Source organism: Anoplopoma fimbria, chromosome 14, assembly GCF_027596085.1.
Source record: "Anoplopoma fimbria isolate UVic2021 breed Golden Eagle Sablefish chromosome 14, Afim_UVic_2022, whole genome shotgun sequence".
In the NCBI taxonomy this organism is placed as follows: Eukaryota; Metazoa; Chordata; class Actinopteri; order Perciformes; family Anoplopomatidae; genus Anoplopoma; species Anoplopoma fimbria.
Window position 1 is genome coordinate 17,904,733 of NC_072462.1, and position 72,089 is coordinate 17,976,821.

A 72,089-nucleotide genomic window follows, 5' to 3' on the forward strand; every position below is an offset into this window, starting at 1 on the left:
CTGTCCATTTTGATATTCCTGAAATATTGTTTTTATAACTTCTTGCCATCTTTTTAACCCTCAAGCTCTAAAGCTGTATTTCCCCTTTGCTTTCTTCCCATCACTGTCATTCTTCTCCCTCATCTCCAGACTGCAAAACTCCTTTATGTTATTATGGACTTAGATAAAAAAAAATTAAAATTGTGTACCAAAAGTGCTGCACAGATTTTGATGCACAAATCAGTAGCCTATTTGCATAAATGTTTAGAAAAACTTCAGATTTTTTCCTTGATGTATGAAAGCCATGGCAGTTGTAATGGAGGTACTAGCAGAGTCATCACTTGTCCTTTTCCTCTCTTCAGTAGCTAGTTATTATTCAAACAAGACTAAGAGTCTGTAGCCATGCTAGCAGCTCTGTAAGGCTGGACTGATGAACAGCGATGCTGTGAGCTTAATGCTAACATCAGCAAGCGTATATCCTCACAATGACAATGCTAACATGCTGATGTTGAGCAACTGTAATATTTATGATGTTTATCATCCTAGATTAGCTTGTAAGCATGCTTACATTTACATCTACTGGATAATCAAGAATGTTGACATTTGATGAAAAGTCAAAAGGATCGCCAAAGTTCATCGTTTGAAGATCTTGAATATCTGTAACCAAATCTGACAGTTGTCGAGTTATCTCACTCAAACCCCAAACTGTTAAACGTATGAAAGCACTGGAGGAAAAGTCAGAGGATAAACAAAGTCGTTAGAGGTCATTTTCAGGAGACCACGAATGTCTGTGCAAACTTTTATGGCAATCCAGCCGATAAATCCTGAAATATTTAATTCTGGACCAGAGTGGTGGACTGACTACTACGTGGCTAAAGCAGTGCAAATGAATGATAAAGTAACACCCCACTAATCCAAACAGATAGACTAACCTACCTTGTTGGATAGGGAAAATGCTTTAAACCTAAGGCCTGGTATCTGTAATGAGGGTGATTATGATGTTTGTTACAGCAGTAAGAAAAACAGCATTAGTGCTGAAAGCTTAGCAATCTTTCTACCAGTAGGAAATTACTTTCCAGCACAAGAGACAGCTACGTCATTAAATCCTTAAAAATTGTTTTATGTGACATGATGTCGTCATATTGTGCATTGTAACAGACAATGTTAATTAAAAAAAGGTCTTGAAGCACTTGACAATGAAGCTTTGAGCAACTGTCCTCTCTAACAGTCATGGGACTTAATTAAGCGGTCAAATGTAGCAAATGAAATCATAATGCACATCACAGTTCATTAGCAATGGGAAGCATCATTCTTTAATGTGGGCTCGACCCTCTAAATCATCATCCTTAAATTAAACAGTGCATTTGAAGATACAAGAGTTCTGTGCTATTAACATCCCCTTGGGTCGGTATCAAAGTTTTTTTTATCGTCTCACTTAAGGCCTTTCCGAGCTTTAAGAGTCTTAATCCACTCTTAAGCTTTACTACCCCCCACTATACACAAACATTATCCTAAAATTTCCTCAAAGTCTCCAAAAGCAGGCCACGCTTCAAGGTTTTGTTTCATGATTGCCTTTACACGTGAAGATTAAATATCTGGCCTGCCCAAGAGGTACATTCGCAATACATCATGACAATCTTCCACTTCTTGTTTAGCCCCGTCAACAAAGTTCTTTCTTTGATGGTATTTTTAAATCAGCTGGTTTGCATGCAATTCCTCACTGTCAGATGGACCGATTAAGTCTCAGATAAAAAGGACTGATAGTATGCGAGAGCAAAATGTGTTCGGGACTGTTCAAGTTTGATAGTGCTGAAATAGAGTAGAGCTGGATTTGATCACTATGGAACGTTTCTGTGATCCACCAAAACAACAAGTTCAAGACAATTTCTAGCTGCTTTGCGAGACTGCACTTTGCTCAGGGGGGTTGGGAGCTAAATGCTAATGTTAGCATGCCAACATGCTCACTTTAAAAACAGGCATCCACCCAAATGTAGCACATATTTTTTATTTTTTTTAGAATGAATCCGTGTTTCCATCCGCTCATTGATCATCAGGATAAGCAGAAGGTGGCGCTAACTCTCGAATGAGGTGTAGTTATATAATTTCAGAAAAAGAGGGTGCAACAAGATGAATTCATAAAAAGAGCGTTATTAAAACCCAAATGGTGGGGTGAAAATATTTAAAACAAGACGTGAATTTTCATGTATTCATTTGACAAAGTTTACCAAAGTTTGTCTTTCATTAAAATGATCGCAAGGTAAACAGTAAAAATATGCCGTTCATGTACAAAGTGTAGTCGCTTTAATATATAAAGTAGTCGCGTTAATATATTCAAGTGCACATATATGTGATTGGCAAACGCAGCCCCTTGGCTAAAAATTGATATACAGGTATATGGAGAATAGTTTTTTTCTTCATCAGTGGGACAATTGCTTATTAGTAATATTAAATTACACCTTACGTATAAAATTACAATTTGTTTTTATTGTTCATTAATACGGAATGACTTTCCAAACTAAATCCGGATTTTAGAAAAAAGATTGAGTGTTCCCCCTGCTGTTGTAACCGTTGTAGACTCCAGTATTGATCTGCTTTGCGATCAATCAAATGGTGAGTGTTTGTCACGGTCAGAGGAGACACTAATATCTTGGGCAGATGTGGATTTATGGCTGCATACATCTTTCTTCTCCTCCCATTTTCACTGCCTTTCATCTACGTAATCGCTCCTTTCCTCATCCCTTTTCAGCATATAGCACTGTGGTATCCCAGCGTGTGATGGCAGACACCTCACTGCACTCCTTTCAAAGAAGGAAAAACATGAATCGCCGCTTTCATTCATCCTTATGTGTCTCTTTCTCGCTGTCATTCTGCTCCCTTTCCTGTTTTGGATTCCTGCTGTCCATTCATCCCTCCTCTTTCCATCATCCTTCTCCTCTTCTTTTTTTCTGTCTTGTGTGAGGAGCACCACCATCCCGCCCTCTCTCCATTCATTCATCCCTCCTTCTCTCGTACTCATCTACAGTCCATCCACACACATTCCCTCAGTCTTGTCAGAGCCGCCTGGAATTATTTACTGCTTAATGGCCTTCAGCAGCTCACACCAGCCCAGCGGTGCTTTGCTTTATTTATTGATTTTCAATCCTTTTGTCTTGTGTGTGTGTGTGTGTGTGTGTGTGTGTGTGTGTGTGTGTGTGTGTGTGTGTGTGTGTGTGTGTGTGTCTGTGTTTGTGTGTCTGTGTGCAGGAGAAGCAGATCTTAAAAGTTATAAAGCCCAAGGACGTCCTGCACATTCAGGGCTGCTGGTGAAATGACCTGTGGGTTGAAAGATTGACTGTTCTGATGTTTGAAGGCTAATCGACCGTTACTCTCCGCTACCCGTTCTTCTGTCTGTTTATATGTTGTGCGCATGTGCCCACATGTGCAATGGCATGTGTACGTGTTTGTGTCCATTCACCACAGTGACCACCACTCACTATCTTCTTTCACTGACTAATGATTCATTATCTCTGAGCAGTGTGAATTTTCTATACTGATGGGACTTTTGCCAACATTGATTTCTTTAAATAAAATGAAGAAATTAAGCCGTATGGCGCATGATTACATAATTAAAACTTCTGCATACAGTATTGGTTTCTACCATTAATTAAAATACTATACGTTTAATATAATCGGATTTATATACACAGTTTACCTAGCATTGTTTCTGGCTTGTAGTGTTATTGCTGAAGATGCAAGTCTTTAGGACTTCAGCTAGGGCTCAAATATCAGAACGTTATAAAACATCTCCTTTTAGGCCATTTTCCTCTAAACCATTCAGTGCTAAACAGACATTCTTTGTTAGTTAAATTTCACCCTTATAATCGTATTCATTTTACTCAATATAACATGTATTTGTTTAATTGTCTATATTTTTTTTCATTGCATTTGTGGGAAATCCTATTAAGGCCTGAAGACATTCCAAAATGCCAAGTTTATGGATGTATCACTTGACTTTATTGACAATAATGATGACCTGGTTAACAATATTATTTCAATCCTTTGTTCTTATTTGTAATATTGTATTTGTATATGCAGAAAAAACCCATCTATCCATAGTTGATTGAATGCAACTCTTAAAAAAGCTGGAATGGGTTTTGGATCCATGTGTTTGAATGTGCATCCCACGTCAGATGTGCTACCAGCCAACACAACCATTGTTGTACTTTTATGAGCCTTGGTGCCAAACATTTTCTTGTTTGTGATCTCTTAAAAGAAACCAGAGTTTCCTGTACTGTCTCATCGCAGGTTGCATGTATACGAGACGTGAGCAGTCAAACAAAATAAGGATTGTCAGACTTATTTCATTTCAGTATTTTAAGAGGCCTGAAGAGGTCACAAAGTAAGATAAGTCATAAAAACTAAAAGTATTTTATTATATGGACATGTTTTTTCTCCCTTCCTATCCCATTAATAATCTCACAACCAGTTATTACATCCCTGCTTATTGAGGTCCACGACACCAGATTACAAACCAGTGATACTCTTCTGAAATAGAGTAACTACAAAATGGGAGCATTGTGAATCCCTGAATGAAGAAAGAAACCTCTCAAAGGAGTGCTGCTCTTATAGCTGCAAGGAAATGCTGCTGTACAGATGCAAGGAGCTGCCCTTTATAATCTGTCAGTCTCCTGCACTCTTTTGAATACTAATCATTCGCTTGAGAACAGCAAAAAAAAAACAACCAAAAAACATTACAGTCCAAAGCTTTTGTTATCATGCTATTTGAAGTGATGCTCACAGATCACTGCAGTGCCTCAACCTCCCTGCTCCCTCTGTCCTTGGCTGTGGATGAGAACCATTTTCGACGTGAGAGAGAGGGGAGGTGGGTGGGGTGGGACCCTTTTGCCAAAATGACCGTCTACATAAAGATATACGCATTATGATCCAAAACTGGATGAGATGAAAGGCAGAGGTTTCTATGCCTGGATGGCACCATGTGTCTCTTGCAGAGTACCTGCACGCCCCCCCCCTCCCCTCTGTGATGATGATGATGATGATGGTGATGATGATGATATCACCACCACTCCAACCATCTTCCCATTGCATTTTCAGATCAATGAGAGAGCCAGAGAGGTCTGTGTATTTTCAGCCACACGCTGACAGCTGTGCAGCTACCCCACGTACGTGCTCATATCCGGAGAGACAGAGAGAGAGAGACAGAGAGAGAGACAGAGAGAGAGAGAGACAGAGAGAGAGAGAGAGAGAGAGAGAGACAGAGAGAGAGAGAGAGAGAGAGAGAGAGAGAGACAGAGAGAGAGAGAGAGAGAGTCGGTGCTCTTTTTTTGTGTGCATCCTTTGCTCTGCAGACCCTCGGGTGACATGCGATCCGCTCCCGGATTTCCCTTCAACTTTTTGTGCGGTTTTCCTCCTGTTTTCTCCGTCGCATCCCCTCCGTCCGCAGAGTCTTTGGAATGAACTGTTTCCCCGCCTGCGTCGCTTCCATGTCAGCATGGGAACCTCCGTGTCCAAAAGGAAGAATTTAAGAAACGATGCGATATCCTCTGTGGCAGCAAAAGTTAGGTGAGTATCACCCGGAGCCCTACCACCTACCACCTTTTCGACCCCATTACATGGCAGCCTGCAGGTGCGACCCGAGCGAAGATGCCATGTGTGACAGCTAGTCCTGGGTACAGCTAGTCCTGGGTACAGCTAGTCCTGGTTTGTGATGCGCAGAGAGGCTCTTCTCGTCTGCCGACTGTCCCGTCTAGCAAAGGTGTGCTTAGATCAGCCTTTATTCTCTCCAAACAGCACCTGTGGGGGAGCAGTAGCAGCCAATTATTGAGAAGGGTGTCCCTTAATTCAATGAGACTGTGTTTTATTTGGACCAAAATTTGATCAAATGTGCCCATGAGGCGTCGGAGCTGGTGCTGATGTTGTGAATGAAGCATCATTGTGTAATGAAAGTCATGCAGAGGCAAAGCGAGGGCTGCTCACAGTCGACTAACATGTGTATGACTTTGGTATAGGCTCATCACCTAAAATAGATCTGCATGATGATCAATCATTTGTTGTATAAGGTATATATATATATAAAAAAAAAAAAAACAAACAACCTGTCATCTTCTCTTTTTTTAATGATGATTTAAACGGTGATGTCTTTCTGTCTGGCCGCTGCTGGCTTCACACCCTGGCGGGCAAAATCATCCAGCCGTCAATTAATCAATCAATCAATCGATTAGGTCGGTTGCGGTGATCGCCTATCACGATCAGTTATTTGGACCGGTGGTAAGCGGCTGTTCATTTATTCACACAGTGGGACTCAGACTGTTTGGCACGAGTCCAAGCCATTAATAGCTGTTAACGACTCACTCGTTCACCGTATGGATTTTTTTTTCAAGCCAAATCCGCATCCAGCTGTTTTGGCACCATGCATGGAGAGCAATAGCTTAACTATCTCCATCCTGCTTGGCTGAGGTTGGGCATCTCAGGTGAGATCAGAGATGAGCTCTGCTGTGCTCCTCGCAGCAGGCCCTACGTTGTGATTTGAAATCGATCAATGATTGACCTTGACTTGTGCAACGTCGTCCGACGTCCACTGATGAGGGCTGACGTCCCATTACGTCATTCTCTAAAATGTGTACGTCCACCTTACATTGCACAGCCCGTATGGGAGACTGCTTTGCATGCATCGCAGTGTGCGGGAGTATGTGGCTTTTTTCCTCCTCTTTTTATGGGTGCCACCTTGAGATGAGGATGTGATGCTCATACACGATGGCAGGTGACTATGGAGGGTGTCCCGGGCACGTAGGCTACTGTAAGTGTCTGTGTGTGTGTGTGTGTGTGTGTGTGTGTGTGTGTGTGTGTGTGTGTGTGAGAGAGAGAGAGAGAGAGATCGAGGAAGAGAGACAAAGTGAGTCAATCTTAGAGCTGAGTCTTTTTTCTTCATGTCTTCAACGGAACTTGTGAAATACACTATTATTATTATAAGGGATGATTACCACCTACTCACACACACACATGCACTTTTGGGGTTATTTAGACTCCCCACACACACACACACACACACACACACACACACACACACACACACACACACACACACACACACACACACACACACACACACACACACACACACCTTTCTGAGTTAATGGCAGAACCTTGCCTCCCGTAGATGGGAAAATGCAGCTGAATCACATCCAATATTAATCAGCCTTTCACCTGCACACAACCTCACGGATGTGGAAGCAAGCATTCAAAAGTCGTTTCCCTGCATCTCTCCACCTCACACACAAACATATCTACGTGTATACAGTCAGGCATGTGTGCATACACGGCAATCTCCATATCACCTACATCTACTCACTTCTCTTCTTCATTCTGTCTGAAGGGCATCGTTGGACTCTGAATCTTTGAATCTCTGGAGATTTTAAGGGCTAGATCTCTGTCTGTAGTGTCAGATCTATAGACCTATTACCCATACAGCCATTTACATAGCAATGCGCATTTATATCAAAAGGAATTTACCTCAGAAACTCAATTTATTTTACAATTTCATTTTTAAGTTCATGGCGGAGTTTTGACTCATCAATTTCTTATCCGCAGCTGCAGCTAGTGTCCTGTTGGCGTCATGATACAGTCCCACCTAAGCTCTCAAATCATATTAGAGGACATACCAATATATAAATCACTGCTGTTCCAGTAGCTAGACTCCGGTGCACACACAGCCTCTCTGCAAGTTAATCCTCCATCTTTCCTTCTCTCTTTTGCATATACTATACACATAAAGACCAGCCAGTTTATTCAAGTGACTTAAAAACAACTCATTTCTCGTTTGTTTTCCTGACTGGACAACTTTTGTGGTTGTGCAAATAAAGACCTCTCCCAAAGCAAACAATAGACAACATTTGTTTGTTCACTCAATCACTTTTGTTCAATGTTCACAGAATCACAGGTATATAGTACCACGGATATCTTTACCAAAATGTAATGGCAATACCATTTCTATGAAGACATGCCACTAAAAAACAAAAAAGTTAACCTGCTGGTGGTGGCGAAGGTAAAGTCAGGGGATCACTATAGTCAGTAGGCTTCATCCTATGGGGACCACTAATGTCTATACCAAATTTCATGGTAATCCACCCAAACATTGCAAGCCCATCAGCCATGCTGCTGGCATTACTTGAGGAATTACACATTTCTAGGGAAAGGTGTGCCAGATCAGAAAATGCTCAAAAGAGACATTTTGTAGAGCTCTGACAGATGACCCATTTTGTCATTGAGGTACGAGGCCTTGTTAGGGGACATCACTCAAGAGTGGATGACCACATTCATAGACATACATACAAGCAATACACAGGAAACACTAACTTCTTGTCCCCGGTGTCTGGGCCCCTCTGTCATCATATGCATGTTTGTGGATTGCTGGTTATGAAACAGGTCACACTCTCCCCTCCAGCAGCTCAAGAGAAGTAGCGAGTGACTGAGAGCGAGGGGGGGGAAAGAGAGAGAGAGAGAGAGGATGAGATTACTTCCAATTTACACACCAGAATTCTGCGACATTGAGTGAAAAAGCAAATGCTTTGATCTTCATATCTGCCAGAGAGGAGAGCTGTGCTGTGGTTCGGGGGTAAAGGGCGTTGGACAACAGCGTTCACAGAGCTGTGGGGGTGTGAAAGATGGTATGGAAGATGAAAGGATTGGTTTTTTTCTGACTGAAATGAAATATCGTGTCTTAGTTTATTCAGGCCAATCGACAGGTGAAACTGTTGTTGTTGCAGACCTGCAGTCACCCTGTTCATGAGGGTTGAGGGCTGTTATGTAATTGTTTTTTTGATTAACAGTTATTCAGATTCACTCAAGCTCAACAAAGGGAGGCCTCTGAAGTTTTGAGAATTTGGTCATTGTTTGCTAAAATGTTGTTTCATTTTGCTTCTTTATTTCCATTTTGCTCATGTTTTGGACATTTGAGCATTTTTATTACATCCATCTCCCCCCCTTCTGTTCAATCAGACAGTGTAAGTCTTTGAGGCAGATTTTATTGATTACAATCTGAAGAATGATTAGGGCTCCAGCAGTGTTGTGTGATTGTCTGTCTGCTATGGTGCATGTTTATCCTCTTTCTTATTTATTTTTTGACAAAACAACCTCAGCTTACGTTGAAAGGTAGATGTTCAAACTTTCCACTATTCTAAGCACCTTTTCTACAGTTCAGTGACAACTGAGCAAGTTTAATTTGCCAATGAAGACCTTGAGATATGGTCAAAAGCTTCAGAACAAGCAAGTAAGTAGACCTTGAGTGAAGATTGTTTTGCCAACTTACAGGGTCAAACTGTACCATGCACAAAATGTATGTAATTTGAATTTTTTTTCACAAAATATGCTTATTGTTTTACTTTCCTAGATTATTAAACATATATATTTTAATGTAAATTGTGTTTAGGATACTGTGTGTGTGAATCAGTTGCAGCTCCCAGAGCGGTATGTGGTAGTACTGACATTTTAATCAGCTCCCAGATCAGGTGCTCCGTTTCCACATGTCCCACAATGCATCACACTTTCAAGACAAGCAATTAACGTTCCCAAGTCCCTTCGGCCCTCAGCACACGCAGTAAGCCTCTCAACAGGTTCTCATCACCCCAGCTGTGCATATATGTGTGTGTACACTCAACAGTGTGTGTTTGTGTGTGTGTGTGTGTGTGTGTGTGTGTGTGTGTGTGTGTGTGTGTGTGTGTGTGTGTCCTCTCAGACCATCTGAGAGGACAATTCGATTAAGGAGCATTAAGAGTGAGGAATCTCTTTGCTTGGCAGCCCATTGTTTACAGTGGGGAGACGCCCGGGGAGACATCAGCTCTGATGATATTCAGACCATTGGGAACGCTGCCAGGGGAGTGATGGCCTGTTCGCAGCCTCCAGCCGCTTGTCCGCTAAAGATATATGGTCACAGCAGTAAACAGCATGAGAATCGACAGGGAAAAGGCACGAGATTAGATGGATCGACAACAGAATGAAATACTATATGTAGCAGCAGCGTTAAAATACATGACTCTTAATAGGTACCTGTATGTCAGTTTGTCCGATCCCACATTAAAATATTAGTTCATTTTGTAGCCATGGAGAAAATTTATTGGTCAAATTACAGTTTGAATTTAATGATGGTGCCAATAAAGTATTCTGAATTCTAACCTATTTATTATATAAAATGGTTAAAATATTTTTCTTTGTTCCAAATGACTCATCAAATTATCTTATTGAAACTGGGTAATCATCTGCATTTAATTGAATTGACATTACCTTTAATCTACAACATAACATTTATATTATTTTGTACCCACCAGGAAGACAAAGTCCCCTGATTTTTTAGTAAACAATAGTTTGCTTTATGTGGGTGGGCATTTTACATCTGCCAGAATGAACTCAACCGGGATAAATGTCAGATTGATGAGCAATAAAATTGTAGTTGTAAAAGCAGCCATAAAAGAACAGGACGATTTAAGAAAAAAAGTAAAAGAAGAGAAGAACACTGAGATAGGTAATGAGTAATGTTTCACCATCTGTATCTGCATTAGTGAGCACAAACTAAGAGAGACAGGAGAGAAAGGGTAGGTTTACAGTTCCATAATGTTCCCATTTGACAAGTATATAGTTATGCATATTGTTCCGTCTAGATCCATTTAAAGAGATGGACTGCTGAGGCGTATCGTCCTGTTGTGCAGGATACCTTTATGCAACTGTGAAGTGGTTAGTGAAGTTTGAGGCAGAAAGTGTTTAAGGAGGAGTGGAGTGTGTGTAATTGTGTATGACTCATTCAGCCTGTAAATGCTAAGTATGTTCTGAACTGTAGACCCAGACAAGAGGCAAAATATGCTCATACTGTATTCTATCGCTCACTCGGCAGGAGCTTCACGATGCACCACAGTAGTTTGTATAACAGAATTAGAGTTACTCTTAGAGAGTAGCTCTGTCAAAGACATTGTACCATAATTGTCCTTGTTGCATGACATTGTAGTTGGAGACTGTCCTCCCAAGAAAAACAAGAGCATCCATCATTTCAGCAAACAACCAAAATAAGCATATGTTTATGTTAAAGTGTCAAAGCAATAAAAAACAATTAAAAGAAAAAAATCACATCAAAATTTAACACAAGAGGGATATTTGTTTCTCGTTCTCTCAACCTTAACTGTGTACTTATTTTTGTAACCATGACGACAAACGTCCCCTAACATTAGCGAAGTAGTAAATTGATCCCAAACAAAGATGTTTTTCCAAACTGAACTATGTACTTATTTTAACCCAAACCATATTCATCCCCTAACCCTGACTAAGTTGTGTTTGTGCCTAAACCTAACCAAATCTCAACCACTGTGTTGTCACATGGCAGATAGGGACTTCAGATGAGTAAATGATTACATGCGTTATTGTGGATAACAAACAAGGTATTTTGTCATTGAATTTGGGGAGCTGTTGGGTAGATGAGAAGCCCCGGTTGTTGTGTCAAGGACGCTGTGACAGCGGAGTTGGCAGCTGTAAAACATGGCATTCACCAATGATGTTTTAAGGTTACAAAAATAAGTACACAGTTAAGGTTGAGAGAACGAGAAACAAACATCCCTCTTGTGTTACATTTTGATGTGATTTTTTAAAAGAATTGCTTTTATTGCTTTGACACTTAAACATATGCTTCTTTTGGTTATTTGCTGAAATGATGGATGCTCTTGTTTTTCTTGGGAGGACAGTCTCCAACAACAATGTCATGCAACAAGGACGATTATGGTACAATGTCTTGGACAGAGCTACTCTCTAAGAGTAACACTATCTATCTATCCATCCATCCATCCATCCATCCATCCATCCATATATATATATATATATATATATATATATATATATATATATATATATATATATGGGGGGAACACGTCTCAGAAACAGATTTCTACGTTTACCTTTAATGCTAAAATGTATACTCTCTCACAGTCGCGTCCATCACTGTCAGAATATCTAATCTGATCTGATATGAATACAGGACACTGAACTTGAACCTGCGCCATCCTTGTCACTGCTGTTTGACACGTTTCATAGCATATCGCAACTAAAGGGGTTAAATGAGTTGATTTTCAAAGATGCAGATGTCCTGAGGAGGAAACCGACTCAGTAGACTCAGTAGCATCTCCTCCTTCCTCATTGTCCTGACTGTGCTATCTCTGTCTGCCTCTGTTTCCTCAAGTTTACTCCACCTTTCATTTTTAATATGCCCCCATTTTTCTGTACACTCCTCTTCCTCTCTGCTGTAATCCCGTCTCTCCTCCTCAGAAACTCCCCTCCCTCACTCGTTTTCTCTCCCCAAACCCCTGTCACATGTCTGAGAGCATGCAGGACGAATTTCATATCTGCCTGTCAGGCTCCCCCTCTTCTTCTCCGTCTCTAACTTCTCCGCCTTCATTTTTCACACGTGCCCAGGGTTTATCGCCCCTGCTGCCTCATGCACCTGTGTCCCTAACGTTTCGTTTTCACATAACATATATGGAGTCGGTGCAAAACAGTGATATGAGACATCACAGAGAGAGGGTATGTTAAATGGATGGATTGAGAGGTGGTTTGTTCTATCCGTTTCCGACTCAGTTTCCTCTCATGTATAATGGATGATGCGAGTCTCTTGCACCATTGTTTGCTGATTCTAATCAGAGTGCCCGGCCTGTTGAATAATAAAACAGAAGGGCAAAATGAAAATGTCTCAGAGCTTCAGAGGAACACCTGCTGATTTGAGCGTAGACTACATTTATCACAACTGTCCTTAACGGGACTGCATGCAGAGACACGCATACAGAAACAAACATTTCATCTCTTTTTGATGTCCTTTCTTCTCTTTTGCTCTGGAATATCTTGTACGAAGAGTGACTCTCTCACACACACACACACACACACACACACACACACACACACACACACACACACACACACACACACACACACACACACACACACACACACACACACACACACACACACACACACACACACACACACACACACACACACACACACACACAGCCAAGTGCTGTACACACAGAAATCTCAAGGCTTGTAACTCTACAAACCCTGTGTTGTAGAGTCAAATCAGGTTTTGAAATCTATAATTCAGTTTATATTGTGTTTACATGGTGCATTTTCTTAAATCAAGGTGTGTTTAATCAAATTACACCAGACTAACTGGCCCATAGAAAAGCGACTGTTGGGTAGTATTACAGAATAATATTAGCCTACCGGTTGGTTTCTGTGACTGCAGGGAAACAACAGTATGAAGCTGCAATGTGTCACAAACAGTATCTTACCCAATACTGTGATTAAGAATATCTGGTTCTTTTGTCCTCCAAATGGGGGTCCACACTAGCCTGGGGTCTCCACTACAAACTACATAGTGATAATGAAGGAGGTGATAGTGTCAAAACTTACATTATGCTCTGTAATTACTAATATGTATTCACAAAGGGTTCATATCGGTGGAGAACAAGAGTTTCCCAAAATAGGTGACAACGACAGTTTCTACCTCCTAGTCAGTAACAATTAAATAATGTGGCATATTATGATGGGGGATATTAACTAGAATAAGTCTTAGTTCCATGTATAGTAACTCCCCAGGTCAAACATGTAGCATTATAAGTGTGATAAAATGAATCTGTCTCGACATGGAAAAAAACAAGAAACTCAGTGTAGGAGAGAAGGAAAGAGAAATGTTTTGAAAAAGGTCTGACTTCACTGCATTGCTGCTCTGAGTGTGTTGGACAGGCTTGAATAATTGACAGAGCTGCCAGGAAGGAGGCGTTTACCCACAGATTCACCTGTATTCAGGGTATTCTTCTGCACAGTCACCTCCAACTTTAGCTGAAAGAAGCCATTTTCCTGAATGTGCTAGAGGATGTAAACAGAAATTGTAGCTGCAGCTGTGAACGCACCAGGTTATTTTTCTAGGATCACATCGATATAAACTTGAAGATGCATAATGTTTTTAACACCAGATTATGTGTTTCATTTACGTAGGTAGTCTTGGAAGCACTAAGTCTTTCATCTTCATATGCTGTTAGGTAATTTAAACTATAGTACGAGTTGAATAAAACGTTAAAAGCTGCAGGATTTCCTCTTACAGGAAGTGGAGTAAAAATCATTATGTCTCACATGATCATGATCGTTGCGACAGGAGTAACTTAATATTAATAGCATACAGTATTAGAGTTACTCCCATTTTCTCCTTTCCTCTCTTCCCTGCACTCATTCCTAATTATTGTCGTTATTCATAATAGTTATTGCTGCGGTTCATTCCCTCTCCGATTTCCGATTGACATTGGAAGCACATCTTCAGAGTGATTCGTCTTTCTTTGTCTGCCCAGTCTCTCTTTTTGCTCATTTTCCTCTTCTGTCTCACACAGGAACATTACGAGGTCACTGTCATTCAATTGCGAGACCTGGGGCTCTTCTATTAAAAGCTGAAGCCCTCTACGATATTGAGTTTTAGTTATGAGTGGCTGAATGGACGTCTGTAGCGTATTTATCTCTATTTCTGTGTGTCAGTAAAAGAAAGACCATGCGGAAAAAAAGCAGCTAAGCACCAGCTGTAGTAGCATCTATTGTCGGCAAATCTCCAAGACATTTTTCTTCAGTTGTTGTCAAGGTTAAGTATCTTCCTTGACACAAAGATACAGTTTACATCCTCACATAGATTCTGCCTGTGTATGAAAGAAGGACACAAACACAACTGCAATTACACCCACGGACAAAAACTGAGGTCATACCGAGAAAAGAAGTTAAACAATCCTTCCCTCTACAGTATCTCCTCCGACTGTCTCTTTACGCTGTTTCCCTTTCAGTATGAGGTTGCCTGAAGTGTGGCGATAAAACAGCTGCATCTTTAATCTGTGGGTAGCACAAGCCCACAAAAAAGGCAATCAGGTTTATCATTTACAATTCCCTTGCCGTTCTGTCTTCTCTACCCTTCTATCTTTCTCTCCTTTCAACTCACCCCTACGTTCCACCCATGAATAATGTCTTTATGTGTGTCATGTGTCCCCACAGAGCAGCGCGAGCATTTGGAGAGTACCTGTCCCACACACAACCTGAAAACCGAAACGGATCAGGTCAGCGTCTTAGACATCCCGCCATTTGTCCATCCCTCTATCCTGCTCTGCCTATTCCTTTGTGGTCTTTAATCCTTCCTCCACCTGCTTCACCTCATCCTGTGTGAAAATGCCAGGCTGCGATCATTAGTGTTTGGATCACTACAATAACCTGGTAACCGAAGAAAGATGATGATATTTTTACTCTGTGTCATACTCAGCTTGCCTTCCTTTTCCTCTCTCTCTCTCTCTCTCTCTCTCTCTCTCTTCTCTTTTCCTTTGTCTTTTTTCTCATTCTTAAGCACTCATATTTGTCTATTTTGCCATCATTCTAGCTCATCTTCTGTGTGAAACCTTGGTGGGTCCAGACCCGGAGTCCCCAAGTGACACAATTAGCCCCAACAACAACAACCACCTCCATCCCTGTTCCAACGCCACCAAGGGCTGTGAGGAAAAACAGGAGCCCAACCTGGTGAAACCCCCACTGGGCTTACTCCAGCCTCCTCCACCTTCCATCACCATCTCTACCAAAGCATCGCGACTGTCCCTCGAGCGCAGCTTCTCGGCGGAGGAAGACCAGCAGAAGAGCGTGGAGTGCACCCTGCAGCCTGCTCGCGTGTACACCATCACCAGCCAGCGCGGTATGCTGATGAGCAGCGGCCGGGGCAGCAAGGAGAGCCTAGAACTGGACGTCCTGAAGGAGAAGTCGGGGAGTGGCGGGGTGGGATCCAGAGGTGGCTTGATCCAGCCCTCCACTTCCCCTTCCTCCAACTCATCGTCTCCAACTCAGTACCACCATGCCAGCAGCGGCCGTGGCACCAGCCACCATCACAGAAACCATCATGAAGCTCACCACGGGAACCACCACCACCACGGCGTCCCGGGCACCAATGCACCCTCCAGTAGTGGAGGAAGTAGCGGGGCAAGTGGAAGCGGCAGTAGCAACCACCAGCAGCAGCAGTCTCTATCTGCCGCTGGATCCTACTCCCATCATGGAACACACCATCACGGCCACCACCATCACTTGTCTCAACCCCCGCTGCAGACCTCCGTCAGCGCCCACAACATCCGCGGCTGGGGCGAGGGTGGGAAAGGGGAGGCGGAGTGCAGCGGGCTGGCCTGCGAGTCGTGTAGTGGAGCGCCCTCGCGAAGCCAGGGCTCCCTGGACCTGGAGAGCGCAAACCGAGAGGCAGGCAAGCAGCACCGACGCCTAGAGCGGATGTGGAGTGTGGACCGGGTGACTGGGCTGGAGAGAGGTGAGAGGGCGGAGGACACAGAGCAAGGGAGAGGCGCTGAATTCCAAACCAGGGAGGGAGGGGGGTGAGGGTTAGTTCATGAGACCCTGTGAAGGGGATCAGCGGGTTTGGTATTAGACCAGAGATGAAATAGCATTTGACTAATTTAAATCACGTGTCTGAATGCATTTTATTGTTGAAAATGAAAAGAGCCATTTAAGCCTGCTTCCCCATTAGTCCAGTGTAGTCTAGTCTAGTCTTATTATTTATTTTAATATTTGTTTACAAGTAATAATTCTAGGCTTCAGGGAAGTCTAAGGACCACTTAGGTGAAAACAAGCACACTTAACATTGTATTGAGAATTTTTAAGGAATAACTTTGCAGTAAGTTGTTTTAGTGTTTAATATCAGTCTTGTGAAACAACACAGTTTAGACATAAGTCTGGATGAATTAAAGTGAAACATCCATTAAAAGTGGGTTAAATCTATTTCTTCTCACCTCTGGTTGGGACTGAGGGTTTTGTTGTTGGATGTGACGTGGTGGTCTGTATATCTGACTCTTCGTCTCCCCGTCTCTCTCCTCTGCTGTCTCCTTCTGTGTGTCTCCCTCTCTCCATTTGTGGAGTGGTGGACTGTGAAGTGCTGCTGTTGTCGCTGGTTTTGTGCTTCCATATTTCTAATATTTATTACGACGTTTGCCAATACGACACATAGATTTTTCTCTTTTTTCACTTAACCCTGGAATGCTCATTTTTCTCTCTAATTGCAGAGGACACCAACTGGTTCCCCAAGGAAAATATGTTCAGCTTTCAAACTGCCACAACAACCATGCAGGCGTGAGTGTCCAACCTTCAAGCACACATATACATCTTGAATGTACACAAACGCACATGCACACACAGTCATATTGATGGTGTATGAAAGGTCAGGCTGGTGTGCGAGTTAAAGGACCATACTGGTGTTTTTGCACGACTGAGTCCATAAACTACAAACTACATACTTTACATTACCGCAAAGCCTTTTTCCAAAGCTTGCTATAGGTTTTTAGATTGATTTCTAACCTTCCAGGCTGCCATTGATTTTCATTTCAGTAAGCTATAAAAACAGCTCGCAGACCCTTAAAGCTTGCTCGAGGAGGACAATCCATCATATTGAATACTTTGTCAATTCTTGTCTTTTTGTTGTTAAAGTTGAATAATTGATGCAAGGTAAAGCAGTTCTCTGCAGGGTTTCCTTTGAAAGCTCACCTTGAGGACAATTTCACATCTGAGATTTGATAGTTAGGTACTGATCAGAAAAACATGACCACAATCTCACCATTTCCACAACCTATTTGATTGTTGATCTTTTAGATTAAACTAACAATTCTCTGTCATTAAATTATTAAAATATAGGTGATACATTGTTGACTTGAGCAAGTTTAAAGTATCTGCAAAGTTTACTTTTCATAGCGTGCTGAAAGATACCAATCATTGCCTTGAATCTAATAAACTAACCTTAAAAGAGTGCTGAGTCTGCAGCCATACTAGTGGTTATGTGAGGCTGTACTTGAGCACAGTGGTGCTTTAAGCTGAATGTTCCCATAAAGATACTCACATGGTCTAAAATAACAATGCCAACACATGTGGCTGTTCAGCAGGCATGTTTACCAAGTTCATCTTGGTAATCTTCTAGTTACAGTAGACTTGTCATCAGTTTTGCAGGCATTTGCTTTTAAATTTAAAAATTGGATGAATTGGATGTACTGGACGACTTTTGAACTGATGGTGGCGCTGGAAAAGTCACAGGATCACCAAAGTTATTAGCATGTGTACATCTAAAAGTTGTTTTGGATATTTTAGTCTGGACCAAAGTTGTGAACCAATCAACATTACCACCCCGAAAGGCATGCTACTGGCATGGCTAAAAAAAGAATGAAGTAATGTAACATATATGCAGTTTGAAGTTCATGGGCTAAAACACACAAAACAACAGTGTGTGTTTCTTTAAAGTAAGTATGAGAGAGAATGACAAGTATGAATGTATCTGTAGGTGCTTGTGAGCGTCTGTGTGAGTATGATAGCGACCTGAGATTCTGTCCAAAGATCATCTGAAGCTGTAAGAGATATCTCAACTAACTTTACGTCAAAATGTAGAAACTCCAGCATCTTTGAGCAATCTGTTTCTCCCTGACTATGCCTGTCTTTTGTTTTTTTAAATCTCCTTTGTAATGGATCCTTGTGAAATGTTTGTGAGACCATGTTCAGAATACAAAGGCAGACTCAGTCAAATTTTAAAAAATGGTTATTCATGTGGTCCATTAAATAAGTTCCGACCAGTAGCAATTATGTGGCACTGCAAGTTTACGGTTTATTCATGGAGGTCAATTTTGACTTTTTGTCTCCGTCTCATTCTGCCTCTCACAGTTTTTTCATCTCTCCCTGTTGTTTGGACTCATTGCTCACTGGTGCCTTAACTATGTTGTTTTTTTCTCCCTCTCCTCTCTTCTTGCATGCTAATTATTCACGGGACACACACAGGATATCGTGAGTATACTTCCCTGCCTGCTTCCTATTTTTTCTTAGCTCGCTTACCTCTTGTTCTTAACTGCTCTTCATTGACTTTGATGACTACCATTTAACTTCCATCCTTGGGTTGGGTGATTGAGTTTCATCTGAACAAAAACTGGTTAGTTTAAGAACAAAGTAGGAATTGTACAGAGGAGAGGTATGTGTCTATGTGTGTGTGTGTTTGTGGTTGTGTGTTTGTTGTCTTGGTTTATCACAAAACATCAATCATAATCTGACAGTTATTGATTGTCAGTTAGAAACCAAGTCAGCAAAAATAATGTATTTTGATTAAAGTAAAAAAAAAAGAAAGAAAAGAAAAGCCAAAAGGGGGAAATTGAGTTACAGGATTTTCATACAACAGCAGGGATAAAGTCTAATCCACTGCAGCAGAGAAAGTCTACCAAGCTCCAGTCAGGAAATGTCCATCTGAGCATTGGCTGACCTAAACCCTGTCAGCTCACATCCATCCAGCAGTTCTGTCAGTGTGGTGCATACAACCGCCCTTACTAAGGTTGGAGCGATAGATGGTTTGGCCATTTAAGATTTTTGTGGCAGTCATGTTAAAGTGCTTTAATCCGGCTCGACAGCCGTCGCCAATTATCACTGAATCAGCGCTGGCTCACTTTCAGCGTGTTTGGAACTGACTGTGGCAATTGGCTGTGGAGAGATTTGTATTTATAGTGCTAACATGTGATCCCCAGTGCCTTCTGGTAAAACTATACTATCAGTTGTAGTTTAAATAAGAAGTCAGTTATCATTCAGTTTTCAGCTATGTATTATTCATGAAGTCATATAAAACCTTTCTATATGTCCAGTGTGAATTTTGATGGGTGCAAATCTCAAACATCTGTCACATATTTGTGAGTTTATAGGCAAGCTGAGAAGTAAGTTCAGATTAATGTTAACATTGATAACAGTAATAATGTAATACGCCTAAACCAAGTCTTGACATTTCATACTGCACAACCCCTGCTCCTACCACATCTCGCCTAACTAAACCCAACTAACCCAGGCTGCTCTGATGCGTTTTCAAGTTCTTTCTATGCTGACCCAGCTAAGCTAACCTCTGGCTGCTAGTTTACAGTACTTGTTGAGGGTTTATTCTAAATCTCTGCAATAATAAAATGATAAAGCTGGTGATATTCTATATTTATATTTGCTTATTGTAACACATCCCATGAAAAGACCAAAACCAGGTAATATCTGTGTAGCTAAGGCATTTATTCCTCTGTGCCATAGACCTTCATTGTTGTCCAACAAGACTAAAGGTCTACAGATATATTAGCGCTTATATTATAGATGTATTACAAGATCTGGATACTGGACTCCAAAATGGTGCCAAGTCACTTGAATGAGAATAGCTCACCAAGCACAAATGCCCAAAATATTTTCTTGCTTCCGGGTTTACTTCTGTGTTTTGCGGTCCACTTTACATGAGCAATAGAGTTTCTTCCACTGGATTTGCTCGATATTTTTTATAATGTGATCTTAAGACTTCATCTGCTATACTTTGGTACAGCATTGCTTTGAGTTAATAATAATAATAATTGATTGTACTTGTATAGCGCTTTTCTAGACTTCCAACCACTCAAAGCGAGTTGAATGTTAATTTCAGGATGGCAGCATAATGACATTAACTCTGCTGATCTTCAGTAGGATTGATGTTTAGCTTATTCATTAGTCCAGTTTCTCATTAGTTTTTAAAAGGTATTTGGTCGTACCTCAAAGTATTGGACAAATTAAAATTTTGACCTGGTCATGGCACTTGAGCAAAAAAGTCATTAGGCTTCATCATGTGGGGACTTTGAATGTCTGTGCCAAAGTCAAGGGCAATCCATCTAATAGTTTGTGAGGTATTTCAGTCTGGACCAAAGTGGTGGAACAACCAGGACCAATACACCTAGCATGGCTAAAAATGATTTAAAACACATGAATGAGCCACACCGTTGCTCGGGGTAACATGTTTTACCATTACGATGGACACAAGTAGTGTAGCTTATTTAAAAAAAAGCCAGTGCACCAAATGCATATTAAAATAGTCCCTTACAAATGCATAATTTATTTACCCTTGTTTAAGAAATGTTTGCTGAAAACTACAACTACGACTACTACTTTGGAAAAATATTATATATATATTTATGACAAGTTTTTAAAGATTTATTGCTATTTGCATGACTGGGCTTGAGGCAGGGAAGTCAGAAAGTATTGAGCAACGGACTAATTTATAGTAAGTTTTGGCCTTTTTATGGGATTGGTTGACAGTAAGATTAATTAGGAATAATGCCCGCTGTAACCTTTGAAAAGAACATTATGTTATTTTAGGGATTTTACTACATTCCACAACCAACCCAGAGTCAGTGAATTATGTTTAGCATGGTTGGAGATGCTCTATCTCTATCTCTGCTGTCTCTGCTATGGACAATTGTTAATTAGCTTCACAGGATTGTTGGTTCACATCTTTCCTGGTTAACAACAATAAGTAAGTCTCTTGAAGACATAATCACACATTGACAGTGAGGCATTTCACACAATGTTTGTACTTTGACACATAAAGTGGTGTCACTGTCTGCTAGCCAGAATGGTCTCAAAAGTTGAAGAATGACTGAAATGAACGGCAGGCTTCCACATCTATTTTGCTGTCGACCTCTTGCTTGTGAATTACAGCTTTAACATTCAAAATAATCAATAAAAATGAACACCAGGCAGCCATTAGGAAGTATTAAGCCACAGCATTGGAGAAGGTGCACTATTTCAAGTGGAGGTGCTACTCTAGCCCAATGGCCTCCAGGTGCAAAATGACACTAAAATCTCAACATTCCTTGAGACTGCATCATAAATATACAACAGGTATCCATGACTGATTCGGGGAAAGTATCAAGAATCACAAAATTCCAAGGAAACAAAGAAAATAATCATATCGGAAAGTACACGTAAGGTCACAAGATCAGCGTTTCTATTGTAAAGTGGATTATACCACATGCAGACTGGCACATTTGTTACAGGGATGAATAGAAAATAAGATTTGAGCAGGTGATGTGATTTGACTTCCTGGTCTTTATGCTCAAAGCTAGCTGCTGCCTACCTACCTCAGCCTCCCCTTAACAGCTACATAAACCTTGCAGCTAAAAGCCCTGGCATCCCCCCCCCACCCCCCTGCACTGCCCTACCCTCATCCCTTTAATACTGTGCCACATCCCGGCAGGGCTTTCCGGGGATTTGTGCAGAGAAAAAGGAGAGTGAGGGAGCAGGATTCGGCAGAAGTCATCCAGAGGTACGAAGCTGCCCCTAGCAGGGTGTGCTGTGCTGCTGTGCTGCTGTGCTGTTTGCACTTGTTTCTGGCTATGCAGTAGCTCCGTTGCTGCTTATTTACAGCCGCGTCTAATCTGACTAAGACAAAGACTCCCAACGTGGCATTTGAAGGTGAGGGCATCAGCAGCTTTAAAACAGGATCTGCTTTCGGCATGACCTGCTACAGTGCCCCAATTTCTAGGCCGGATTTTACTGCCACCGACAGTGAATGGGATTTTTATTCTTAGACAAAACTGAAAAGATCAAAACGGGTACTTTCTGTATGAATGGTTTGACAAATCTTGGATAAATCTGGTATTGTGGATTTTAGTCAGCCACACCTTGATTAGTTTCTTTGGTAGAAACAAAGCATTCATTCAGAGACTTTAGTATTCAAACCCCAAATACAAGTTGGTATGTTACTGTAGCATTCTGCCCGGATATTTCTGTACTAACCTTACAAAACAGGGCAAAGTTGTATTTACCTAAAAGGAAAAACATTATAAAAATACTGAGTTAGATTCTGTATCAGTTGTAGGAGTAATGACATCAGTAACAGGTTCAGAAACTGTCCTACTCGGGGCCCAGATGCTCAGTCACACAGGGGCAGATGGTGAATGTGACACCATGCAGTACATCTCAATCCCTTTGACATCTCAGTGTCATCCATCTGCAGTGTCAGAGCATTAATGTTGAGTGTTATTTCATCAAAATGAGTGATTTGATTATGAGGGGAAAAATTTGCCGAACAAAGTTTTCGGAACACTTTGCCTCAATGCACTAAAAAACCACAGAAAAATGCATCCAACTGAAACCATCACTTGAAAAGAAGATTATATGTTATCACACTGAGGCCATGTCCACCATAATGCATTCTGATTTTAAATTTCATGTTTATTTATTTTTCATTCTTGCCTTTATTATTCTCACTATTTGACCATTAAAAACAGATCAAACAGGAAAACCAGCTAAAAGAATAAAGAGACAATTACCTACTCATGAGTCTCTTGATAAAGTAGCCAAATGTGTTGCATTCATGACCTGGTGGAGCACTTTGTTCTTCAGCAATATTATTCAGTAACTAACAACCCATTTTTGGAAATGAAATGAAATCAAATTTGGAGCATTTCTGTATTATTTATTTCAGTCTGGGTGACAAATTTTATAAGGCAATAAAAACACCACAGTGGATCAAAAACCTTTGATATGTAACCAGTGAGTATATTTGCATAAGTATAGATATGTCCTAAACTACAAAGCGGAGCAGACATGATTTCATTTCATGCAGTAGAAGTTTGCAGGCAGTACATCTGTCAAGTACCAGATCGTGATCCCAACGTAGATGGTAAATCTAAGCTTTGTTATTAACAACAGCAATGCACAAAGAAAGAGTAAAAAGAGCCATTTCAGCATTGCCCCTAATCACCCCTCACAATCTGGATTCTACTCTGTACTCTTTGATGTGAGTTTCTTTTTCCTTTTCATTATGCAGTTCCATCTCTAGAACAGTTGACTTGGTTGTTGAAGGATTGTCCGGAGTCAGACTTTACTTTTTGGCAGAATGGTTTATTTTTTTTAGTATTCTGCTGAGTTCCTGTCTCTTTTTCTGAATAATTGTGTCTTGGGCATATCATTTATGCATGACCCAATAATAATAACAATAACTTCAGTGACCATTACGAAATATACTCAACAAATAAATTCAGTATGGATTGTTGTAGATAACACTACCCATCAGTAAATTAGTAAGTATTTATTGAAATGAGCCCTACCTTTTCCTCTTGAAGAGCAACATTAATGCATCAATAATCAAAATCCAATAATATAATACATATTATTCTGAAACAGGACATTCCGCATATGTAGTTAAGTTAAGTTAATGTTAAGTATATTTTTATGCTAATCCTGTACTTAAAGAAAACCTTAGGCAAGAAGTAATAGTAGAAGACATTGTCAAAGAACCAATGAAGACTGGGAAAAAGTTCCAACTTTGTTAAAAGAAAAAGAGGATTACGGAGACGGGAAGGATGCTCACAAGGAGTGATCGGAGAAAAAAGAGGAATGAATCAATTGTAAGGTAGCAAAGGAATGAAAATGTGTGAAATAAAGCAGTTGTGATCAACTTTGTTGTTCAAATAAAGATATTGAGAATATGGACCAGGAGTAGGCAGCAAAGAATGAAATTAAAATGGGAATATTAATGGGAAAAGAGTTGGAAATGAGTTATGGAGTTATTGAGCATCACAGAAAGAGCAGAAGAAGAGATAGGGAGAACGTGTCAGATTGTCTTTAGTTGGAAGTGGAGGTGGCCATGGTTCTCTCACATCTCCTCTCCTTCTGACTAAATCTCATTAACTGTGTCCACACCTCTCCTTTGTGGGCAGCTGAGGTTTAAGCACAGGACATTCAGGGTATGATAGGGTAAGACTCTGTGTTTTAGTGTTTTTAAGATATTTTTCTCAAAGTACAGAGTAAGCAACAATAATGTTGCTTATCTGTTATTAGTACCGAGTTATATTAGACCATCTTTTTACATGATGTAATTTGTGCTGCTCGTAAAATTCATGTTGCAAGTTAACGGTTATTTTGCTGACATTTTTATGGGGGTAAACCAAGGACAAAGACTCCACATTCTGTTTCTTTTTCCTTTTATGTTGCTTCTATATTTATGAGCCTATCCACCACCAGATAAACATGGACCCACTCATACATACACCACACACACAAACACACACAACCACAAACCACATGCTGAGATCATTAATCATGAGTGTCTTGGTTTATACAGAAACTGTGTATAGATGCGACATGGGAGGGGGGCAGAAAGATAAAAGGATGTTTATCTGGGGCTCTTGCATAGAACATCATGTCAGGATCAGGCAGAAAGACACAGAGAAGACCATACAGACGGTATTTCTTTGTTGTCATTAAACACACTAAATGGATTTGAAGGGGAACATAGTAATGCAAAGCCTCTATATTAAATAACTTATAGACTGCAAATGCATAGTGTCGTAACAATGTTTTATTGTTGCTAGGAGACATGGAAACCTTCTAGAAGGCTAATACAAGTAGCAAAACCTTGCAAATTGAAAACAAAAGAAAGAACGACCTCAACACGTTTGTAGCATATTTTTTTATTATAGTCAGCTATAACACAGCATTTTATTTGATAGGTTGACATATTCTGTCGTTAGATATTGTGACACAACAGAAATGAGGGAATGGTCAAACTTGTTTTCTAAAATATATTGTTCAAAAGTAAATAATATAAATGAATAATGTTTTGGCAAATGGGTATGAACTTTAACTTTTATATAGACAGTGTATATAAAGGGTAATGATAATAGAATATGAGTGTATATCAAGCTGACATCACATTTGCTCACCTGTCAATCTTCTGATGAATGTAATTAATTGAGCATCATTAGCCTCAATGAGACAAAGTAGTGTAGATTCTCTGTAATACATTTGAATAATGAGGATAAGAAAAGCCTGCTTTGTGCATCCAGGATCTTTTAGACCATGGATGCTAAATGTGTTGTTTGATCCTGTAATCAGCAGCAGACTCAAATAAAGCCTTTCGTTTGTTTGGGTTGTTTACAGTCGGCAGTTGCACCGTTCGAGAGATTCAGGTAGCCTATAGGTGAATGTTATTCAGTCTCAAAGCATGGGTGTGAAATTGGTTATGAAACAGGCTTTGGGAAAAATGAACAAAAGTATCAGTCATATGGTGATCTAAGCAAGCAAAATAGGGTAGTAGTAGTGGAGATAATAGAGATGTATCAGTGAAATTTATTTTATGGAGCAGAGACTTGTGGATTTTGCTTGATTGTTTGAGCAGCTGATGACAGAACAGAACAGAAAAGGTGACTAAGTTAGCACCAGGTAAAACAAGATTCTAACCCTAAATTCACAGCATTTAATGGCATTTGATTACTATATTTCTTTAACATGTAGCACAATCTACAGGATCTTCTGGACGCATTTATTGCACAACTTCTCGTTTAACAAACGTCTTTGTTTACAATTCTTTGATAACTAAACCAGAGCCTTATCAAAAAAGGTTTATGTTGCGCATTTGTGCCCCAACATTTTTTTTAACAAAAAAAGATATTGGTCGATACATTGACATCACTTTTCACTCTCAAATATGTTGTATTATAAATGTGTTGACCAGTATTGCTCTGACTCTCAAATATAAATAAAATCAATCAGGCATGAACCGCATGATCAGGCCAAATCCCACCTGTGTTGAAAACACACAGACACAACAGATCAACACAGATCAACAAAGCAACATGTCATCTGCCTGGAACAAAGTAAAGAAAACACACATGCACCAGTTTGGCTGAACAACCTCCCTCTGATGCATCATCATGGCTTCAGACGTAGTTCTGCTCAGAGCAGATGCATCAAAACCTAGAAAATACTAAAGAAGGGTTTCCCTTTTGGCTGTTGTTACATGAATGAATCTCCTGTGCCTCATGAATCTACACTATAAAAAAGGATTGAGAAGAGGTACTTTGGCAATGTGGTACATTACACCCACACAAGTATTTCCACTCACATTGAGGAAATGAGCATATATTTACCTATAATTATCTCTTTTTTTTAAACTTCCTTTAGTAGAAATAGAAGCTCGACACTAAACTCCGCTATTTGTCTTCTCTTGCTTTGTTATTTCCCGCCCACCCCTCCCTCTTTCCTCCTCCTCTTCTTTACGTTTTGGTTCTCCCTCTGTCCTCTGTCATCCCTATTCTGCTTTGATTTCTCTACCCACAGGAACTTCCGGAAGCATCTTCGGATGGTGGGCAGCAGGAGGATGAAAGCACAGAGTGAGTCAGTGAAATATGTCTGTGTGTGTGTGTGTGTGTGTGTGTGTGTGTGTGTGTGTGTGTGTGTGTGTGTGTGTGTGTGTGTGTGTGTGTGTGTGTGTGTGTGTGTTTTATATGTTTGCTCAAATTGACTGTGATGTAGTTCACCCCACCATCATCTGTGTTGTTTTGTATGTTTTCTTGTGCTTTTTTTTCCATTTGTGTGTTGCACTAAACGCTGATGTTTTATTGGGATTCTTAATGCTGTATTGCATTTCTTTGAGGATTATTATGTTCATCAGTGTGTGTCTGTGTTGATGAGCCAGCAATATGAGTCTTTACATGTGTTAATGTATGAGTGTGTAGGTGGTCTATTCCTGTTGCATCGCTTTGAACGTTGTTTTTTTTTTATTATGTCTGGTTGGTTGTGAAGTTTGAAGACAAAAGACTAAATGGTAAGAAGCAAAGGGATGATTGGTAGAGATGGAGTTGTTGGTGTCTGTGTGAGTGTAATTGGAAATCTATAAGCGAAGAAAACCATAATCTATAATTTCCTCCTTGTTCTAGATTAGATATGGGTCAATGGCAATGTGAGTGTGATTTTGTTATGCAACTGGTCTGTAACTTGTCCAGTATTTATGACCTTTTATGGAAAAAGAAAAAGGTGACGGACAAAGTAGGCTAAACAATAATCTGAATAAAAACGGTTAAAAGTTGTATTTGTCTCAAATCTAGAAGTTGTGTGAAAAGAAGCTTGAAAAGGTAATACATTTTATAATTATACAGTTTGTACAAAATATGGTAATGAATGCTAAAGCATTATGGACATATTGCAAACAAGATGTTTCTAGTCCAGTACTGTAAGGACATAATGGAAATAAAAATGGCGATTATGTCAAGCATTAAAAATCATTATTTAGTTTGGCAGACAAGAATGAACCCAATAAAACAAATATTGGACCAAAGCAGATTTTTGATCAACATTTACTAAAACCCCAAATCTTCTTGATGCTGTAATGTCAAAGTTGTTCCACCCCTCAAACTTTCCCTGCTGTGAGGAAGAACTATTGCTCCTGGAGCCAATGTCTCCTTCAGACATGTTTTTGTCACACCTCTAAAAATATATTAAAAAAACCTTAGATCAATCTGATTCCTACTATAAAAGTAAAAACTCTAGTCAACATCACAGAGTATTAATGTTGGGATCACCAAAGAAGACAACATTTTTGGTTTGATGACAAGGTACTTCTAAAAGAGACCTTGAAAAATCTCCTTTTGATCGCGACAGTAAAAATCATATGAATTGTTTTGGCTGATAAAAAGGCTTTTGTACTTGAAAGGAACAAGTCGGTGTCAGCAGAAAAATGAACAGAGAAGCAAAGAAAAATGATGGCGCCTTGAGGGACACTGTTGATTAACCATGTCAAATACTTTCAAGTAGTCTAAAGATATTCTAAGTGAACAGTGGTTACTCTTCATAACAGAGCTGATTTAATCGAGGTTAAGTAAATCTGTGAAACATGCACCATCTTTTTAAATCCATAGATACCGATGATAAGTATGATCCTTAATAATGATAACATATATGATTGTTAGCATATGTGTTTGTTTGTTTGACAGTTTGTACATACAGGCATTTGTGTGTGCAAAGTAGGGGTGCCATCGTATTGTACCGTATGTACACTATTTGTGAGCTGCATCCGCCTTTTCACTTTGGTGTTTTGGGTGGTGAGTGTATAGAGGAAACAGCCAGTTTGCGGGCTTGTTAGTGTGTGTGTGTGTGTGCGTGTATGTGTGTGACTATCTCTCCCCGCCTGCACTAGCATTCGCTGAGCGTAGATCGAAGAGTTTCAGCCGTTCCTGGAGTGACCCCACCCCGGTCAAGACTGACTCTCCTCATGAACCCAGAGACAGTGAGTTAACACGGACTCACGCACGAGCATCCATTCACGCACACACAGATCCTGACACAGACAGTTTCTAACAGTTACGGACAAAAGTGGTGCAATTAAATACATATAAAAAAAAAAAAAGGCTTCAACTTTGAAGTAACCAAATCACATTTACAAATTGTGTAAATTTAAGTGTAATGTAAATTGTGCTTTGTAAGTTGTCAGTTTCTATTCCTAGCACGCCCTAAGAGATATTTAAAACGGACCTGGACCTGTTAGTCCTCGCCTTTTAAATCAAACTACCTCAAAGCAGTAATAATACAATAACTGCCAGATACCAACATGTCCTTTTAAAGCTGTTAAGTGTCCTCTTGTTCTCTAGTACAGTATCTAGCACAGCTGCAGTAAAACTTGAACAATCTACTACGTACTAACCCATCTGAACCTGTGTGCCCTCACATCTCGACTGGCAGATTGATTGCAACGTAAATTTCCCTTGCACTCACTCAGTACTTTTGTCATCAATTTATTTCTGAACTCAGGTGGCTCGTACAGAGTCGAAAGTCACTTAGCGGCAATTGTCAGCTATAGAAAAAAGGTCTGGTAATAAGCACTTTGATATACAAGGTGAATTACAGTACAGCTGGGAAGAGGCCGAATCACTTTAAGTCTTAAATGAAGGTCAATTAGAAAAAATAGTACAACAACTAAGTACTTTGTACAAGTAAGTAAAAATGTTAGATATTTGTACTTTATTTAAGTATTTCCAGTTGGGAGATTTCCGACATATATTCTACTACATATCAATAGGAAACATTTTACATTATCTCCACTACATTTATCTAATGGTTGTTGTTATTAGTTACCACTTCAGTTTTTTTCTTTCCTTTCTTTCCTCCCTCAGTTGATATGAAATCCTAAAAAAAAATCTGGATACATTTTTTGATTATAATATTGCTACTATAACTTCTTAAAAAGGTGCAAAAATACTAGATTACCTCTTACCGGCTCTCACGATAGCGACACCTGAGCCGGCAGCTCTTAACTATCGGTGCTAACAGCGCTAACAGTACAAACTATAATACAGCAACAGTGCTGGCAAAGCTAACAGTGTTTACCTGAGTGGGAACTGGAGGTTGGGTGCAATGCAATAAAAGCATGCACAGTTGCCTATGTCAACAAAGCTAGGATAACAACACATCCAGGGAAAGCGACTTCATTCTCTGCTCAGGTAGACTTTACTCCACTATATCTTAACCTACACAATATTTTTCTGATATATTAACGCTCTGAATTTTGTATATTGCTCCTTTAACTTCTTTCATAAATAGCCACCTGGAAGGCAGCCTAATATAACTTAAATGTACTTGAAAGTATGTGCAAATAAACACATGCCAAATAGGACTTGTGATATGACATTATACTGTGCTGTATGTACTGAAGACCTCCGTGTTGAAGTAAGGTGACATTTTGTCATCACAGTTTTACAGCTTAGTTCCTGGTTTTAGCAGATTAAGTAACACCCCCCAAAAAATCCAAAGACATTCGCACTTAAAACACACCATCACACGTACAAACTGACTGTCTCTGCTGTGACTCTGACCCCGTCCATCTGTCTCCCTATGACCGTGGGTCTTTCTTCAACTTTGTGATGCTCTCTCTTTCTGTGAGTATGTCTTCCAAAATGGAGTGTGCGTCTTAGTCCGAGTGTGTTAACTGGTACAAATGTTAAAAAGCAATGTGTGTCTCAGTGTTTTTAAAAGGCTTTTGAATACGAGTTTCAACACACACTGTTTGCATGTGCTGTTTGTCTATGTTGATGTCTGATTATCTGTGGTTTTATGTTTTTTCTCCACCTCCATCTTTAGCGTTTCTGTGTTTCAGAATGTGATAAAAGAGGAATGAAATATTGATGACATTCTAATGGTGTGGTTGATGCCTCATTCTTCCTCTTTCCTGTGGGAAAGGTATTTTTCTCTGGAGGCGTGTATTAATTGTCAGTCTTCTTGTCATTTTCTCCTTTTTCATACTCTCTCTCTTTACTTTTTCCTTTCAAACTGCGATTTCACCCTGGGTAATGAGGGTTTGCAGTCAGAAATGGTAAAAATATGTACAAATATAGATACATTGATGAATTGATGGAACACAGTCTAGGACTCTGACACGTAGGAAGCAAACATAATTAAGAACACACATATATGACAATCATAAATGTCCTGCCATGAGCTCACATTGTAATTATACTACATTATTGGAATATGGCAATTATCAGCAACATAACAATTTTCTATCAAAGCACTGACCATAGAAAGGATTAAAACAGTCCACAAAAACATATAAGTTACAAAGTAAAAACTGCATAGCCGTAGATAAAAATAAATACTGACAGCTCAGAGCAAACACTACCTGCCTCTCGTTAGGTCTGTCAATTAAATGGCAAAGGCCAAAACATGAAATAAAGTCAAGAAAACAATTTATAAACAATATTGATCTATATTCTAACTTTACTTAAGCAATGCTTAGAATTGAGGACCATTACAGGTTGTCTTCAGGTACGTTGAGGACATTTAGATTTTTCAGGCATCATGACAAGAATCCGTCAATGTTCCGTCAATAGCCAAACCCAAGACCAAGACAATTCAGAGTTCAACAAGGCACAAGACATAAACAAGTGCAAAACTTCACAAAAGTGGTCTCTAGACAGGATTCAAGTTCTACAGCCCTGCTCGTACCACATTTGCAGTTTATTGAGGTGCAACAATAAGTTTTATTGAATGACCAGCTAATATGCTAAAGAGTGACTCTGCCTCATCACCATATAAAAGTCTTTAAACGAGATGTGGAATAATATTGGACTTTCCATTCAGATTCCTAATATTATGCATTATCACACTGTAATTTGAATGAGTTCTTTGATATTTCTACATTTTTATAGCGATATGATTATATTTCAGTATTCTGAGTGAGTACTCGGGTAAACTATTCATCAGATGATCATTTTATAACATGAAGCACGATTTGATGGTATACAACACTTTCCTTTCTTAGAATAGCTGCCCTCTGATCCCAGTTGGATTTTCATAGCTCCTTGTTATCTGTTGCCAGAAATTGTGCTGCCACATTCACTATCAGTCACTCATTTTTCTCCTTCTGAAAGCTGTCTCTTCTTTCCCTTGTTCCATCCGTCACTTTTCTTATGTCACCACCATTATTAACAACTCCATCCTGTTTCCTCTCCTCCGCACTCCCCTCTCTCCCCTCCCCTGGACACCTCCTTCCTTCAATCCTAGATTTTCTCTTTCTGTGTCACCTTTCTTGCCTCCCACAAAACACTTCTGCCTACAAGGCTTTTTTGCTCAGCAGTGTGATATATCATCTTCTAGGTGGAGACCTGCAGGCCTCCTGCGGTACATTGGATGAAGGGGGCCTTGATGACAATATGGACTGGGAGGAGGAGCGAGAGATGGAGAGGCTTGCCTGTGAAGGAGACGACTTTGTACCTCCCAAAATCATGGTATGAGATCGGTATTGCACCTAAAATATTACACTTAAAGTTGGCAGGTTTACAAGGAAAATCATTTTAAAAATGTTCAAAATCAAAGCAGCTGAAGCCAATATATGCTGTCTTTTATAAGTATAGATCAAGTCCCCAAAACACTGTTTGTACATTTCCAACGATGTAACTCCCTAGCATCTTTCTTTAGACACTCTCTGCATTTAAATGCTCATTTATTTCAAACTTTTTTGATGCAGGTTTTCTGCAAAAAAAAACATGTCCAAACCAAAGCTGGACTCTGTCCCTCCGTCGCCGCAGACAATGAGTGAACTGTACTCGTCAAATTGGTGGATTGTCCCTTTAAGAATCTGTGCTCTGGATTTGTTGCGGTTAAAAATGATCACTGATAAACGGGGCACAATAAAAATTGTGGGTTTAGGAAATGGTTACTTTAGAATTACACACTGATGGCAGATGTAGGTTAAAAATAGCTAAATCTCTGGAAGGTAAATTCATATGCAGATGCAGTATCTTAAATGCACCTAATGTATTTTCTACCATTTCGCTGTGAATATTATAAAGAGCTTTACATTCCCTTCAGGCATGAGAGTGTGATAGAGATTGCTTTTTACCCTTTCCTCTAATTTCTCTCTAACTCTGTCGTTCTCTTCCTCTTCCCTCCACTTTGCTCCCATTTCTCACTCTTTTATCCCCACGTCTTACTAAAACTATCATCCCTTTCCTTCTTCTGTTTCTCCTTCGCCTTCAGCTGATCTCTTCTAAAGTCCCAAAGGCAGAGTACGTTCCCACTATTATTCGCAGGGATGACCCCTCCATCATCCCCATCCTCTACGTGAGTCCAAACATTGATTGACATGTGTGCCTTCGACATACAAAGTGTACAAGTTGTTTCTTTAAAGGATGTTCTATGATAAAGGCAGATTGAAATTTAAATCAAAGCCTTTTGCAATCATGATTATGTTTCATGTGAACGTTTTTTTCTTTTTAGGACCATGAACATGCAACTTTTGATGACATTTTGGGTGAGCAAATATTCCTTTTACACCTGGTTTGTAATCCTACAGTGAATAAAATACTGTAGAAAAATTATATTTTAAAATGATGACTATAAGAACAGATGATAGAAATGTATAATATGAAAGTGACAATTGCAAATGATTTTGAGGCAAGAGGTAAATGTATCAGTGTCCAACTAATGAAAGTTGCCTCATAAATATAAAAAATAGAGAAATAATGAATATAAAAAATAGAGCCACAGACACATTTATATATAGAATTATAGGACATCCTGTCTAGAAATTAATTCACCTTTAGTCTGGACTGTGCAGGAGTTTGCCTGAGGAGTGGAGTCTGAGCTCTGACTCATACTGTAGGAGTTTAAGGTCAGAAAAATAGATACAGGCTAAACATTACCTGCAATTGAATCTCTTAAACAAATAGATTCAATTTGGCTTAATTAAGCATTTAATTTAAAACCAGTTACAATGCTGCAAAATTACAAAAATGTTTACTGTCTACATTCTGAAAATGATCATCTGTTGCTCAAAAGAGAAGGACTTCCAGTAAACGCTCCCTGGAGCTTCTCAAGATAATAACAAACTCTGCATTGAATAAAGATCACACAGAGTTAGTGAGAGGAAGTCAATGAATAATTCATAGATTTTAGGTTTCCATTCTACTGTCTTTCCTTGGCCTTATTTTATTTTGCTTTGACATTTCCTTAAGTACGCACCGTTGAGTTCAATTCAAACTACATCTTACATTAGTGTCTCTACTGTCTATTATAACACCTGTACTTGAACTCAAACTCCAGAGTATTTCTTTGTGTTCACATCTCTCCCTCTCTCACTACATTCATTCTCGGTCCCTGTAGTTCACATCAATCACATCAATTGAACCCTTTTTTCTGTCCCTCACAGAGGAAATAGAGAAGAAGCTCACAGCCTACAGGAGAGGAAGCAAGTTCTGGAGGATGCTCATCTTTTGTCAGGTGAGGAACAAGGAGACGGAATAAAAGTGTATATCCTGTAAAATTGTAATTTTTATTTGGGATGTATGGTTATGTGTTTATTCATGCACTGCATATAAAAACTCCCTGAGCTAGAGTGTGTTAAGTACCTTCCTTGGGGATCTAATCTCTCCAGGTATTAATTAAGAAGAGGCAATTTAGCAGATGTGATACTAGTAATGTGTTTCACTCCTGTATGTGTTTCTTAGGGAGGTCCCGGTCACTTGTATTTACTGAAGAATAAAGTGGCAACCTTTGCTAAGGTGGAAAAGGAGGAGGACATGAGCCAGTAAGTATGTCTTCCATATGCTCCCTGATGTTGCATATCCTGACAATTCACGTGTCCCATGTCTTATAAAGCATCAACCTGTGATGATGCTTTATAAGACATGACAGAAGATGATGGAGAACCATTAGTTAGCTGTGAAAAGAGAAGTATTTTATCATTTAGATACCTTTCATTGAGGAATTTATTCCACCAATAATAGGAAGAAGGGCTCAGTCAAATAAAAAAATCCTCTTGCACAAATCTCGACCAAAAAAAACCTGCCTCATTCCTAAAAAATATCTTAATTTCATTTTTGGCATTCAAAGGATTGAAAGATTCTGAAACAAATTTGTCATGTAAATGCTCTTTACGCTATTTTCAGAATATGAATACTATTTCTGTGAGTGCTCTACTGCTTGAACTAAATCAAAGATGTTCCACTTGGACAATTCAACACTCTGTTTGTCATTTATGAGCACAATCTACTGCTTTTGGGAGTGAGGCATCTCTCACAGGGGGAACATCTTTGAATAGGTGATGTTTACTTGTTTCGGAGATATAAAACATTAGGCTTACAGCCTTTTCCGTCAGTATATTTAAAAAAAAAAATCACATTTGTTTCAGTGCAAAAGAACAGCAGCTCACCAATAAAGAGTGACAAGTACTTGACTCAGCCTTATCTTTTTAAACGTTACATTTTGTGTTTTAAATTGCATTGGAACTGTCCATTAGATTTATATCAGTCAGTGTAACTGTAGCCTTTGTCTTTGTTCAGGTTCTGGAGGAGGCTCAGTCGCTTCATGAGTAAAATCAACCCAGAACCAAACCTTATCCACATAATGGGATGCTATGTCCTGGGCAACCCCAACGGAGAGAAGGTAAACAGATGCTGATGCATAAAAACACACACAAACAACTGAAAACATGAGAGTTCATCAACACCACTAAAGTTTCAAGCACTTGCACTAGGTTGTGTACCTCCAAGAATGTTGAAGAAAGGCCCACTAATATTCTCATTCTAACATTCACGTAGCAAAGCCAGTTCCACTGCAAGCTTCTCTTTTATCACAGTGCATGAATGTACAGTAAACATAATTACTTTAGCCATCAATGATTGCATGACAGTAATCATCTATTTAGTAGTGAGACAAAGCTTTCCCTTGTCGCTCTAAACTGAATGAAAGAATGTAAACACAATTGCTGTTACGTATACGGGCAGATGATGTACTAGAGCGGTAAAATCTGATAAAAACTATGAATCAATTCCAACTCTGGTGGGACCATCGCACACCATCACGCCAGATAAGAAATCCAATTGATTCATAACAAGGTCTCTGTTAAGTTACATGTTCAAAAATGTAATTTATGTGCCACACAAACTGATTTATTAACGTAGGATGCCAAATGTATAGTCTTTTGGTTCCATTTCTCTTATTTGAACACTCTATCGTGCTGCTCCTGCCTCTTTGTCCTCCCTGCTCATTTCCCTGTTTGCTGCCCTCTGCTTCCAGATTTACTCTAACTGTGTCTGATAATCACCGTATTAACCTCCTGGCTGTCTCAGTTTGTCTCTGTCTCTTCTCTCTAAATCCACATGTGTGACTATCATCTCACTTTGTGGGATGTTATAGCTGAAGAGCACACATGCCAAGTGATGCTGCACCTCTCTCTCTCTCTCTACCTGACAAGAACATATAATAAGACTCATAACCACACACATACAGTGGGTATGGAAAGTATTCAGACCCCTTTAAATTTTTCACTCTTTGTTTCATTGCAGCCATTTTTTTTTTTCGCATTAATGTACACTCAGCAACCCATCTTGACAGAAAAAAACAGAAATGTAGAAATTTTTGCAAATTTATTAAAAAAGAAAAACTGAAATATCACATGGTCATAAGTATTCACACCCTTTGCTGTGACACTCATATTTAACTCACATGCTGTCCATTTCTTCTGATCCTCCTTGAGATGGTTCTACTCCTTCATTGGAGTCCAGCTGTGTTTAATTAAACTGATTGGACTTGATTAGGAAAGGCACACACCTGTCTATATAAGACCTTACAGCTCACAGTGCATGTCAGAACAAATGAGAATCATGAGGTCGAAGGAACTGCCCAAGGAGCTCAGAGACAGAATTGTGGCAAGGCACAGATCTGGCCAAGGTTACAAAATAATTTCTGCAGCACTCAAGGTTCCTAAGAGCACAGTGGCCTCCATAATCCTTAAATGGAAGAAGTATGGGATGACCAGAACTCTTCCTAGACCTGGCCGTCCAGCCAAACTGAGCAATCGTGGGAGAAGAGCCTTGGTGAGAGAGGTAAAGAAGAACCCAAAGATCACTGTGGCTGAGCTCCAGAGATGCAGTAGGGAGATGGGAGAAAGTTCCACAAAGTCAACTATCACTGCAGCCCTCCACCAGTCGGGGCTTTATGGCAGAGTGGCCCGACGGAAGCCTCTCCTCAGTGCAAGACATATGAAAGCCCGCATAGAGTTTGCCAAAAAACACATGGAGGACTCCCAAACTATGAGAAATAAGATTCTCTGGTCTGATGAGACCAAGATTGAACTTTCTGGCGTTAATTCTAAGCGGTATGTGTGGAGAAAACCAGGCACTGCTCATCACCTGCCCAATACAATCCCAACAGTGAAACATGGTGGTGGCAGCATCATGCTATGGGGGTGTTTTTCAGCTGCAGGGACAGGACGACTGGTTGCAATTGAAAGAAAGATGAATGCGGCCAAGTACAGAGATATCCTGGAAGAAAACCTCCTCCAGAGTGCTCAGGACCTCAGACTGGGCCGAAGGTTCACCTTCCAACAAGACAATGACCCGAAGCACACAGCTAAAATAACAAAGGAGTGGCTTCGGAACAAGTCTGTGACCATTCTTGACTGGCCCAGCCAGAGCCCTGACCTAAACCCAATTGAGCATCTCTGGAGAGACCTGAAAATGGCTGTCCACCAACGTTCACCATCCAACCTGACAGAACTGGAGAGGATCTGCAAGGAAGAATGGCAGAGGATCCCCAAATCCAGGTGTGAGAAACTTGTTGCATCATTCCCAAGAAGACTCATGGCTGTACTAGCTCAAAAGGGTGCTTCTACTCAATACTGAGCAAAGGGTCTGAATACTTATGACCATGTGATATTTCAGTTTTTCTTTTTTAATAAATTTGCAAAAATTTCTACATTTCTGTTTTTTCCTGTCAAGATGGGTTGCTGAGTGTACATTAATGCGAAAAAAAATGAACTTTTTCGATTTTAGCAAATGGCTGCAATGAAACAAAGAGTGAATAATTTAAAGGGGTCTGAATACTTTCCGTACCCACTGTAAAAAAAAACCACAAACACAAAGAAGCTGGCAGACACATTCACACACACACAAACACAGCCAGCGGTGTTTGTCTGACCTAACTGTCTGTTCCAGTCATGTCTGCCAAAATGCTTTGTTATATAAAGTGGATCTCTCCTGGGTTGATGGACATCAGTGATATCTCCACCCCTACAGACAATTACAGACACATGCAGTTGTCTCCACAAAGCCTGAATCGCAAACAACAAAATTGGTGTTTGTCTTTTTTTCAAGGATTGGTCCCAAGATCCCAGAGTGATATTTCCACACTGGTGTCTTGTCTGCTTTAGTTTTAACTTCAGTCAGAAAATAGAAATAATAAGATTTAGCTTGAACCTCTCCACAAGAATGTGTACAGTAGACTTTGTAGCAATTGTACAAGCTGTGCCCTTGTTAAGCTTTTCATCAAACACATTCTCCATTGGAAACAACACAACATGGCCAAAAGTGTGTGGACACTTGTTTGTGGAACATTACACACAGATTATTATATACATATATGCTGCGCACGATGGCATTGAAAAAGGGAATTGGCCTGGAAGAACATTATTGTCATAAATGTCAAGTATGCTGTAGCAATACGATTTCCCCTAATTGGAACTGAGGCCGTGTTCAGACAGACAACACGTGGCCAATGTAGAGGGCTCCAGCAAAAAAGTTTACCCTTGCTCAACTTTTGCTGAAAACGCAATGCAACATCATTCAGCAAGTTGCTGCAGGCAAATACGCGCAAGTGGTTGGTTCACATGGATGATAACTTTGTAATGTCATATTGCTCGACAAGAGAACATGATTTCTGCCATGATAATTTTCCAGAGTTATAAAATACTGTTGAGTGTTTTGGCGTCCGATAAACCTTCCAATATTACTATCTACTACATAAAGTGGACTTTCTGGATCCTATTTCATGGTACTGACTGGTACCTGAAACAACATGGCCCCATCAATGCTAATGGACCTAGCCCAAACTATGAAAAACGCCACACTAAGTGTCCACATACTTTTTCACCAAATGTTTATTTTTTTGTTTACTTTCTTAACAATTATATAACCTCCACCTAGAGACAGTACATCATCAACAGAACACATCACTCTCAGCCTGCCTCTATTGGCCAAAGTTAAAGTGGAGCTCAATCAATTTTTAAACAGTAGGTTTTTATTGTTGCCAAATGCTGCACTCCAGAAAGCGTAAAAAACACTACAGTAATGGAATGTGTCTAAATTAATAACAGCCAGGAAGTTATTACAAATACCCAAGCACATGCTGAGCTTAAGCCTCTTACAGAGTTGAAAGCAAGCCATACATATAAAGTGTCTCAAGTCACATACTGCGACGTTGCTGGGGGGAACTTCAATCATGATATGTAATCAAATATAAATCTGAGCTCATAGATAATGACCTGCAGTTTGCAGCCATGATAGAGTGTTTTGATGGCAACAGAGAGGTAAATTAAACTTCCCCCCTCCCCACTATGAAAAGTAAAACTTAAAATGGTAAATTCATGATTAATAAAATCACCCAACAAATATCAAAGGGGCTTGTTAAGCACGATAAAAGCTGTTTTTTAATGAGAGTTCTCTCTCTAATATTGTCTTGTTCTGGGGTTGTTTTGATATGAATTTAATTCAATAAAAGAACTGAACGTTTGCTGCATTTCATTCAGTTTTGAATTTTGGAAGAGCTCCATAAACATGTAAGTGAATGTTATTGAAAAGATAGGTGACATGGCCAAAATGCAAATTGTCTGATATAGAGTGGGGGAAATGTTGCTGCTCTTTGATAATTGGAAAAACCCATTATAACACTGCAATGTGGAGCCACGCAGGACAGAAAGGAAACTACCCAACTTGCACCACATTATTTGAGATCTGATATTTGCCTCCAGCTCTCTTTGCTCTACAGACAAGCCACACTTTCCTGCGTCTCCCTAACCATTCTCTCCTCCACATCTGGCACGTAGCCATCTTCTTTTATCTTTTTCAAAGGATGGCAAACACAAGAAATTAAAGCTTCTTTTTCTTCACCACCTCCATTTTAACATCATAAAGTGAAAAACAAAAAGAGCATTTGGCCTTTGATTTCTCTGACAGAGGGGTATCGGGATCCCTCAAGACTTAATTCTAGAGAAATCAGTGAGCTTCAATTTTTAATGTGCACGGCACCACGTCAGTGAGAGACTGCAGAGGAGATGGCTGAAAAACCTGAAATTGCTGTACAGCTCCAATTAAACAGTCTTCAAGACTGCAATTAATTATTTTTTTCACTATTGATTACTACATTATTACTATTTGTTTTTTCTTTTGACTGAAGGATGGTTTAGTCTAAAACAATAAATGGTCATCACATGTTACCAGAGTCCAAAGTGATGCCTGCCCGATTATCGGCGGCTATATATTCAACATTTTTATGATTATCAAAACCGCCATTTCTTTTTAATACGAATGCTGATAAAATAAATTTCACAACCCAATGTCACGAGTAATAGCCTATCAACATCACTGAAGGCTACTTTGCTACAGACGGTAAAAGCTGCACTGCTGAGCGAGCAGTGCTGCGTTTCCAACGTAAGGAAGCAGATATTGCTGAAGTTGCAAAAACCACCACTGTTAATGCAAGTAACAATTTGTCATTACAGCAACAAAAAACAAAAAAACACAAAAGAAAATAGTAGTTACTGGATGTGGGTAAGAGATCTGCAAAGTAAGGAGGAGGGATTGAGAAGACGCCTGAACAAAAGATGTAAGATTAATAAGAATATAAGAATAGTACAGGTACAATCTGCCTTATGGTATCAGCCCAGAAAATAAACACATCTGTGAATCCTTATTTCTAAGTGCTTTTTTTTGTCCATCCAACATTACAAAAAGCAACACAAAAGTGATCCAATACTGAAAAAAACAAAAAAACAAAAATCAATGAGATGCCGAAACATTGAAATGCTTAATTGATTAATTGATCCATTAATTTCTTAAGCAACTAATCAGTGCTAGATTTCATATTGTGGTATGAGAAAACTACTTGCAGGACTAAAAATGCAAGCTAACAGCTAGCATCTCAAATCCCTTTAATTTACAGATACATCTGATTTTAATCTCCTTTCTTTTAATTTCCTGAACATGGGGCTCGGCTGTTTCATGGAAAGGCAGGGAGGTTATATGAAAACAAGAAGGACAAATGATCACCTTTGCAATTTATACTCTCACCTCATTTCCTGTCCTCCTTATTACCTGCTCCGGACAAATGTCCATATGTCTCTTTGGCAGTAATAAACTGGATTCATTGCCGCTCTTGTGTATGTTTCTATGTGTGTTTGTGTGCTGTGTGCTGTGTGTGTGTGTGTGTGTGTGTGTGTGTGTGTGTGTGTGTGTGTGTGTGTGTGCTGTGTGCTGTGTCTGAAGAAGCAGCCCCCCTTGCTGCGAGTGTATCCAAGTGCAGTAGGATTAATTGTTGTTTGCTTTCTTATCTCGGCCTAACAGCTGTTCCAGAAGCTGAAGAATCTGATGAGGCCTTATTCTGTCGAGTTTGAGTCGCCGCTGGAGCTGTCTGCACAGGGTGAGTCTGAACAATCACACAAACACAACCAAACATGCAGATCACACGGAAACAGGCGTGCGTACTGATTCACACGTACTGATTCATATACACATGACGTTTAAAATGACGCGGAAATACGTTACGGCTTGTAGTAACATCTGGAATTGACTCAAACAGCTGTTCCCTTATCTAAAAAATATATTAAATTTGAACATACTGTTCCCTTCTCATTCCATTCTCATCCACCCTATCTGGGTGGTGTTTTGATGCGGCATTTCATTTTCTGGTGTGGATTTATTTTTTATGCATTTAATCCAAGTCATATAGGCCTCACACCACTGCAGGTGGTGGATCCAGTTAACAATAAACCATAAACGTCCTCTTCTCTTGCCCTTCACTTTCATTTAAAGTTTTCTCCTGCTGTTATCTTGAGTGGCCTCCCCTATTAGAAATCCAAACACCAAACCACGCTAAACTTTTGTTTCACATAAATCAACCCTGTCTGCTAGAAATGATGTCCAAATACCAATATTTGGCAAAAATATTTTGAGGTGACTCTAATGCCATCCGAGTTATGTTTTATATCAACATAATGAAGAAATGCTCTCAAACATATCTGGAAAGTTGCAAAACGTTGCTGTACTGTATTTGCAAATAATTTAATTACATTGCAATACAATATTTGCTTATAGTATCGAAAGCAGGATTCATGTTTTTATGGTTATGTTAAGCCAATCACAGCTCTTGGTTAAGGGTTAGAAAAAACATCATGGTCTCGGTTTTTATTTTGCTTCCTTAATGCTTGATTCAAACTTTTCCTGTCTCATTTACCAATCAAGGCAAGGAGATGATTGAGATGTACTTCGACTTCCGCCTCTACCGGCTTTGGAAGACACGGCAGCACTCCAAACTCTTGGACTATGAGGAATTTTTGTGACGAAGAAACGCAGATAATGGGCTCAGCGGAGCCCTACAGTGCCACGAGAAACCTGTTAAAAACTGATCCAGTCACCGAACATTGCTCAACTATAATGCTCGACCCGTCAACTACATACAAACAGTCATGCATTCATCCCGGAGAGGACTGGGAGGGGAGGAAGAAGGATGACAGGCGGGACAAGGTGGCTGAAGACAAACTAAATGATGCTGTGCCTCCACTCCTCCTCATTTTCAGAGTAAGGATTGAAAACTTACAAAAAGGGCCCGAAAAAATACACATAAAATAAAAAATGAGGAAAAAGTGCTGGACTGTAACTGGACTGTCCACGTCTTAGTCACCAACTCCTGGCCTGTTGAGTGAGAAAGCAAAAAGGAGGATAAAAAATTCAAATGTGAAAAAAACAAATATAATTTTAGTCACACCTCTGTTGCAAAGACTCATCTTTTGAGGCTGAAGTGCTTAAGGAAAATCGCTGAAACTCATTCTGCCATAATGTGGTTCTGTGTTTTGACTGGACCTCTCAGATGATCTCAGACCGGGGAGACATACATATACATACATAAATAATCCATATGTCGATGTGTGTGTATATATCACATGAATATATTAGCATAGCTTTAGTCATGCAAATAATACTCTATATGAGAATAATGATGCATCATTTATTTTTGATGTGCATTGTTGTGCAGTTTCATATGGAAATACTTTGGAATAACTCAGGTTTTAGCCATGAAGTAATGAATCTGTTTGTCTATTCTATCAAGATATTGTAATCTTCATTGCCATCGCTTGGAATGAATGTATTATCTCTCTAGAAATGTATCTTCGGTTTGAGGAATCCAGCTTCATGTTTTGGTAAAAAAAACAAAAAAAAAAAACACACGAAAATTGATTTTGTGTGCGAGTGTGTGTTTTCCATGTAAAAAAACAAAACCAGACATGCAGATGTGTTGTGTGTATTTTCTCGTTCTGCTCCTACGTTAAAGCAAAAATAATTGTTCATCACCTTCAACCCCCATTTTCTCTCCTTCTGTCACATACACACTAAGACAGTCGAGCGTGATTCATGATGTCAAGAGGGATGTAACAGCCATCCAAGTGATCCTGCCACTGCAGTGAAGGAGTTGCCCTATTGATCCCTCCTGCTCTTTTGCAGAAGGTTCAGGCCACTTAGTCGGCCCCTGTCACGGGCGCCAGCTGCTCTCGCTCTCTGCCAAACACTCTTGGCTTCTCTTAATGGCAGCCAAACGAGCTTCCGCCACTGCTCACTTCACCGGGCTGTGATCCAGTCTGAGGACCGGAGTTCGCTGAATTAAACAGATCTGCCAGGGGTTTAAGCTGTTAACAGCCTTCTGCTGCCCCTGCCAGGTGTCAGCTAGTTAAAAAGGCCAGAAATATGCGCTGAGTGTACGTCTGTGTCCCCTACAGTCGCACCTCCTGAGTGACCAGAGCCGTCACACATAGATAAAGGATGGTCAAATGTGGAGAGCAGCGCTGAGCGTACTGCTGGACGGCAATCGGAAACATTGCCCAAGTGCTCTCTCTCTCTCTCTCTCTCTCTCACACACACACACAAACACTGGGGCTGGGACCAACAGAAATTTTGAGAAAGTGTGAGTCACCGCAACCAACAGAGGTCCTTGAGCACGCAGCCATAACTGGCCACCCGAAATATAAGGCAGTTTGATGCAGCACAATGAAAGATTAGCTGCGGACAAAGACAGAGCTGCAAAGTCACTCACAGACTCAAAGACTCACAGACTTAAGGACTCACGGACGCACAGATGCAAAAAAAAAAAAAAAAACATGCGACTGATCGCATTACCCTCCTGGCGGAGATAATCACCCTTTAATAGGAACTTAATTTGCTTTATGTAACAACATCTAAGCCGCGACAGTGACACTCGAAGCACAATAGCATTTGATTTCTCAGGTTGACATGTTTCCGCAAAAGGCTTTGATGGTGACAGAATTGCTTAAATATGTCAAACTAAGAAATGAGTTGATACCAGAGGATTGAGTTTTTGTGCTTCTGGAGTGCTGCAATCCCATTATTCATGTGTCTACTTTTTCAAAATGCTGACATTTGAGCCGTCATTTTTCACGAATGCGGCAGAGATCCAAGGAGAAGTTGCTAAGTCACGCCATGGCTCACTGCTCGGCCAATCACAGCGATGTCCCACAATGGCCCCTGAATGTCAGCGAAAACATGCTGCTGATTGTAATTTTAAACTAGTCATTGAGTGTACGCATAGGTGATTTGTGTGCAGATAGTTTACAGAGTGCATAAGGAAAAAGATTTTAGTTTTTAATAGATTTCAGTGGCCCCAGCCCTGCGTAATACATTCACACACAAACATATATAAACAGACAGGCCAAGATACCAGTCACCTGTGTATGGTAAATACTTTTCAATTTGTCATTATTTGTGTGGATGTGTTAATATTTGGAGCATTATGTGCAGGCTTTTTTTTTGTGTTAAAGTCAACCAGTCTCACTGGAGTGCTCTCTGTCTCTCTACTAGCAGAACTCGGGTTTTTATTTGCTTTTGCCCTCTCTCTGACATTGCAGTGCTGCCCTACAGTTTGTCTGGCACAGACAAGTGCTCTCTAAGCCTGAGTCACGCAGTAAATGTTTTCACTCCAGATTTAAAATCCTACACTCAGACAACCTGTCATATTCATCGAGCCATTTTAATTCCAGCAGAAGCATTAAGCTGCCGAATTCTCAAACATGTTGCCCTCAACAGCTGCTACGTTTATTGGAATATTCTTTTTTTCAGAACTTTACCCCCCGTTTTAATCTTCTGATCAGAAACGCAGACACTGGTTAATTTAAAGCAAAGCAGTGACGTGATGGGTTCAGTCAATTAAGAAAGTGTTTTTCTTATGCCATAGAAAACATCACAAAAATAATATCATACCAAGTCTATAAAGAAATTACTGGTAATTAATCCTCTGTTTTGAATTTACTGGGCTGAACTGAACGCAATGTGAAGAGCACTCTGACTCAGGAGTTTGAGAGAGCTTTCTTTTTTTCTTCTTCAGCAAAAAAGAAAAATTAACAATTTACCAGAAATCTAATTAAAGATGCAAATGTGTCTACTTGTCTCTCTCAGTCTGTGTTGTATTCTTTGCCAATTCATTTCATTTCACTCACTCGGAAACAATCTAACAAAAAAGAGCAAGGCCTCTGAGATCTGACCTTTTGTTTAATTAAAATGTGTGTAAAACAGACTAAAGCCTTAAAACATGGGAAACAGAAATGCTGCAGTTTCATAGGGCTGCAAAGAAAAACAGTAAAGCTCATTTCTCATTTCAATGACCCTCCCCTCCCTTCCCCAATTATCCAAAACAACACAGATGAAACTCTACTGTCGTCACCACTCTTTGTTACATAACTTAGCAAGGTTGTGCCCCTTTTCAATTTTAAAACATTAGGGTTGTGAGGCCATTTTGGCTGCAGACTAATAAAACCAAACAGCTGCCCACATACAGGAAAGTCTCCATTGTTCTACATTATAAACCCATTTTATGTTTTAGAGAACTTCTTACACCTGGATCAACTGCTACAAAGTGCTCCGGTCAAATTTAAAATAGCATTAATACGGTTCATTTAATTTAATTTCCATCGCCACAGCGGGGCTATACAAGAAAATCTCACTGTTTGTATGCGTGGTAGGATTTCCACTCCAAGTGAACTGTCAGTACAGGGTCAGTGCACAGGTCAAATGAAAATGCTTCGAGGCAAGTTAACAGCCCAACCTTTAATAAGTGGCTGTCTATTGTCTATACCTGCAGAATGGAGATTGGTGGTAGAGAAGGATAGTTCATAATAAAAAAGGTGATTTAATGCACAGATTTATTTGTGGAATAAAACTCACTTCAGACTCAGTGCCAGAAATAATTCTGAGCCACAGGGAAACAGAAAGAGAGATATGTGAACAAAACCAACACGTATTTTGAATTATTATGTCTTTGATGCAACTTAGTATGCAAGAATGCAGATAAGGCAGTCCTGATACACAGAAAGTAGTTTTAGGTGGCTTATCTCCTCGTCCCAGAAACGCCTCGATCCCCAATCTCCATGCACTTGCCTTTCATGCACTCTGCCTTGTGTACAACGCTTTTCTACCTCCTTTTCTTTTCTCCAGTCGAATTAGAATAAGCATTGAGTTCAATATGCAAAATAGAGTTTGGAAATATCACAGATAGTTTATTAATATTCAACTGCAATCCATTCAGAACAGTCCACAGTCCACCTCGACTGTCTGGAAGCATTATGTCCACTTCTTTCCCTACAAACATCGACACCAAATCTTACAAACTTCCCTTTCATCTCTCTCTTGTGTATGGCAGACACAAGCATGACAGACTTTTTTAAAGAGAAAAAAAACAGAGACAAGATTAAAACTTTAATGCGAACACAGACAGCTTATGAAAGTGAGCATCCCATGGTAGGAGGAGTGCTCAAAGATGCTGTTATCTTAAGCTGCTCTCCTGAGTCTTTCAAGGTCAAAAAGCATCTCTGCATTGCACCTGCTGAGGCTACAGACTGCATAGTGCATGAATAGGATATTAGGATGTGTGGTTTTACATCATACAATTGGTATTTGTATCTGCATTTACCAGTGACAGAGGAAGTATTCAGATCCTTTACTTACGTAGAAGTAGTTTTACTAAAGTGAAGGTAACAATACATTCTTGCTGTGAGGCAAGGAGGTTCTGGATTCTTGCAGTCATCAGGTCCAACATTTTGCTCATCAAATACTTTGGCTTATGAACTAAATACTTGAAAAACTAATTTCTGCCTCAGCTGTCCTTCTTGTTCAGAACTAGTTAGCTAATGTTGGCATGCTTACACGCTAAACTAAGAATGTGAACGTGATAATCATCTTATTTTAGCATTTAGCTCAAAGCACCTCTGTTCCAAATTACAGCTTCAGAAAGTCTCTTAGTCTTGATAATAATGGAAGGCCACACATTAACACATTCATAATAAAATGATAAAGGTACTGTAGGTCATCGCACTATGCCTCTGAATCAAAGGCATACAGACAAAACTAAATAAAATGTGGTTTTAAAGAATTGCTATACTCATTTTATTTCTCATCCTTCCCTTGAATAAAGATGCTACAGAACTTTGGGGCAATCAGGACTCCTGGTGGGGGGTTACTGACGAGTAGAAAGAGGGCATTTCCTGGAACTGAGTATTCAGATAATACATTTGATATTTTGCATCAATCTGACACAGCAAGCTCAGCACAGAAGAGAGTGACGATAATAAACTTCCAACGCAAACCCACGAGAGTCACACAGCAGCTATTATTTGGACTCTACTCTGTTTGAACTGGCAGCCGCTGTGTGGCCTTTTAACAACAAAGCATGTCCAGCCAAACTGCAGGGTTTACACTGTCGCTGATGCACATCAGTCTACTTGATATGCAGCAGCCGGCTATGACACATCAGAGAAGCAGCAGATAATTATTACCGTGGATAAGAATGACAAAAATTACAGTTTAGAAACGAAAATCTATAGCAACAGGTGACCAGTAGCACATTGACAGCTCAGTATAGCAGCAGCAAAAACCACAAAAGAGGAGATGAGGTGTTTAGATATTATGGCATGTTTCTCTGATGCTCAGCTGAAATATAGCCTATGTGAGACAATGGCCATGATGAGATTTCCCATCAGGCATGTGTACGAGAGCCAAAGGCAACAAAATCCAAAATCAGAACAAAACACTCAAACAACAAGGAAAATCAAATATGAGTGTCAACAATTCTTCACAATGTAAATCAGCAATATGAAGCGTCATATGCCAAAAAAACATGAGCTGAGCCACTCTAAGAAAAAACAATTTGTTGCAGATGCATGATAGATAGATAGATAGATAGATAGATAGATAGATAGATAGATAGATAGATAGATAGATAGATATGACATTACAGCAGCTTAGAGTATTAAAGACAAGTGTAAAAAAAACAATAAAAATTAAATACTTTTCAAAAATCAGTAATGATCAACCAGCAGAACAGTGATATAGCAAACACACAAACAACAACTGGACAGAGCCAAGCCATCATCTCAGATGGAATTAAAAGAAGCACATAGTTCACTCAGCCTGTTGAGGTCAGCTGGGCTCCAGAGTTCACCTCTCCAGCTTCCACAGCAGGACTGGAGACTCCTCCTGGTCCAGAATAAGGCATCTGAGCATAATCCACAAATAAATCCCGATTTCACATAAAGTGACTGCTGGTGGTCAACTCGTTTATAAATAACGTGGCTGCTGACTGGGAGTCACGTTCCAGCTCAGGAGACACACCTGGAAGTTTAAATACTCCTAATGACGAAGGGTGCGTTTGATATGTGTTATACGATCGTCCGCAGTGATGGAGGTAGTATTGTAAGAAGTGTTCAGTGTTTTTTTGGGCTAATTCAAAGTACCAACACCACAGTGTATAAAGATAAGATAAGATAAGATAAGATAAGATAAGATAAGATAAGATAAGATAAGATAAGATAAGATAAGATAAGATAAGATAATCCTTTATTAGTCCCGCAGCGGGGAAATTTGCAGACTTACAACAGCGTAGAGTAAAGTGCACACAAGAGACATAGTAGAAGAAGACAAGCTAAAAAAAAAAATAAAAAAAAAATAAAAAAAATAAAATAAAACAAGTATTATAAATAAGCAATAAAAAAAAAAAAAACAGTAGAAAAAACAACAATAACTGAAATATTATATTTACAGACAGAGAAAAAAACAACAACTATTTTAACTATTTTTAACTTTAAGACACTGCAAGTAAAAACCACGAGTTCAAAACGTGTACAATTGTTTTCAAAATCCACTTAAAGTACTAAAAACACAAGTAGGCCATTAGGCAGAGTGACAGATTTCATAATAATGTAACATTATTTGATATTATTGGATTATAATTTGTCTGTATTTATGCAGACTAAATGATCGTGTACACTTTAATATGGTGGGGCTCATTCAACTACTTCACTACCTCATCTATCCTCCTAGGCCTCTGATCAATAAAGAAAGCCTAATCTAATATGACATGATTATTTATCCGTAGAATATATTTTGTATAATAAATCTAAACATGCAATAGTGACTGGTAACTAAGTTATCAAATAAATGTTGTGGAATTTGAAATTGTACAGCACAGTACCTAAGTAAAGGTACTTAAATGCTTTCCGCCACTGAGTAAAAGTTCCAATACTTACCACATTACAAAAGTAATCCATTACAAGTAGATTTCTGTGTTAAGCATTAGACACTACATGTAGGCTATGTATAGTATCAAGTCAGAGTACTCATGCAGAATAGTAGTGTGGTGTTATTAGGCAATATGGGGGTAGGATTATCATTATTGAAGCATTAACATGTGAGTGGTACTCGAACATTGTTGATGGTCAAGGTAAAGTTAATTGTAACTGCTTCTTCCCTGTTGTGTAGTTTAATAAAATTCACTGTAGTGGAGTAACAATATTTCCCTCTGAAAGATAGTTAAGTAAAATCAGCATAAAATGGAAAATTAAAGCACAAGTACTTCTAATTTGTAGGGAGGCAAGTAACTGTACTTTAATGTATTTTCACCACTGATCACCAGTGAAGTTAAGTTGTCTGTGTGAAATAGCCTGCAAGCTTTATTAAGCTAAAATACATTAATATTTAATTCATCTTTTCAGAATACCAAAGGCAACAATCATATTATGCACCAGCATTGTATACCATGTAGAAAACTACACATGTCCTGAGTTCAAATACTGTTTATTTGCGCAAAATTAAAGGGCACTATTCTGTATACAAATCAAGCACTGAGACTTTTCACTCATGCTGCAGTTCTTAAGAATCACAGTTATGTATGCTTCCATTTTACATCCTCACACTCCAGTGTATTAGATTTGGATTAGTAATTCAAATATGGTTCAGATTTGGGAAAACTGGCTGAGGAATTTACCATCTGCTAACAATATGTTCAGTTAGAGATAATGTGTATCTCTGCTGTATGTGACTGAGCTTTGTGTGAGTCATTCCTCCACTTCGGATTTCACTTTTTTGAAAAGTGTAATATATTTAGTCCAGTATCAGTTTTAACATTTCCCTATAAATAAAAACTCCTGGAGTTTACATAATATCATTTATGAAATATGTTTTTTTTTGTGAAATTAGTTTACAAAGCTCTCTTTCTTATAGAAAACTACTTTAACAAAAACGTAGTCATTCAAATGTGAAGTGAACAAAGATATGGCACTTCACATTCTTAATTTCCATTCAGCAGCCACGACAAGACTGGGATTCCTTTTGCAAAGACGTATCTATAATTTTCATGATTGTTGTCAAGTGCCTCATTTGACTTCTTTATCACTTTAAAGGGTTTTTGTAGCATAAATCTCACAATCCTTTAATATTTCCAAGTGTTGCACTAGGCAGCAAGTTGATTTGGTTTCACTTGCTACTAATTGAAAGGCTCTTTATTCTACCTTAATTGGGCAGACTACAGACACAGTGAAGCAGGCAAAAGGCTGGCTAATGGGAGAAATGGAAACCACTGAACAAAAACATCTCACCTGCAGAAGTAGGCCTGAGAGCGTGCAGCTTTTTCAGATGCTGAGCAAGCCTTTTGTTGTTTTGTTTGAGTGTTTTTACCTCTGGCAGTCTGCGGCAAGTAAACAATTAACTGAGCATGAAGAGTGAAGGCTCCATATCTGTCACAATCAGCACTTCTTGTTTGCTGATGTGGGGTTTTAGGCTCCCTTATGTACCCCAGCAGGGGCATAACAACACAGTTCAAGACAAAAAATGGCCTCTGAACTGAATTTACCCTGTTCCTTATAGGACGAACATAACATTGTTCTGCAGTGAGCCTAATTTGTGATGGGCTTCAGCCCCAGAGGCTTTTTTCAACTTGCCCTTTGGATTGCCCTGCGCAGAAATACCTTTACCCTGTATTTTCTGGTATAGCATTACATTTTTGGTGTGTTTAAACTATAATAATATGATATTAATAAAAGATTAATCTTTGCATGAAACTCAATAGCACCACGGATTAACTTTTAATCTAAAACCTTCTACACTAAAGCTGGAGGCTAAATTTGTCTTTTAATGTCCTCAACTCATAAAGGAAAATAATTGAGAACCTGGAAGTCATTAAGTCATTGCAGTCTTTTCACATAAACAGATGCACAGCAATGCTATGAAGTTAGCACAAGAGGTCAGTGTAACACTTCAATTCCCCAAGATGTGTGAAACCTCTGATGTGTGGAGACTGAAGGTCAAATTCTTGCATATTGACATATAAGTGTGAAAATCAGGCAGCACAGAGGCCACTAGTGACAAATCAACATCATGACTATGCACTTAATGCAAATATCAGCATTGAGTATCCATAAATTAAGATAAATATGATGGAAAACTGAGTTTAGACATCACTTAGCTCATAGGAGTTGTTAAATCTTTTCATTATGAGTATATGAATGATGGATTTGACACCTGTTTCTGCTATTTAAAACATTATAAATCTTTTGAAAACAAAATCATTTACTTTTCATATTGAAACATTTTCTAAATTGACATTGGTAGCACTGAGATGCAATGTAAATATGTTGCACTATTTTAATTAAAGAAATATAAATTAGTTTTCTGAGATACATCATTTCAACAGCATTTCTCAAGAAATCCACATTTGTACTAAAGTCTGACTGAGCTGACAATATGGTCAAACTGTTTTTATGTGTTCTTGCACACAATTTGACATTATTTAATTAGTTTGCTTAACGTCAGCATCTAGTGGCATTTGGAGGAACTACAACTTCAGTCACTTAGGCACTTAAATGCAGGTTTCCTTTTGTGCTAACATAATTTAAAACTGAGTAAACTAAAAAAGATAAACTGACCACATAAAAGAGACTGACCAATCTAAATAATGAGTCAAAAGCATAATATAAATATATATATATACACTAATCCAAATCTAGTCAATTTAAATCTACAAATACCCTTATTAATCTATAGTTTGAAGGTAGATGATGTTTAAACGCATTACAGATAAAGCAGTTGGAAGAATATGGTAGGTAAGATGTAGAAAGTTTGCTGTCATCACATACAAGAAAGGAACAAAATGTGATATTCAGGCTCTCAAGAGAATCTGACAGCTTCTAAAACGTTGTGGTGCACAGCACGCACTAGTGGTGTGTTTCTGGAACTGTTATCACAAAGCTCAACAACAATCAGACCAAAACCATCACAGAAAGGCAATAATATTTTATTCAAAGATGAAGATACAGTATGTATAGAATACTTAATTTAAAGGTCCCTTTTTGTTGCGAAGGACCTCTCATGCTATGACAATAAAGTGGTATGAGTTCAGTATGTTGGCATGCATTTAGGGGGAACGAGACCCCGAAGCTCTTAATTAAATAACTTTACACTGCTGAATGCAAAACCATGTGATTGAAACAAACTACAAGTTTAAATATTGTATGTATAAAATATTTTATCTTACAGCTTTTCTGTGGCTTGCACTGTCACCCTGCAGTCAGACACAAACTTTTTTTCACCTCATTCTTGTTGGCTGTTGAGGGTAAAATATTCAAACCGAAAGGGGAAGTACCTTAGTTGTTTTCCTCAAGGTAAAAACATGATCTTAGATGACAAAAGAGACTTACAGTATGACAGAATGTACAATCTCTCATAAATGTGTGGAAAGCAAATGAGGTAACATTTCACGGTATAACACAAATTGAGACATTTTTTTTTCAATAAATTCTTCTGCTTGATTATGAACATTAAAAGGTCATAGGCTATAATCATTGAGCCATATCATTTAGAAGCACAGTACAACCATTTTGGGGGGATTTAAAGCCAGAGTGCCTGTTTCTATTTTCAGCACTCCATAATAAGGACTACAACTTAGTTATATCTTTCCCGAAAACCGATCAGATAAGCAAAAAACAAAATTAGAATCAGTCAACCACATACAGTATGCTCTCTTCATCCAGCCACTGTACGTGACAATGTGCCAGTGTGTACCACTGCACCATACAGAGAGAGACACTTCATATGCATAGTACAAGTCTTAGAAAACAGACACTTCAGAGTGACATGCAATAAGCAAGTTAAAAAAGTCCCTTTATCATACATTAAATACGTGTGTTGAAGTAACATTAATTACATCTTATAATTAATATTTTGTCGATATTCTATGTTGGAGACACATAAAATGCCTTTTATCTATACTTATACTCAAAACATAAAGGTCAACAAAAGGAACAAAAGTGGAAAATGCTTTTTTACTGCTTTGGGATAATCTAAAGTGAAACACATCAATACATAGAAAAAGTACTTTATAATGAATTTGAAATATTTGCAGAGTGGCCTTCTCTTCCCATCAAAGATGACAACACTTTCTATGTTCAGCACCTCTACAGATATGTCATGCATAGATTTGTACAAAAGTCTGCTATGACTAAACTATGCTTCCATCTCAAAACTTACTTCGGTAGCCAGCTCTAAAAGTTCAATGAAGAACAAATAGTTTAAAGGTTTGTTTTCTTTAAGTGACTGTACTATACAGTAACAAAATTAGACATAATTCACGTTTTTTGGTGCCCTGAAAATGTTTGCTTTTAAATTAACAACAGAAATTCTTATAATACAAAACAGAACATTCACAAATTGTAACTTGAGGTTCAATGATCATTATTTTCGTATAAACATCCACTGTGAGAGGTGAAACAAATAAATTAGTGAAAGAAAATAAATGACACAGTTGAAACTCCGTTCCTCAATATCACAACAACAAACCTTGCTTGTCCGAATAATTGGAGAGAAACGAACCGTTGCAAACAGAATAACTTTGCACATAGACATTCTGTTTTTCTCATATGCATTTGGTAGATTAGTATCTTCATTACTATATTAGCTGTTCTATAAATTTAAAAAATAAAAGCAAACACATCAAAATCATATCAATGTTCAAATAAAAAAGGTTTACTAAAAGCACTAGCTTTGCAAAAGAAGAAAATCCCATTTCTCTATTCTATCTTGTAAGCAGTAATGACGAATTTGACTGCTCACAAAGCACTGGATCAACAGTTTGCAATGCTTTCTATTGATTGCAGTAAATGGGAGCCTTCATAAAGAGCCAGTCATACAATTTTTTTTTTGCGTCAAACAACTGTGTCTATGAGCGTGCAAATGTGTATAAATAGCTTATATAGTCTTTGCATTGGGAACGTTAACACATGCATTCAATGAAGTAAACATTTTTTCACTCCCCTTTTTTTTCATTTTGGGAAAACTGTACAGATTCTTCACTCTAAAATATGTTACAAAAACTGGCCACTGCTACTCTGAAGTAGAGTGAACCAGACAATCATTGTCAAGAAAACCTGCTCTACTAAAGAGAAACGTGGAGGTGATGGCAAAGACAACCATCCTTCCACGTTAACCATCTCCATCGCCTGTTCCCATGCCCCGTGTACCTGAAAGAATTGTCAAGTAAAGACAAGGAGAAACACAAGTGGCTAACTACGATAGAACACAAAACTGTACAGATGAAGCCTGAGACGAAGCATGCGAGGACAATAAATGCATGCAGGAAAAGAGGAGGAGAGTGGGTCGGGTAATTAGAGCAAAAGACATGTTAAACGTTCAGGAGGATTCTCTCATGGAAAAGTTCCAAAGGGACATTCTCAAGTCCCACAACCCTAAAATTTGAAATAAATCAAACTGTTGCTTTCAGATCTTAATTTCTCTTTTTTTTTTTTGTTCAGCGTCCACCATTCTTGTCCACCTCCCAGGGAATGAACACAGGTGTAGGCTGCCAGTATAAAAACAACTGTGACTAAAGGGGTGTTGTGCTGTGTGGTTACAGGCAGGCAGCAACCAGCGTGCATAATGAACCCTCTGCATCAGGAAAGAGCCTCGTCTTCTCCCACGTAGGGCAGGTCCATACTCCTCACGCCATCACCGCTCCCCTGTTTCCTGAGTAACACGCCAGAGACACAGAATTAGTTACAATACACTGCTGCGCGCCTGCCGTCAATCCTATATCACAGAGCAGGGGAAGGAATTTGTTAATTGTTTAGGAACTGAAACCAGATATTAAATTGTTACAAAATGCGACGCAGCCAGCACGAAGGAATTGCTGTTGGGGAAGTTTACATCATACACAAGGGGGAACTCATCAAAATAAAGACATGGGAAAAAATGGGGAAAGGAAGGGAACATTCTATTAAATAAGTTACTTATTTATGTCAAGGAGAGACACAGAGAACTATTCATTTACAGGTCCTTTGGATGCTTCATGCAAAGAAGCAAGATAAATGATTGCTGCGGGCTCATGATGAATGAGTGAGTGCTACTTAAAATGCTACTTTTGCTTTGACTGTGTCAGACAGGCATTCATTTCATTTTGGGGCGTGTTAAAAGTGTGGCACTGTTATATTTAGCTGCATTACGCATTAACACTTTATAATAAAACACCAATCAACACAATACCACAAACTGCTGCCTCAAGTGTTACTGCGAAGTTGTATCAACGCCTCTCTGACTCAGTGTCAAATAAAACTGAATTGCAAAAAGGATGTGCAGGTGTTCATGATATTTAGTTTGTTTGTTTGTTTTTACCCTATACTATTGTCAATTATTACACAGATCAGGTGCTCGGAATGTAACAAGCTCTGGTAACTTGTCTTGGCTTTGCTCATACAAAGTAGTCAAATTTAGCTTCAACTATAGATGCACCGAAATTCTTCGGCGTGAGTGAAGAAGACATAAAGCTCGCAATTTGGTAATGGAGGGATAGACTGCAATTCATTTTCAGTTGGATTTTATTTGTCCAGTAACCCGGAGCACTCTTGAGATTTGTTTGAGTAATAGAAGGTCCTTTAACTTGGTGCTTTGTTGGAGATAATACAAGTTATCTAATAGTCAATTATTATTATTATCCATTTAAGAAAAGTAACAAAAATATGTGTGTATTCAGTTAATTACAGTTATTAGAACGAGAGAAATTTGGAATCAATGCCTCTCTATCTTAACTATTTGAATAACTTCAATGGCTTTAATTTGTAATAGAGTCAGATGGGATTTGCTGCACTCTGCACCACATGCTTCACCAAAAGTGCCCTCAAACATTTCCAAAGATGGCTTGTCCAAACAACACTGAACTAGCACAGGCTAGTTTACAAACTCATGAGTATTGGAGCATTAAAGCATTAATGAGAAAAAAAAAGCTGCTTATATCATGCCAGGGTTCTTAAAGTGTACTATCTAGACTAGCACTTAACAGTACTACAGCAGGCAGGAGAGGTCCTAAAGTTATTTACCTTCTTTGGTTACAATGAATGTAGCAGTACCTCACATTGCCTGCTTTGCCTTTCCTGCAGGGCAGGAGAGGGAGAAGAGAAATAATAACAGGATACTTGACAAACAGTAGCTGGCTATACTGTGTAGGAGTATAAAAGGACCCAGCAGCTCTAAGAGAGAATGTGGTAGTGACAGCACACAGCTACATGTACTTTTACTCCTATTATTATTGCAAACCTTTGCTAGACACAGAGTTTAGAGTCTGTAGTGAGTCTATAAACCATCCTTACCTGATCATTTGCCTGTCCTCTTTACGTCCCCAATCGAAAGGGTTCCCAAAAGAGCGCTTCCTCAGCATGGTTCTCACCAGGATCTGAAGAAGAATATCAGACAGTAAAACACAAATCCAAAAACTATACTACTACTTGTATTCTAAACCGTGTTATGTTGTAAAGCAATGGTTGGGTTATTGTAGAATCAACACTTTTCACTATTTCATAATGAGCATCATTTTTTAGCTATAATAAAAGCTATAGTCTTAGAGAATAACAGACAGCTCTCAGCTCAAACCATCTAGAAATCATAGGACATGCATTTGGGTGTAATGCCATGAATGACAGCATGACAACAGATGTGGTGAATTTGGAGGCATGATGAATTGTACAGACGATGCGTTCATAACTCATGTTGTGTCTTTCCTTTCATCTAAAGCACTTCACTGGTAGTTAATAAAAAAAAAAAGCGATGAGAGCACTTACTTCTGTCACTAATGAAAATAAACTGAAGCGACTAAATGAGTCATACAGCAACTCTAGCACAAAGTGCAAAGAGGGTAATCAAGTAGGTGTTAGTGGTGTCTGGGGGCGGTACGATGTGACTGACATATAGAAAATAATGTAATATAAGAACTTGAAAAATGTGTTTTATACCATACAAATGTACAGAGCACTGACATTAATTAGCATTCTGTCTGTCAGTTTCCATTCCTCTTTCAGGGTAACTAAATGTAAAACAAACTGTAACCATTGGTCCTATTTGACTTGAACAAATCAGACTTGGAAATGACCGTGTTGTTCATATGTTGCTCGTTGTTTGAGACAAAAACAAGTTCATTAACTCACCACTGTCGCCAGGCTGGGGATGTGTTTAACAGAATTCTCCACCTCCTCCTCGGTCACCTCAATCAGCATACAACAGTTGTCATCCTCAGGAGGAAGAGGCTCAGCACCGTGCCTCGTCACCCATGGGTGCACCTGAATGCAAGTTTTTTTTAAAATTTTCATTCCAAAGATGCACATTATTGAAGGACTTCCAAAGCAAACACTGGCTCTCGATAGTTTCCACTGTAGTTCTTCTACACACTTGGCACAGTTGGTTGCAGTCTGCCACCTCACCGCTAGATGTATCCATGCAATTTCAAATGTGCTTAAATGCAAAGTAATGGAAACCAGTAGTTTAACTAAAAGAGTGTTTACCTTAATCTGTGGGATTGATATTCTGGTCTCTGGATTCTTGTCCAGCATTCTCAGCAACAAATCTTTTAGATCATCTGAGATATCAGCACTGTTGAGACGGAAAGAATCACAGCTACAGATTAAGTTACATTTAAATAAAATTTTGCAAATAAAAGATGAAGTAAAACATCGTATCAACAAAAGCTGCTGGGCATCGATGTTGACAAAGTTTTGAGAAGCAGAACCGACCGCTCAGGTAACTCCACAGGTTGTGTCTTGATTTTCTGATGAAGACTAACGATGCGCTCGTCCATAAATGGACACTGTGAATGAAAGAAAGACAAGCAGAATTGTTCATTCAGGAGAATCTCAAAAACAAACAAACAAAAAAAAAATCACAGTATCTACTGTATCTATTTTTGCCGAAAGACACACTCACCACTCCAAAGACAAAGCAGTAAAGAGTCACCCCCATGGCCCAAACATCCAACGCCTTCATGAAGAAGAAAAAAACGTCAGGGAATGTTATTTCGGTGTATGATAGTTGAAATCCAGTATTCATATAGACTTAGGAACCAAAAAACAAAGGTTCATGCATTCCTGCAAATCATCCCCAGAGGGCACTAGTTAGCCGAAGGTTCCTTCACCTTTCCGGAGAAGTTTTTTCTGGTCTCAGAGAGCGCTTCAGGGGCGAGGAAAGCAGGTGTTCCCACCGTGCTGGTCAGGAGAGCATCAGCCCCCTCAAACTGGTTACTGACTCCGAAGTCTGCTATCTTGATGTGTCCATCTTCTCCCACTAACAGGTTAGACGGTTTGACGTCTCTGTGGATGATCCTCTGGTAATGTACTGTTGAAATATTTTTAAAAAATCAATAAAAAATGAACAGCAACAATATACCATTAGAGGAATTCTGCTTATGGCAAAAGACGGTGGATATTCTCTTACATTGCAACCAAGTCTGGAGAGAGGGGAAGGGTAATAATGACATTTTTACCTTATCAGTATATTTATTTATATTTATAAACAAATCAGTTGTTGACTTGTTGGGAAAAATAAAAATGGCATGGACCCATGTGCAGGATTCTGTGACACTCTGGCAGTGCACAGAGAAAAGAAGTTGGATATATTTCAGCTATTACAGCCATCAAACTGTACTAATGAACCTAACTACCAAGCTTTGTCCCATTACCATTTCTTATAATGAGATAAAAAAATGAAGGTCCTGACAGTTTCAGTGTCCCTGGTGCAGAGCCCTACATCTTCTTCCATCAGTACTAGTCTCCTAGACGACACTTTGTGCAAAACCCTTTCTCCTGCGCTGAAATACATTATGAGCCACTGAGCTGATGTGAAATGAGCCTTGTGGGTGGCTAGAGTCAAGACACAGCCGAAGGACTATTAATGGGATGGAGGAATTGTCGGACAAAGGCAGGTCTAGATACAAACTAGCTTTATCTTAATAGCATTATTATATAATTATAATTTAGATATTCACAATTATGTATATAATAGACCTTAATCACTATAGGGGACATGGAAGATAATTATTATAGGCAAGTACAGCTAATTATGGGATATAGTTATGCATTAGGCTGATTTTGCAACAAAACAAATCTGATCATTTTATTCCAATCATATGCTGCCAAGTTCCTAGTCAACATGAATCTGAATCTGAGAAGAGTGTATATATGTCAAATAAATTATAAGAGAAATGGATATTGCGTTTTTATATTAAATGTGTATTTATTATAACTGTGTTTTACTGCACAAAACAAATTATTGAATTCTCCCCACTTCTAGCCATGATTGTGCTTTTTCCATAAAGGTGCAGGACTTAAATATTGTAGTAAACAGTGAGTATTAAGTGATGGGAGCAAAAAAAACCGCCCTGGAATCATTTGGGCTTCATGCTCCGCCATGCAGACACAGACTGAGAGGAAAAAGGAAGTTTGGAAGACTCACAATACTCGATTCCCCGGAGCAGATCTTGGAAGTAAAAGCGTGACTGGTCCTCACTGAAAGGTTTATCTGTCGGCACCTCCATCACAGCCCTGAATACATAAACACGCACATTATTAGCAATCATAGCTAGTGAGATTGGGCTCATTCCAGTGACACAATCATTAACATAAAAGAGGCTCAGCTTACCCTTTCTTGACCAGCTCAAATACTGTGACAGAAACACAGATGAAGTTAGTCATGAAAGCTTTTCAGCTACAAGGACACAAACAAACTAAAAAACATTTTCTAAGACCGGCTTCAAATACCCTTCTTATATGCTTGCTATTTGCATGACTGTGATGTGTGTGTGTGTGTGTGTGTGTGTGTGTGTGTGTGTGTGTGTGTGTGTGTGTGTGTGTGTGTGTGTGTGTGTGTGTTTTGTGTGTGTTGTGGACTGTCTGGCCACAACGTACCCATGTACAGATGGTCCTCACTGGGGTCGTCCAAAACCTGGCACCAAATGACAGAGAAATGGAAATGAGTGTAAACACACACACACAGACACACAATAGATCATCTTTTGTTGGCAGTAGCAATAGACAAACACAGTTTTGTCGTGTTTGAGGCTCTTTAAAGGGCTGAGAGGTTTCAGTCATTGCTACTCTCCAACTTTCTTTTGCCTCCTCTTTGCACAGACGTATCAGGATAAGCAAAATGCAACCATGAAATGTGAAATAACAAATGCTTCTTTCCAAATTGTTCCCTTATTGATTTTGAAACATGACTGTGTTGCTGTTTAGAGCGATTAGGCCCATTCAAATGACGTACCACAGGCAGTTTAGCTTGATTAGGCCTAATGGTTACCCAAATATCATAAAAATAAATCCAGATAGCCAAAATGTTTTAACAGCACCTACCTCTACTAGTTTCACCACGTTAGAATGGTCCAGCTTTTTCAGGATGGCAATCTCCTGATAGACCCGCTCCAGGGGCCCTTTGGGCTGAGGGAGACCCTCAGGGACAGCCTTGGCTCCACGAGGGGGAGGTCTCCCTGACGGAGGAGAGAGGGACAATGTGGGTGTGCATGGGAGGCAGATGGTAGAGGTACAGGGTAGGACGTAAGACAGGGTTTCAATATTGGTATACAGTGTTCATGTACCACTGGAGCATTACAAGAGACTGTGCTCTCTGCTGTATAAACCAACCCCCCCCCAGACTTACGTGGGAAGCCTGCCTGCCTCATCAGCCGCTTCTTGGACAACACCTTCATTGCCTACAGGAGAAAATGGGAGATGGATTTGGACAGAGAGGATGAAAGAGCCAAGTGGGCAAGAGATCCAGAGAAAATATGAACAGGAAGGTAAACAAAAGAGAAGAGTAAGACACAGCAGAGGGAGGTGAGGCATATCTGACAGCGAACCCACTCACACAGCCCAGCGCCTATACATTTCTCTCCTCACCTTGAGTGTCCTTTGTGTATTTGTGAATGCTAACACTGAACAGCATCATCAGCACAAAAGATTATAAAAGCTAGACTTACAAAAGAAGATGATTGAAATGCAAACATGCATGTTATGTGTATTCCTTCATCATTACAAATGTTAGCTAAATTCACATTGAACCCACAGGTAAAAGCTTGCCAGTAAACAATATAAGGACATACATAAGACATGCTTGGCAAACACATCTCAGGGCTAAAGAAACTAGTATTTCTGCCACGCTGCTTTGTCTCCAACAGGACTGTGACACTAAATAAATAAATAAAACAGCATTTTGCACGTTTTATTACTTTTAAAAAAGATTCAATTGGAAAAGTGGCTAAATGGGCATAGACACAAAATAAAAGATGCTTTCAAACATCTAATCAACAACTTATTTTTGACTGTAAGATCATAGATTATAAGCATTTCCCCTTGCTCTGTCTTTAGTTTGGCTGACTCTGCACGTGGATCTTGAACAATTATTGAAGCTAAACCATCAAGGCCGTGTTGAACAAAGAGCACGTTGTGTGACAGCTACATTGTTAGATATTTGGTATAGATATCTGGTAGATATTTTCCCTCTTCTGTGGAAATATACTTTTTTTAACAGCCTCCAAGCCGTCTGTTATTAAGGCAATGATATAATCACTGAATGTGACAAGCGGTGCTTTGTCACTTGGGAGGAATATTAAAATAATCCCCATGTCATTGCCTGTCAACATCACGCCGCTTGATGGGAATTGCAGCAATAATGTTGAACAGCAAACAGAAAATCTCAAGCGGGTGTGATATCACAGTACTCAGAGTGGCACAATCAACTGGAGAAATGTTCATGTCATTTCAGAATCACGAAATGTCACAAAATGGTTTGACTATTATGAGGTATGAGATAGATGGAAATAACATCTGTATTTTGTGTGCGCATGAAGAACTCACATAGTATGTGTTGTCATCCTCGTTGTAGGCCAGCTTGACAACACCATAGGAGCCCTGGTCCGGGGGATAAGGGAAATAGAACATGAGCCAATAAAGTGAAATTGAGCAGCTGTCATTCTTCATGTGAAAATGAATTATCACACTTTGTGAAAAGCAATCTAAATAAATACAAAAACACATGGGAAAAAAATACACAAACATACACACAAAAGGCAAGTGAGTGGGCTGACAGTGGACGCTGAAAGAGTACCAGCTGCTTCAAAGTGAGAACAGAGAAATTCAAATCATCTCTCCCTCTGTCTCTTTCATTTTTCATTTCAGGCTAATTAAGGAAACCGGTTCTGGTTTATGCTATCAAGCTCCCCTGCCCACACACGCGAAATTCAGGATAAAAAACTAGGCCCAATTAGTAGCCTGTGTGCACAATTTCATGCCCAAAAACACAGAGAGAGAGAGAGGGAGGATCAGTTCCTGCTGGGGGAGCAGATTGGAGAGGCAGCACAGAGCTCATCCTCCAGTCCAGGAGATGATCTGATAACAGGAGCCTCTCCAACAGTCCTGAAGGGCTCTAACAGTCTCAGCTGAGCACAAAACCACACACACATTAACTCGTCCATCTTCATGCAGAAAACTCACAGCAGTCATGCACAGTCTGTCGTGTGCAACACACAATCTGATGTGAGGTGCACACAAGTACACAAACACACACTAAGCCTTGCACAACCCTTAGAGAGCGCTATTTATACCAGCCTCTCGCCCAATCTCCCAACTCTCCCATGGCCTGGTAGTTTACACAGAGTTTGGGAAAATGAGGACAGCCGGAAGAGAGAGGATAGCAGAGACAGTTACGGCATGTCCCTGGTGATGTTGGGGGCTACTTGACAGACATGCAGTAGGCGGAAGGAAGAAGGAAACGCAAGAGTCAGTGAGAGGGCACAGTCAGTGAGCTGTCTCTGATTGTACCTTTCCAATCTCATCCTTCAGCTTGTACTGGTTGAGTTGAACGCAATCCTTGAACAGATAGAAAAGAGAAAAGAAGAAATTAGAAAGGAGAAATTCAAATGAAATCAAACCAGCTACTTTAGCAGTTAGATACCATAGATACATCATAAGCATTCTTATAAAATCTGCTCTCCCTAAAAATGCCATATGAAATCTTGATCATCAACTTTCCCTTTAATACATTTTTTCCTCTTTACGAAACTCACAAGCGCAGCGTTTTGCCCATCCGTGTTCCCCAGATATGCCTGATATCTTCCAACTGGAGTCACATTTCCTGTGCTCAATCACTGTCCCGGGTCTGAGATTTGAGAGGTGGGATGTGTGGCCCAGCTTTCACAGTTTTGTAATATATTTTGTAGTCTTTAGAGGAAAACTAAGCTGTGTTCTATTCTGGTTTTCAAACAATGAGTGATAAGAACACTGTCAGTGCTGAGAACAAACTGAACCCAGCCTACAGAGAATGATTCATGCAAACACCTAACAATGCACTGACTAACCGGCTCTTCATTAAAAATACATCTCTAAATGTAATTTATTTGAATGTTTGTCTCTGAACTGGATTGAACAAGTGCCAAAAGTGCCAAAGTTCCACCATAAGATGATATTTCATAATATGCCTAGATCTAGAATTGGTGATTCAGTGAAAGCAACAATATATACAAGGCTATAAATATAATACAGGACCACCTCTGCAGCCCCTAAGGGAGATTCTACCTACATGTCCAGATATCATCTATGTGTAACACGGATCACAGCTACTATCTATATCTACTGAGACTGTAAGACCTTACCTTTGCCTCCACAAAGCTCAGTGTTTACCAGTGTGCTGCTGCTTTTAAGACAAATGCACATGTAGTTCTGACAGATGATCAAGAGGAGAATGAGCCTGGCTCTCAGTTTGTTGTGTAACACTTTATGCAACGTAGTCCTAAAGGGAATAGTCTGGTCAGATGGTGCGAGACCATGAATTATATAATCACAATTATTATCACACTGGTAGCAGCCTCAAATTAGCTAACTTCCTGGGATTTCTTGACTGACTTGGTTTTACTGTAATTATAGTATTATTTCATGTGTTCCAGGCTGGGACAGATTTTAAGCAGCAATATCAACTTTAATCTTAAATTTCAGATTGGCCATCAAGGCATGACCGTACCTGGAGGTCTGTGATGGAAACACTGTGGGACTCCACGGTGGGCCGGCGGGGCAAGCGTGGAGAGGAGTGGGGCGATGTGATGGGGGAGTAGGGTAACGACGGGTAAATGTAACGCCCATTGAGTCCCGGAGAGCTGCAGGGCGATGTGGCGGTTTGTGAGCGCTCCTGCAGAGATAGTTTCCGGTCCGACATGTTTAATCTTCCCCTTTGCTCTTGGCTTTCGGGTAGCAGAGCCTCTGACCGGCCAACCGTGTGGGACAGCAGGTCGCAGGAGGGAGTCCGGAAAGATGCCACCATGGAGGACGCTGGCTCGGGCGTCTCAGAGCTGTCCATTTCTTCTACCTGAGATGTGATATGTTAAAATCATATTTATTTTTCCTTAATGCATGTTCACATATGTAAGGTTGTCTATGTTTGGGTATTATATGATGGTTCATATGTAGTTTGTGCCTACTTTCCAGCTGATATTCTACATTTCAATTAACGGTATCATTATAATTAAGTACAATATTTGCCTCCCTCTTTTTCTTTTCTTTAACAAGATACAATAACAGTAATACCCGTACAATATAACACAATCCAATTTAACAGAGAGAACATTTATAAAATTTACTTTTGGTTGAGATTCCACTCATGCTCATGATCCCTAAATCTAGATTTATTTATGGGTCTAAAAAAAACAACGTGCATGGGATATCATGTTAAAGTAGGAAAACTTACTTCCCACATGGTCTTAAAATCATAACTTCAAAGTGCTGACTTGATACATCTGAAATGGGAACTTAACAAACCCACTATGACCATGTATCATCATGTGCAAAGCAATTATTTGTATCTGTACAAGCCCAAATATCCAATCTCTCCATATCTGATACATATAGTGTAACCAAGGTGTGTTTCATCTTACCTCCTCCTGCCCAGCCTCTCCAGGCGGTCTGCTGGGTTCGTACTCCGTGACCACGATGAGGGACTCCATGGGGTCTGGGGAGGGCGTCTCAGAGTGGGTGTTCAAAGGTGGAGCGGGACAGCTGCACAGCAGATCAGGCAGGGGTTGTGAGGGCTGTGCCGGGGGCGCATGACCACAGGAGGCCGGCGGTTCAGCAGCGGGCCAGGGGGTCACATGACAGGGAAGCATGGTGCCTCTTCACAAAGACAGACAACCACTGCTCCATCAGACGGGAGCCTCGGGGGGAATTGGTGCCTAAGACACAAGAGCAAATGACAGAATAAAACTAAGCATGTGGAGAACAATTGCTGGCCTTTCAGAAACGTACTGGTCCATCTTTGGGACGGGGCAAACTGACGATGGACAGAAAGATTTATCCTTAAATAGCTACTCTAAAAGTACTATTCTCTTGAAATTCTAGTAGTCATTTTACAAACCCCTGCCCCCCCAGCACCCACTTTTCAGCAAATCTGCACTTTGTACTTTCTTGAAAGACAAGGTGGCAGTCATCAGTGGCCAACTCACAGAACCACCCAACCACAGTGTATCTCCTCTGGTTAAATATGTGTCACAAAAACATTTCCCCATCTCAGTATGAAAGATGTCTCTGAACTTATGCTCTCGAGTGCAAACGCTTGTCCTCTAGATCCTTTGCCTTCCGAGCCCTTTTAAACAAAAATACATATTTTTATTCTTAGCTACAAAGCTATTTATCAGCCTAAATTGTTTTTTTTGTGAGTTGCCTAGTTTTGGAGATATCGGCTGTAGAGATGTCTGCCTTCCCTCCAGTATAATGTAAACTATTTGGCAATTAGCTTGTGCTGCTCAAAAAAATGAAAATAAATCTGAAACTCGTTTCTCTTTCCAGAAATCATGACCCTGTTACTCAAGATGCTCCACAGCCCTTGGTGGAAGCAGGTCTCACAACAATAAAAAAAGTATGGATTTTTGATTTTGGGTTGAATTGGCTTGTCTCCTTACAACCTTTCCAGTCCAAAGTTATAGAGCATGCAGTTTACTGACCCCTAGCATACAATTATCTTGATCTTCATGATGAAGTTGCAAGGTAACAAATCTAAACATGCTGACTATGGTGCCTGCAAACATCAACAAATATAGATTAATGACACTCTATTTACACCTGACAGCATAGTGCACAGTCATCTGGCGATAAGGTCACTCATTCAGCTTGGGATATGGGCCAAAATTTGCTCACGCTCCATAACCAGTGTCATTGAGTGGTGCAGGAACGAGCCCTTAAACCTGTAAAATGAAGTGGCAATTTTGCATTTTGCAAGTATTTTTCTGCAATAATCCAAAAACAAATGTCGAAGGAACCAGTGTGAAGCTAACTAACAGGGTTGGTCTACAAAAAAACGTCGTCCCTGTAGCACTCGACGGAGCCCAATACCATATTTAACACCAACATCCTGCTTTAGCACTAATGTTTCATTACATTACAGTCATTTAGCAGACGCTTTTATCCAAAGCGACTTACAATAAGTGTATTCAACATAGGTATTCAAGAGAACTACTAGTCACCAGAAGTCATAAGTGCATCTCCTTTCTTAAACAAGCATCTAAAAGCATAAACCAGAGCAAAAGTATAGTGCAGAAACAAATTAATACGAATACAATAAGTGCAACAAACTAATACGAATACAATAAGTGCAACGAACTAATACGAATACAATAAGTGCTAAGTGGAAGGCTCAGGGTTTCATTCAACACATAAAGCAAACACTTTGCAACAGAAATTGGACTTTAATGAGAGAGGCATACAAATTAACCAATGCAAGTATCCAGTGTAGAAGGCTCAGGGACAGGCTTGCAAGGTGCCATTCAACAACATTCATGCAAAGTCAAACACTTTGCAACAGAAATTGGACTTTGGTAATAATCTGATTGGAGAACTACCTTACTCTCCACTATGCTAAACAAATCAACCAATGTTATACAAGTAGGAAGAACAATTACTGATAAACAACAACATGCTTGATCTGGACTTATACTCCCTTTACTATCTCGATGCCCAATTAATTTCCCTTTGTTTTAGAACGGCGGACCCGCAGGAACTGACTAAAATCACCTGCAGCATGACTGGCTTAATTACCTTTGCACACAGCTGGAGCAGTGTTTGGAGGGCCAGCATGAACCAAGTCGTGGGAATATTTAAAGCGTGTGGGAAACACAATCAGAGATGCTCTTCATTAGCTGTGAAACATAAGGTGATACAGCTATTTCCACATAGTCTGGACTTTTTCCACACATTCTGTAAAGTGTTAATTAATGCAGGCAAACGCGTCTCGTATCACAAACTTCGCCTCTAAGTGGAGAGATCTGACGCGTCTATAAAAGCAACGGTTCAGTCTGCTTTTGATGTCAGTTATGTAACAAGGTTAATTATCATATATACAGCATCTTACCAAAGCCTTTTTTGCATAATTTCAAGAGGGCCATTTCCATCTCCATGTCCACTCAGCTTATTATCTGCTCATTATCTGTGAGAGGAATGGAGAGAGAAGGAAAGAGAGAGGATCTCTTGCTTTCCGTCATGGTTTTGACAGGATTGTGGCTCTGTCAGTGGGTGGGAGCTGAGCAAATCCCACAGACACAGGAAAACAAAGGGATGCCAGGAGAAAGATAAGACAGTGGGAGCTCCAGCCAAGTTCAGACTGAGGACCATGTGTGGGAAGAGACACCCACTCCAGGTGGCCTCTCTACCTCCATTTCCAGCCTATTTACAGTACAAAAAGTACTCCGTCATCATTACCATTGGATGTTACGCCAATACTTAATGTTACATTTTTTTCTAAAAAGCAAAATATCTGCCAGGTCAGGTGCCCAACTTCTCTCCATCGGAACTGGGCTCAGGGTAGAGAGTTCAAGATGCTGATCTTAGAGCTATTTAAAATCATGTTTAAAAAAACTAATAGAACATTTTCACATCTTGGAGGGTGGGAAGAAAACCATCAAGATCTTTGTGTCCTGATGATTACATCTCACCATCAAGGTTCAAAATAGGGATATCAAAAAACTCTATGTAACACAAGTATATTCAGGGTGCTACAGTCCAGACTAACATAAGTCAATACAATTGTATTCAAAGCTGACATGATTAGACTCAAAGAGTCTATGAAGAGATCTTGAAGAACCAATGCTGCTTACACCATAGTTACTAAATCCAAATTATCTTCAAGCCAGCTGCCTTTAATGAAAGAGGTTGTTATACTTTTGACATTACTCCATCTATCTTACCTCCCAGTTGATGTTTGGACATAATAGGAAATTTATATCTAATATTTTGCACCAAAAATCGTTCACATTTACCCAAAATCTTTCTACCTCTGGACAGTGCCACAGTTGATGCATAAGTTTCAGTCACCCCATGACGCATATCTGAAACACTAAGGCTATTTTTCTTTAGTTTGTGTGGGGTGATATTTGACCTAAATAATATCTTGATTTGTACAGTTTTAAACCTCACACAGTTTGAAAGATATTTTAAGCGACTCAGTATAGCTTCCCACTGATCTGCTTTGAGAGCTACACCCAGATCTTTTACCCATTTTGCTATTATGGATGCATTACAGTGAGAAAATCTATACAGTTTGGAGACAGTTCCTCTGCGACTGACTGCATCTCTCAATGGAACATCTATAGTTTCACTATTTCCAAGAGTAGGGCTGTTCGCTATGGAGAAGACCAAATATCACATTATAGATTTCCGCTGTGAATATCGCAAGAAGTTTGAATTATTAAAAAAAGAAGCTCTTGAAATCCAGTTTGACTTATTAAAACACAGTATCACTGCCATTTAAGCAACATAATGTGTGCGGGTTAATTGGACTCAGCCTCAATGGACTATAGAAGAATATAGGACCATAACCCTGGATGAAACTGCCAGCTACTGTGGGCTTTTTATATCCCGAGGAGAGAGACAACTTACCAAGCTCGACCTACTTTGAACTCAGATAAATGTTAAGGCTCGCACAAAGGCCCGTTTCCATACACAGTGCAGTTTTTACATTGATGGTGGGAAAATGTATTTTTCTTGATATTATCATTCATAGCAAGACTCACAATCTCACTGCAAATCTCATTCTGTGCACAGCAGGGTTTGGAAATTAGCCATGAATATCAGTCAGACAGTGGTTCATTTTGTCTTTGGTGGTTTAATGTCTGCAGGCGTTGTCTGACCAGCTGGATTTGAATGCCAACTGAGTTTTTAATGTTGTTTCGGTGTCAACAGCCGCTATTAGGGAAGTGACTTTCAAACTACTGTAGCCTAGCACTCATTAGCATCCTTTATCTTGGAGCTGAGAAAGCTGCTTTGACATATCTGTTTCAGTTATGTCACCCACCTCTGAACTCAAATTAGGGTGGACTGGACACAAACTAATACTTTGGGAAAGCTTTCTGCAAAACCTGAAATATCGAATCCCCCCTCGCTAGACATTAATGGATAAAAACAGCCTCTGATCTTGGTGGAAACAGTGAAGCCCCCAATGTCTTTATAGTTCCGAGACAAAGGTGGTCTATATCATGGATAACTGAACTGCTGGCTAAAGCATTAAACTTCCCTGATCCCTGGTGATCACAACAGCTAGACGAAGAACAAGCAGTTAGATTTGAGCCCTTGTGAAACGCCAACAGATGCCGCCGAGCTCCAGATGCCGTACTGCGCCTCTTATCGTAACAAAAGTCACATGACCTGACCTTCACTATCCGGGCAGGCGGGGAGAGGACTTATCAGAGCTTGAGGGGGTCCGAGCCATGTACAGCATTAATAACAACACAGACTCGGTCCCACAGACATACAAGTACAACACCAGGCCATCTGGAGCAGAGGAGGACCCCCAGCTTCATTAAAAGATCAACAGGGCAACCCTGTCAGTGATCTGCGGAGCCGTGCAAGAGATAAGCTCCTGTAAATGGAGGGATGAGCTTCCTCAGCCAACTTAACCGTAGTCTTATCACACAATCACAGCAGAATTTGACTGAGAATCTGAAATATCTAATTGGTAGTCAACACATTTCATTTAAAAATAAACCACAACTAGTCACTGCTGTATAAGTATCAACTCTGAATCAACTACAGAAACACTATTATTCTCCTACTTATTCTCAATAAGTCGTCAAATATTTTTGAAAAATGTGCAACACAACATCCAAGAAGCCAAGGTGACATCTTCAACTTGATCATTTTGTCAGGCTAACGATCTAAAAGCTAAATTCATGAAAATTAAAATGATATATAACATAGACATTTACCAACTGTTACATTTGAAAAGCAGGAACTGTTAAATGTTTGGCAATTTTGATTGACGTAATCAATTACTCGATTATCAAAGTAGTTTTGTAGATTGCCAAATCAATTGAACGATCATTTCTTTCCTGGAATATACAGTACCAGTCAAAAGTTTGGACACACCTTCTCATTCAACTACTTTGAAGAATCTAAAATATAAAACATATTCTGATTTGTTGAGCATTTGTTTGTTTACCACATAATTCCATATGTGATCCTTCATAGTTTGAATGTCTTCAATATGAATCTACAATGTAGAAAAAAATAAAAATAAAAATAAAGAAAAACCATTGAATGAGAAGGTGTGTCCAAACTTTTGACTGGTACTGTATCTAAAGTGTAAGATTTGTTTTCCAATACGTTTTCACGGAATAATGAACACCCATAGACTAGGTAAATGTGTAAACAAAGGCCATCTGGGAAAAATACAAAGTGCTTTCAATTCTACAGGATTTACAGTCCACTTGATCTCCAGCAGAAATATAAGTGCATTTCAAGTACATTATAAAGCGTGTCATCATATCATAAAACCAAGCCACTGTATCATTATGTTTCCAGGTCAGTTTTCATCTGCTGCTATAACTTAATGGATTTAATGAAGGTCTTTAAACATAACAAAAGCACCCAAATACTGAGAAATAAATGACAAAGAAATGACATTATGGGACCTTAAATGCTATATTTTATAAATGATACGCCAATGCAACTTTGGATTCTTGAAGAGCTACACATAACAATAACAATCACATCATTAACTAACTTTGAACATAGGTTACCCATACAAACCATTAGACCCATAGACTCCCTACCCAGAAAAACAAACACCAACGCTTTAGCTTTCCACGTAAACAATGGCTATCTCACACCCACAATTATCACATTTAATATAAACATATTTATTGTTTTAATCGAAGCTGACACACATTCACAGGGGGGAAAAGGGAGTGTTAGCTGAGGTCCCACAAAGCTAACAGAGCAGCTGAGCTAACGTTAGCAGCTGCCTCATCTGGATCCAGATGTTGATGAGCAGGACACAGTACGGCCGATGACAACGCTACAGACG

The 72,089-nt window shown here is 39.5% G+C and overlaps 2 protein-coding genes across 4 annotated transcripts in view; one reads left to right on the forward strand and one right to left on the reverse strand.

Annotated features, from left to right (window-relative positions):
* Window positions 1–5,467: 5,467 nt before the first annotated feature.
* Window positions 5,468–42,812, forward strand: nsmfa (NMDA receptor synaptonuclear signaling and neuronal migration factor a). The gene is given in 15 exon segments (XM_054612924.1): window positions 5,468–5,538; window positions 15,025–15,086; window positions 15,401–16,321; window positions 17,070–17,142; window positions 22,052–22,120; window positions 26,923–26,975; window positions 28,778–28,867; window positions 32,230–32,360; window positions 33,112–33,195; window positions 33,352–33,385; window positions 34,283–34,353; window positions 34,581–34,660; window positions 35,415–35,517; window positions 41,472–41,547; window positions 42,369–42,812. Coding segments are annotated over 15 exon segments (2,016 nt in total). The 3' UTR covers window positions 42,467–42,812.
* Window positions 42,813–52,733: 9,921 nt separating this feature from the next.
* LOC129102004 (calcium/calmodulin-dependent protein kinase kinase 2) overlaps window positions 52,734–72,089 on the reverse strand; it is a 19,567-nt gene continuing 211 nt past the window's right edge. The window contains exons 2-18 of one of the 3 annotated variants that reach the window (XM_054611916.1): window positions 65,677–65,970; window positions 64,770–65,111; window positions 63,575–63,622; window positions 62,612–62,665; window positions 61,416–61,467; window positions 61,112–61,245; window positions 60,668–60,704; window positions 60,402–60,423; window positions 60,216–60,304; window positions 58,900–59,099; window positions 58,692–58,745; window positions 58,502–58,575; window positions 58,274–58,361; window positions 57,920–58,051; window positions 57,089–57,171; window positions 56,819–56,872; window positions 52,734–55,472 (exon numbers count right to left, since the gene is read on the reverse strand). In XM_054611916.1, coding sequence (XP_054467891.1) covers window positions 55,400–55,472; window positions 56,819–56,872; window positions 57,089–57,171; window positions 57,920–58,051; window positions 58,274–58,361; window positions 58,502–58,575; window positions 58,692–58,745; window positions 58,900–59,099; window positions 60,216–60,304; window positions 60,402–60,423; window positions 60,668–60,704; window positions 61,112–61,245; window positions 61,416–61,467; window positions 62,612–62,665; window positions 63,575–63,622; window positions 64,770–65,111; window positions 65,677–65,904 — 1,764 coding nt within the window. In that variant the 5' untranslated portion in view covers window positions 65,905–65,970 and the 3' untranslated portion in view covers window positions 52,734–55,399. The remainder of the gene's footprint in view (window positions 55,473–56,818; window positions 56,873–57,088; window positions 57,172–57,919; window positions 58,052–58,273; window positions 58,362–58,501; window positions 58,576–58,691; window positions 58,746–58,899; window positions 59,100–60,215; window positions 60,305–60,401; window positions 60,424–60,667; window positions 60,705–61,111; window positions 61,246–61,415; window positions 61,468–62,611; window positions 62,666–63,574; window positions 63,623–64,769; window positions 65,112–65,676; window positions 65,971–72,089) is intronic. The other 2 variants (XM_054611917.1, XM_054611918.1) reach the window with 2 other exon arrangements.